The sequence below is a fragment of the Dromiciops gliroides genome, chromosome 1, assembly GCF_019393635.1.
Source record: "Dromiciops gliroides isolate mDroGli1 chromosome 1, mDroGli1.pri, whole genome shotgun sequence".
NCBI lineage: Eukaryota > Metazoa > Chordata > Mammalia > Microbiotheria > Microbiotheriidae > Dromiciops > Dromiciops gliroides.
In genome coordinates this window covers 130,052,625-130,124,713 of record NC_057861.1, presented here as the reverse complement: position 1 = coordinate 130,124,713, position 72,089 = coordinate 130,052,625, and positions in this window count along the sequence as shown.

Sequence of the window (72,089 nt, the reverse complement as noted above, 5' to 3'; positions counted from 1 at the left end):
TACTTACGAGATTATAAGTATAGTCCCTATCAGTTTGCACATAGTTTACAGTCATCCCTTTCACATCACAGCTTTCCCTATTGTGGTTTTGATATATCATGGGTTGGTATGAGAAACTGAATGAGAATTTTGTTGAGTTTTGCAGAATCCACAAATGTCACATGAAGGCCAGCAGGTGACACAAAAACAGTTTAAAAATTCGGAAATGCATAAAATATATTGTATTTATTATAATTATATAAGATATATTATATAATAGTATTGTATAATATCAACCCAAATTTTACAATGAGGTACTGTAAGTACCCCATAAAAGAAAAATAAAACAATTCAGATTCTTCTCTGGTATGAAGGGAAGGCCAAAAATTTTACATGGATTTTCCAGATCATGGGGGCACCGCACCTCTAACCCCTGTGATATGGCAGTAGTAACTGTATGTTTATTTACCTGTTTACGTGTTCTGTTCCTCTATTTGATGATTAACACCTTGAAGGTAGTGTCTTTGTATACCCATCTTCAAGCACAGGGCCTGGCCCATAGTAAGTGCTTAATGAATGATTACTAAATTGACTTATCTAGGGTCACTCATACATTAAGTTGTAAGTAGCAGAGACAAGCTTCAAACTCTGATCTTCTGGCTCCCAAACCTGTCTTTTCCCATCATATTATGTTGCTCAGGTAGCTAATAGGGTAGATATAGGAGTCCTGCTGTAGCTAGGATGGGGGTAAAGGTCAGAAATATTTAAATGAACAACTTATCATTAGTGAGATTTATTAACTAGACATATAAATAGACACGAAGTCCTAACAGTAATTTAGCAAGGTTTGAAAATTCCCAAAGTAGCCAACAAGCACTTTATATCTTATACAGGGTGAGCCAAATATCACAAAAGGGACTGATGTTTTAATAACTTTTTGAAAATTATTTTTTCTTTATTTTTCACCAGTTACAAAATTTGATTTTTCACACATAATGTAAATTCATTTCCTATATATACTACAAATGATGCTATGGCATAATAAATTAAATAATAAAAAGGGTTATTAAATATTTATGATTTTTGTCTCACCCTGTCTTTACCCAATCAGTTATCAAGTCATATAGATTCTACCTGGAATCCATTCCCTCATTTTTATTTATTTATTTCTTAAATTTAAAAAAAATTTTTTTTACATCAGTTTTTTTTTTTTTTTAGTGAGGCAATTGGGGTTAAGTGACTTGCCCAGGGTCACACAGCTAGTAAGTGTTATGTGTCTGAGGTCAGATTTGAACTCAGGTACTCCTGACTCCAGGGCCTGTGCTCTATCCACTGCGCCACCTAGCTGCCCCTACATCAGTTTTTTAAAACTTTGTGTTCCAACTTCTCCATTCCCTCATTTTTGCTCACATACCCAACACCCTAGCTCAGGTTTTCATTCCCTCTTCCACTTTCCATCTGCAGCTCTTTTTGGTATCAACTCTACAGAAAAATATCCCTCTCCCTAGATAAACTGATCACTTCTAATCTCATCACCTTGCTGCTATGTCAGCCTTGAATATTCACTACCTTCCCAGCTCCCTCAGCCTCCTCTCCCCTTTGGAGAGATGGAGAATAGAGCACTAAACCAAAGTCTTCCTTTATAGAGGACAGTAATTGGACTATCAATTTATTCCACTTTCCATCTACAACTCTGCTTGGCTTTAGCTCAATGAAAAAAGATGCCCCGAGCATGGTACCCATTGTTATCTCTCTCACATACCCCTTTTCTGGCTTCCTTTTCTGTCTTATCTTCTCGCCTTAGATTATAAACTCCTTATAGGCAGAGTCTGTCTTTTTCTTTTCTTTTCTTTTCTTTTCCTTTCTTTTCTTTTCTTATCTTGTCTTGTCTTGTCTTGTCTTTTTTTTAAATTTGTATTCCCAAGTACAGTGCTTGGAACATAGTAGGTGCTTAATAAATATTTATTGAATTGAATTATATAGCAGCTTCCCTAAATGGACTACTTACTTCTTCTTTCCACAATGCCCAACCCCTGCCAAGAATCATAGTAATGGCCAGCACTTTTTTAGCTCTTTAAAGTTTGCAAATTACTTTGTAAATATTATCTCATTTTATCTTCACAGTAAACATTGGAGATAGTGAGGACATTGAGGCACAGAGAGATTTGCTCAGGATCACCCAGCTAGCTTATGTGGCTAAATTTAAACTCAGGTCTTCCTGACTACAAGTTCAACAATATTTCAGCTATCTGCCTCATAATTTACTTTTCACATAGATGTAATATATTCTTTACAATGATCTAATGACCAGAATCACAGAATTCTAATTATCTGACACTTTGATTCAAGCTGCTTCTCCAATGTTTAGGTCTTCCACGACAGAGCTTATTATACATGCTCCCAATTCAGCTATGCCTAACAACACATAGTGTTGTACTTCTATCTCCCCAAGAAAGATTGGTGTTCTTGGTTCAAAGATCTGGTATGGGGCTCAATACTTGCTCTCCCACCTCTTCCATATCTCCCTAACAGAAGTAATCACTCCCTCCTGGAGGAGTAATTTCTCTCATATCCTTCTTCCCAAAATATTTTCGTCATTTTCAGAACAGTGAGTTGTTCTTTTTAGTCAAATGTCCAAGCCTGACCTGTAGATCCACTTAACTTCTAATGAAGGATCACTACAAAATGTATTATTTCACTCTCTCTAATCTATATCTAGCAATCCATTCTCTGAAACAATCTATTACCTTAAATGGAGTGCCAATTGCCTCATTGCAGTATGCTATATTCATAAAACATTTTCTATTGCTCCCATTTCATTTCAGAATAAATTACACACTGTTTTAATCATTGGTCTGCTGAGTAGAATTATTGCAGTTTTCTGGCATTCTTTTGCTTTCTCTTACTGACACAGAAATAATCAAAGATTCTTACTATGATGAGGGAAAGAATCTGATCTTTTTTTCTTGCCTGGTGTCTATATGCTCTCATTTTAAAAAGGTTCTGCAGGTGATGACTTTCCTTAATTCAACAAACATTTATTAATCTTCCATTATGTGAAAAGGACTATGTTAGATGTTGGGCAAAGATTATAAAAATTCTCCCAGTCTCTGACCTCGCAAAGCTGATAATCTGGTATGTATATGGTTGTAGATGAGAGACCTGAATAAATAACTAATGTGTTGGAATGTAAATTTCTGAGATTTCAGAGTGGCAAGTGTAAAGCCTAAAATTCTAGCTATGATGTTCAAAATCTAATGTGTGGTTACCTTAAATTAGAAAAGCTTTAGCACTAGTCTTTGGGCCTTAAGCATTTATTAAAGTATATTAGGAGTTAGCAAAGAGAGAGAGAGAGAGAGAGAGAGAGAGAGAGAGAGAGAGAGAGAGAGAGAGAGAGAAGAAAAACAGCCTTCATCTAGCTATCTAAGAGAGCAAGAGTGTTCCTCCTGCTCACAGCCGGTTGCTGAATGAAAAGACCATGCTCCTTCACTGCTTCTCCCAGAAGCCCCCTGTAAAACAGGAAGCAGGGCTGTCCTCACACACAGCTCCAAGATAATTGGCTGGTAACGTTGATTGACACGACCCACAGGTGGCAGGTACAACTTCTGGACACTGACCTTCGAAACCCCAGAAAGGTTACCTCATGCTTTCTCCTCAGGGCAGAGCTTCCCTGCAATGTCTTTCTCAGCAAGGTGGTGGAGCTCCAATTCTCACACAAGGGAGACTCCAGGAGGAAGTGATTGCTTCTTTATGGGGAGAATTTATGGCAGCATCTGCACTTGAACTTGTCTCATTGAAGTACAGAAAGAATTCCAACAGGTTGAGATGAGAGACCATTTAAGGTTTGGGGGATGGCACGCTCACATGCACAAAGGATGTGATTAGGGAGCAGTGAGAAATAGAGTTGAGGTGAAATATAGAGTAAGTGAAGATTAACAGTGAGAAATTATTCTAGAAAGGTAGGTCAGGCAGATTATAGAGTGCCTTGAGTGCCCGGCTAAGGAATTTAAATTTTATCCTTATAAACCAAAGGAAATCTCAATGCTAAAAAAAAATCTTACTCCAGGTAAGGATTGCCCTTTTACCTTCCTGAGGGTTTTCTAAATCGTTGGCATAACTAGGCTATCTCCTGAACTGAGGGCTACAAAAGGTCATCTTGTCTGACTTCAGTGTCGCATCCTGGGTTAGCTTCCAAACCTGGCACTTATTGAACTCCTGGGAATGTTACTGAGTTACCAGATTTCTCAATTAGATGTTCCTTAACTCCATGAATTTCAATGACTCTTTATTCTCTGCTTGTATGGTGTAGTGGAATAAATAATGGACCTGAGTAAGAACTCTTAGTGAATCCCTTTCTAATCCATGACCTTAGGCATGTCATTTTGCTTTCAGGGTCCTCAAAATGTAATCTGTAAAATGAGTGCTGGACTAAATGGCTTTTAGGGCCATAAGATTATAGATTAAGAACTACAAAGAAACGTAAAGGTCCATGTTTATGAACTGAAGACCCATTCAAAGCTTTTGTTCAGGGAAGTAATGTGATTAGATGCACTTTAGGAAGACTAATTTGGTAGTTTGGAATTTACTGAATTTTAGGTGTTAATGAGTCATCTAACTAAAGATGTTTAGAAGCTGTGCATACCCTTTGATCCAGCAATACCACTGCTAGGTTTATATGCCAAAGACATCCCCCAAAAGACAAAAAGATCTATTTGTACAAAAATATTTATAACAGCTCTTTTTGTGGTGGCTAAGAATTAGAAATCAAAGGAATGCCCACCAATTGGGGAATGACTAAACAAGTTGTGGTATATGATAGTGATGAAATATTATTGTGCTATAAGAAATGACAAGCAGGATGATTTCAAAAAGGCCTGGAAAGACTTGTATGAACTGATGTATAGTGAGATGAGCAGAATCAAGAGAACATTGTGCACAGAGACAACAATATTGTTTGATGAAGAACTGTGATTGACTTAACTATTCTCAACAACACAATGATCCAAGTAAATCCCAGAGGACTATTGACGAACCATGCGATTCACCTCCAAAGAAAGAACTGATATTGATTGAACATAGACTGAGGCATGCTATTTTTCATTTTCATTTTTTCTTGTATTCAAATTTTCTCATACAAAATAACTAATAAGGTAATGTTTTACATAATTGTACATGTATAACCCATATCTGATTGCTTACCACCTCAGGGAGGGGAAAGAGGAGGAAGAGAGGGAGGAACAAAAATTGGAATTCAAAACTATAAATAAAAATTATTATTATTATTATTATTATTATTATTATTGTAGGGCAATGAGGGTTAAGTGACTTGCCCAGGGTCACACACTTGTCAAGTACCTGAGATGCATTTGAACTCAGGTCCTCCTGAATCCAGGTCTGATGCTTTATCCACTGTGCCACCTAGCTGCCCCCAAAATATTTATTATTAAAAAAAAAAGATGTTTAGCAGGCAAATGGAATTGTGGGACTACTACTCAGGGGAGAGGTTAGGGTTGGTGATTTAGATTTTAAAGTCATTTTACACAGTCAAAATCTTGGAGATGACAAATTATCAAGAGAAAGAATGGCTAGAATGAAGGGTAGATGCTATAGGACAGGGCAAGGTAAGTGAGATGAATGTCTCAAGAAAGTAAAGTACAGTTAAAATAAGAGTGATAGGGGCAGCTAGGTGGCACAGTGGATAGAGCACCAACCTTGGAGTCAGGAGGACCTGAGTTCAAATCCGACCTCAGACACTTAACATTTACTAGCCATGTGACCCTGGGCAAGTCACTTAACCCCAATTGCCTCACTTAAAAAACAAAACTAAAGAAAACAAAAAACCAAGAGTGATAATTTTGGAATCAGGAGATCTAGAAAAAATATTATATATGTGGTAAAAAAATGGAAGTTTTAGCTAAATCATTTGAGAGTTGAGCGCATGCTACTGAAGCAGCTTTTGAAGGACCGCCGTTTTGGGGAGGAGACTGCGACAAACAAACATGTGCCTGCTGCTGCCCGGAGAGCTGGTCAAGCACGCTGTGTCTGAGGGCACCAACTTCTGGGATGCCAGTTTAAAAACTGAGGGAGGAACGGAAGTGGGCGCTCTCTGGTTTTTTAAACTTAGCCATGGGGGCACGTGCGTGTGCTGGTTCTCGGCCTAGCAGGCAGTTTGGGATTCGGTGAGTTTTATAAAGGAAAATAGACTAAGCTTAGATCTAAGATTATTCATTTGTATTTCTACTTTCCTGTTTCCCTAATTTGTATCACCTTTTGTTGTCTAATTAATTCCCAAGCAATAAAAACTAATCCCTCACTGATTGAAGCTCAGAGGCTTCTTTTTCTTAGTGATCTGGGAGATATATGAGGGGAAAGTTAAAAGGGGGAGTATAATGCTCATATATCCAATTTTAAATCTCATATATACCAACCAGTCAGATAACATTTTTTATAATGAGGAAAATGAGGCCTGAGTATATTTATAGAAAGAAGATAATAAAGCAATAGGAAGGAGGAGATCAAAGAACAGAGGAATAGGACAATAATTGTTGTAAAATAGGAAAATAAATTAATTGTTGTGAAGATGAGAGTGCAATGGAATTGAAGGAGAGGAGTTTTGAAATAGCTGCTTTGAGATTTATGATAAGGAGTCAATAAGAGTTGAAATAAGGATTGCTATAGGGCAGTGAGGACCTTGTGGTAATAAAAGAATATCTCTATCATCTCCACCAACATGCATGCTCCAGGAGCCATGGAGACCTGCAACAAACAAAAGAAAATAATAATTACATGTGTCTGAGTGAATCTGAGAATGGACCTCAAGCCCTTAGCTGCCTCTTCAGTTCTTTGTTGCTTGAACAATGATCTTGGGAAATGAATACTTCTAGTTCTTGTTTTAACCTCATGAATTTGAGAAGTTGGGAATTCCCGAGACTATATGAGTTGCCCATCACAAGGGGCTTCCTGAAACTTTATTATTACTTGGAGTAGAATAAAATTACCAGGAGAAACGGCCAGGTAGATGATATAATTGGAAGGAGTAAAAGTCCACGCTTCTATCCAGATAGCACAGGTCAGAAGACAAAGTGAAATATCTGTTCCACAATCCCACAAACTGTCCTTATATTTTGGGAAAGGATAGCAGGTGATGGGTTAATGTATTATGTTAATGTCATTTGGAGAAGACCCCAAACATAAACTATACCTATGCTTTATTTAAGAGTTTTCCTCTAAAATTCTGAGGTGGGGGACAATGAGCTAAAGAGTATGAGGAAGACCTGACTCCAAGTTTTAAGCAATCAGATATTCCTAGGGCAGAACAGGATATATCTAAGTCCAAGGGTCTCCCAACACTGTTGGGGGGTGGGGAGAAGAATGCATTGTTGAAGTGGCCTGTGGTCCTCTCCTTATCTGAACTTGTCTTTTTCTTCTATAGTTTTCTGCTTCCTTGTTAAAAATCTCTCAATAATTTTTTCTTCCCAGTGTACTTTCCACCTTACTTCATTCTCTTTCCCTGAAGATAAATAGGAGACAGAATAGGGAAGTCAAATTGGCTTATCTTCCTTATTGGAAGATCTTATTCATTTCTCCTTTCATAAGGCATAGTGTCTCCCTTATGGAATAAGAGAGCTTCAAATATCTTTGCCTTTGTCAATTATCTTCGAAATAATACAACACAATCACAGGAACTTTGATCTTTACAAAACATTTTCCTCTCAACCAAAGTAGTACAATGGAAACATGGACACAAGAGTGCACCAGATCTTGAGCAATAAGCTAAAAAATAAGCTGGGGTAAGGAGGTGGGCTCCCTTTCTCCTTAGGAGTTCCCAATTGGTTTTCACAGTATCTGAATTCTTTCCCTTTATCTTTTCCCACTTTATCCTACCCTCATAATTATTCAGTCCAGGGAGGATAACTGCTACACTATTCAAAGCAGCTCCTTTTCAAAATGTCTCCATTGTTCCTAACAATTTTACTTTTCCTCTTCATGTTTCACAGCTGTGCCTCACTTTCCCATTCTGCACAGAGAGTAGGAAAGAAAACCACAAGATTACTGTGCAGACAAGTGTTTCCTGGGTAGCTGGTCTGCACATGAGTGTGGGCAGAGGTCTAGAGCTTAATCTATGAAAATACTCTGCCCTAGATTCTCCTGCCTCATTACTCTATAAGATATATACTGACTGTTGATTTCTGTTTAGAAAAAAACATTTCTGATGTTTGAAGCTATTGTACAACTAAGGTCACAAATCTGTGTCCACACCATCCATTAAGAGAAGCTTCTGGGACATGACCTAGAGAATATATAAATAGTACCCTATCAGGTGGCATTGTAATATATAGTGAATAGAGAGCTGGTCTTGAAGATGGGAAGACCTGAGTTACAGTCCTATAGCTGACAGATGCAAAAAGATCCTGGAATTAAAACTTAGAGCCAATTAAATCCAACTCCATTCATTTACAGATGAGGAATTGTTGTTCATCCTTCCTTTTTGAAGAGGACCAAGGACAAGGTAAAGGACAGAGTTGCACAGTCATCAACCTCTTCCAGTCTTCAAAGTCCAATGGCAAGACAAAAGTCTCTGACCAGGGATACAATGGATGATCTTGGCAACTTCCATATCTGACCAAGCTATAAGCACTTCACAGCACTTGCTTCAGCTGTCTTATGGCCTTTGGAATATATTGTTCTTATCCACCCATTCCAAAGGGAAGTCTTCACATGCTTGGGGTAGATATCCCCTAAATCACTAACCAGTTTGAAGCCAACTCTATTCATTTACAAATGAGGAAACTGAGGCTGAGAGACATTAGGTGATTTGCTCCAGGTCACACAGCTAGCAGTAATAATAGCATTTATGTAGTGCTTTAAGATTTACAAAGCACTTTACAAATATTATCTCATCTTATCATTGAAACCACCTAGTGAGGTAGGTGACATTATTATTCTAATTTTATAGATGAGCAAATACACAGACTAAGGTAAAGTAATTGCCCAGGGATACAGTTAGTAAGTGTCTAAGATTGGATTTGAACTCAAAACTTGATAACTGTAAATTGCTTTATCTACTAGGCCTCATATACTGTCCATGTAACCCTGTGCAAATCATTTAACTTCTTGGTGCTCTAAGTGATTCTATAAGGCTGTAACTTGAAGGGAAGGTACTGATCTGCATTGGTAGATAGAGTCTATATTCCATTTTTCAATGAAATTATAGGTCTACTGTCTACTCCCTGACACAATCCCTGTCACTTTTCAGGTGTACATTGTTGTTTGGTATGGTTCTCTTTTGTATGTGGAGGATTCAATAATATATGAACAAATCATTAACTAGGAATTCTGGTCCCAGGGCAAACTTAGCTGAGCAATTAAGGAGGAAACATTCCACTCTGGTTGGGAAAGGGGTGATCTATCCCCCAAATAATCTGGTTTAAGCCTAACTACCAAGGCATAACTGGCTCAATAAGCTGACCCAATAATCATATATGTGTTAACTATATACATATATGGATACATATACATATGTATGCTTAATGTATATGCATACATATATGTCTATAGTCATGATTACTGTGGAACAGAGGGGATTTTTCCCCCAAGAGGAGATTTCAGAAGCCTGGTTTTCTGAGTCCTCATTTAATATACAAGCCATACTCTGCTCTCCTCCATCATGTTCTTCCCTGGTCATTGTCCAAAGCAACATAGGCATTAACTTTTTTTTTTTTTGGTGAGGCAATTGGGGTTAAGTGACTTGCCCAGGGTCACACAGCTAGTAAGTGTCAAGTGTCTGAGGCTGGATTTGAACTCAAGTCCTCCTGACTCCAGGGCCAGTTCTCTATCCATTGTGCCACCTAGCTGCCCCAGTATTAACTTTGATCTCCAAATTCTGCTACTCATTTTCTTCTACAAGTATCTCTCTATATTTTCTCATTTTCATAGCAACCGTCTGCAAAATGATAGATTAGAGTATTATCACAAAATTCTATCTATTCCTATATTCTCTAATTTAAAATGTGACAAGTAAGAAAGGGATTAAGTTAAAGGCTACCTTTGCTTATTAAAACTATTAAGTCTGAGTTACTGTACATGACTTAAGCAAATATCCTGTCAGTAGTTTATTATGAGGCCCAATTCCCTATCTCATTGGTCCATCTTCTTTTCCTATAGCCTTTTTATGATAGATACCCTTTACACTGCTCCTCTGGCATAGTTTTTGTTGGTAATGTGTTTCAGTCTACTCCCATCCCATTCTTCTTGAGTGCCCTTTGGCTGAACCGAGACTTTAATTCTTCACTGAAAATAACTCATCCTATCTGAACCACAGAGAAAAAACAACAACAAGCTGTAGAAGAATTCCTATTGTCCAGATGATGATTGATGTGGTATGTAAGTATCATGTCTACATATCACAGATGGATAAAGAATGGTACCATGGGATAATGTACAGTGTTGAACTTGGAGTCAGAGTGAGCTGGGTTTAAAATTTGCCTCAGACACTTATCATGTCTTCATGGGCATGCCATTTAATCTCTCTGGGCCTTGGTTACATCATCTATAAAAGAGGGGGTTTGAAGTCAATGGACAGACTCTATCTCTAAATCTATGATTCAGTGATCCTATTAACTGGGTCTAGCTTTGAATGGAAGAAGGAGGGTAGCTTCAAATGCCCTTGACAAACTGCATTGAGCCTTTAATGACTACAAAGTTCTCCAGAAACAGACATATGAGAGGTTGAGTGAAGAGGAGTGAGACCTTTCTCTGACCATCTGCCTTCCTTCCCCTCCTTCTGATGCACATGTCCCCTGAGGAAAGGATGCTGGGGTGACCTCTGTCTTTACCAAGGCAGGGCAACTTCCACCTTCTGCTGCCTGTCTGATTTCCTGTGGGTGATGTGGAGAGCTTCCAGTTTAAAAAGGAGGAACCCCTTCTTTGAACTCAGGCCTTCCACCTCCTTCTGTGCATATTCCTCGAGGAAGGAACAAAGTCAATGGAGGACCCGACCTCTATCTCCTGCTGTGCTGTCTCCTTTCTAATTTCAAATCTAAAGAAGGAGGAAGAGTTGTCAGATGAGTATGACAATATGTTTATTTTCCATCTCATGCTGCTCTTGTCTCCTGCCTGATCTCTAGTCTCTTTAGGGAAGAAGAGTGGTGTCTTCCACTCAATGATGGGCATTCTCATACTTGGTCATACCCTACAGACCCCGGTGATTTTGAACCCATCTTTTTTGACTTATGCATAAATTGGAACCTCTGTAGATTCTCATCAAAATTCCATTGCCCATCACCTAGCTCCCAATTCCTTATCCCCATCCTTCTCAAACTGATCACCCCAAAGTCCTGAACAGTGTCACCACCTTTTCTACTGTACTTCTGGAATTCTACTCCCTAGGCAAATATAAATGTTTTTCTTTCCCATTCCTTCCAATTTCTAGCTATCACTGAAAACTCACTCCTCTCTGATGACTTGTCCTCCTTGGTCATCCTTTGCAATACTGGTTTCATACTCATTTCCCTCAACTCACTGATTGAGGCAAAAGAGTTAGATTGCTTGTTCATATTATTGTGTAATTTAAGATTCTAAATGTGGATTCTAATCTGTTCCCCCAGTTTTGGGGGAAACTGACTAAAATCACTGATAAAACAAGTTTAGGTTTTTAAGGGTTTATTGGAAAATAGAAAGAAAAAGATTGAGAGCAGAATTCCAACAGCCTGGCATTCCTATCTTTCCTCAAATTTCCTGTGAAGTCCTCTGCTGCCACCACCATCCAGTCAGGAACCCAAAAAGCCCAAGAGCTCTCCGCACAGGCTCCCTTTCCTCCTTCCTGTCTCCTCCCAGACCATAGGAGGCTCCTCAAGTTGATTGGCTGGTAGCCTTGATAGACAGCCCCCAAGAGCAAACGTCATTTCTTGACGCCAAGGAAAAGCCACAATGCCTCTGAGGCATTTTCCTCATGGTGGAGCTTTCCCACAGCAAGTCTCCAGTAGGTGGCATCATTCCAATCATTACATTATCAATTCTAGATTTTCCTCCTGCATCCATCACTCAGTAGCCTTTCCTCTTTTGAGGCCAATGCTATTCATACCTACCACTCAAACACAATTATGGTAACTGTTGTTTACAACCCCACCCTCCACCCTTGGGTCACTATCATTTCTTCCTCAATGAGTTCGATACCTGAATCATCATTTTTCTCTCCTCCCCCACTACTCCTCTCCTACTAGGAGACTTCAACATGCATATTGACTTTCCCTTGAATCCCATCACCACTAAGTTACTCAACCTCCTCACTTCCCATGACATACTCCTCCACTCCACTTCAGCCATACACAAAGATGGTCATACTTTTGATCTTGCCATCACTAACAAATGCATCACCTCCATGTTCACAAATTCTAAAAGCCTCTTATCTGACCATAATCTATTTGCTTTTCAACTCACCTTCTGCCTTCCTTTACCAAAACATTCTTTGTCAATACCATTCTTTTTAAGCCATTAAGAACTTTCCAACACTATCTTCTCTGCTCTGTCCACTCTCTCTTCTTTTCTTCATTTGAGCCCTTGGCAAACTGGTTTCATTCTACATTTTCATCTTCTCTTGAGTGCCTGGCTCCCTTATCATATTGCTGATTGTGCCCAGCCAAGCTTCAGCCTTGAATGACTCTGTAGTAAAAAGTGAAAGCTTTTAACAGTCAGGACGTCAGTTTTTAAAGGACCACCGTTTTGGGGAGGAGACCGTGATGAGCCACCCGTGTGTCTGCTAAGCACTCCACCTCCTCTGCTAAGCACTCCACTTCCGGGGTGCTAGCTTAAAAGGCAAGGAGAGAATGGAAGTGAGGTCTTTTTTGGTGCTTTTGGTCTTTTACTCTTGCTCTCGCTTGCTGGCTCGCTCGGTACACACACACACTGACTCAATTTCGTTAGCGTGGTCCTTGGTGATCGTCCTGGTTCTCCATAACAACACGTGCTTAACGTGGTTCTCAACCTCAGAGGTGGCCTTGGGTTTTTTGTGAGTTCTATACGGAATATAGATTAAGCTTAGATCTAAGACTATTTGTTTGTATTTCTATTTTCCTATCTCTCTAATCAACATCACCTTGTAATTCCCAAACAATAAAAGCTCTAACCAAAGATCAGAGGCTTCTTTCACTTACTGGTCTGGGAGATAAATAAGGGAAAGGTTAAAGCAGAGTTTAATGCTCTTGTATCCAATTTTAAATCTCACAACTCCCACTATCCATGCCATTACTCTTACACATGTTCTATTAAATGTGAATGGGGAAAATAAAAGGAAAAGACAAAAAGGAGTAAGGAAGCAATTGGTTAGAGAGAGAAATGCCACCTGACATGGGATCAGATATGGATTTTCATCCTAGTTCTCTGTCACTAGCTGTATGGCTCTCATCAAATCAATTTATATCTTTGGACCCCATTTTCCTCCTCTTTTAAGAGGAATATATTGTTTTAAGTAACCTTTAAAGTCCCTCCCAACCTTAAAACCCTATTATAGAACAGAAATTTTATTTTCTCTGGTTTTCACATAAGTTGGTCAAAATTAGTAAGATATTAAATCAATTTTTATAGCCAAAACCCACCCCACCTTCACTTCCCAATAACTGGGTAGAAAAACAGTGATTAACCTACTAATTTGTGACAGTGTGGTCAACATGACATAATGGATAGAAAGCTAGCCTCAGAGCAGGAAGACCAGGTTTCGAGTGCCACTTCTTACACATATTGGTTGGTTGTGTGACCCTAGAAAATACAACCTCTCAGTATTCTTGGTAATTCTGTAAGACTGTAAGTTGCAGAAGAATTGATGATGTAAATTGGTAGGGGGAGTTTCCTCACCTAGGAGGTCCTTATATCAGTGAAACCCACAGCTCTAGTCCATATTCTTATCCTTTACAACACAGTGGTCAAAGAACTAAAAACTAAACAAAAACTGCTCTCTTGCTTTTCCATGTATTTGAGTTCATCTTTTTTTCAAGGCTTAAAAATACCCCTTGTCTATTAGCTAGATAAAATGGTGTATTCAAGCTTCGTGAGTTTGACTCATCACTCTGATCATCCTTCCAGCCCCACTGAATTTGCAAATTTCATTACATGGAACAACACTTGTGTAACAAAGCATCCCTTGTTAGCCTAATGAAAAGGTGAATGAAGGTCAAGCCCAAAACATTTTGCCTTGGAAAAACCCACTCCCAAAGAAATCACTGGTTTCCTTTCCTTTGAGGCTGGGTGAACTGATGGGGAGGGTGGCAACAACAGTTGATTTTGTGTGTATGTGTGTGTGTGTAGTTGCCCAAGAATGTTAATAATTAAAATTTGATCACTGCTATATAAATATAAGTATGGCAAACGACCACAGGGAAGGATGGTCACAGCTAAGCAGGAGACAGCCATCTGGAGAAGGGATTTTCACATGCCAACTGATAATTGAAGTAGCCTAACATAACCAAGCGTGACATGCATTCTTCCCTTCTGTTCTAACGGGATGTAATTTGTGTTGAAAGGAGTCTTTAATTAAAGATGTCATAATGCTATTGACACAATTTGATTTTCCTCTGCAGATGGAGCAGAGAGAAAGGTAATTTGGATACAGCTGCTTTCAAAATAAATGCAGGGAGCCCAGTTAAGTATTAATTCTTAGTTTGGGGGATTGTATTTTTTTAGAAGTGATTCTAGTTTTTATTTTTCTCTATAGACAGTTGGATAGGACAGGCACTGGACTTGTGATTTGATCATTATATTGAGTTCTTCAATGAAGAAACTCCCTCTACGAATATGCATCAATACCTCCTCTGCAACTTACAGTGTTGGAGATGCTTAACATACCGAGAAAGAGACTTACTCAGTCACACCACCAATGTGTCAAAGGCAGGAATTGAACCCAAGTCTTCCTGATTTTAAGAGCAGCTTTCAATCCATTATGTCCTGCAGTCCCTCAACATACATTAGCCTCAAAGTATAGTCATCTTTAGAAATTTTAAGATCACTTAAAAAAATAAATGTTTTCCCCTTTCCATTTTGAGGGTGCTTCATATAAAATAAAACTAGCTCTCCCTTCCCTGCTTCTTTGCTGTGATCATTGTGGGGATGACAACGTGAGGATAACTATTGGGTACGTGGCTAAGCAAAATGTTGCAAAAGCTTTACAGATTAGCTGAGGCCTAAGGAATCAAGTCCATCAATGTTCACAAATTTTAGGGCTTATAATATGAAGAAAATGTATGGTATTTCACCAATATCTCTGTTCTACAGTGATAATTTCCACAGCTCAAGGTATCATAGAATTGTAAAGAACCTCTCTGGATTAGGGGCTCCTAAGCAAGAGGTGAAGAAATTGAATGTAGAGTAGGTACCATAGATGTTGGCACCTAGAATTGAGGAAGGTTTAAGGCTATATGGTGATTAAAATTATATAGGATTGCCCTATTACTGTCCCAAGTTTTAGGGAAACTTAGCTGGGGTTCCAATATATTGCTACTTAGAAATTAGAGGCTACTGCACTAGTTTGGGGGCATTAAGCATTTATTAAAGCATATTAAATGTTAGTAAAAAAGAGAGCACATGGCTCAGAAAATTAAGAAGGAGAAATGGTGGGGAGCCATAGTGGGCTGCATTTGCTCCCTCCAAGTTCCAGGGCCCAGAGAGCACATGACTGTGTAAGCTTCCTGCAGGCCAGAGGAGAGCCTGCCCTATTGCTCAAGGCTCCTTGGCTAGTATCATTCAAATATATTGGTTTACTGGATTTGAGGGTGGTTCGGCACAGTGCAAGTACTGAGCCCTCTGTGGGGAAAAAGCTTTCAGGTAGGTGTGGTTTTAATCCCTATTCACCATCCAAAGTCCAACCACATTTCCTTTGAAATTCTCCTGACTCGGGGCTTGCCCTAAGAAAGGTCTGACCAGGCTCTCTGGGTCTCATAGAACCCCATTATTTTCTCACAGCTACAACATCATATAATGTTAGAACTGGAAGGAACTTTATGGACTGGCCTAAAAAAAATCTTCCTTTTACAGATGAGGAAACTGAGGCTCAGCACAAATTTGCAGAACTATAAAATGATAGATGCAAGAATAGAATTCATGTCCTCTAGATCTCCCTATTGGGACATACTAATAAGAGACAGACAGGTTATGACTCCTTGACTTTCTGGTTCTGACTGCATCACAAGGCATATCCTCAGTGAACAATATACATCACACTAAGCTATGTTTTTATTTATATGTAAATACTTTGGGGGAATGAATGAACCTAAATTTAACAAAGCAGCTGCTTAGCCTAATCACCTTATAAATATTTTTAAACAAATCAAAGATCCCTAATTTATTTAATATAAACATTTCACAGCTATTTAAACTCAATTTAAATTTTATGAATCATTATTAATCTCATTATAAATGTTTTAAAACAAAAAAAAAACTTCCTAATTCATCTTACATCAATATTTGTATTTTGTCTATGGGGTATACTTGAAAAAACAAAGACCTTCAATAAAAGGGTCATCAAGAATTTGATTTTAAAATGTTTATTTAAATTAAATTAATTGCCCTTATATTTATTGAGAAACTTTTACATCCACAGCATTTTACAAGGTCCTTTTGGGGCCACAATTACATATTGGAAATTATTTTTCTTCTCAAAGGACTTAAAATCTGTGGAGCAATGGAAAATAGGCATAAAACTATTGAAGATGTTCCAAGAAATAATGATGCCAATCCATGTATGCCAGCTGGAAAGAAATCATCCAATGCCACCAAGAGACTGATGAGATAAGGATATATTAGGACCATAGAACTGATCTGGAAGATATCTTGGCAGATATATAGTCCAAACCTCTCCTTTTACACATGAGGAAATGAGGCCCTGAGAGGTCAAAAGACTTCGTCAATGCCACTCATTAGTAGATAGAACAGGATTTGGACCCAGGACTTAGGCCTCTAAGTGCAAGGTTCTCTCAACTATATCACTATATATTTAGAGGTATTTGAAGGCCAGTCATGTAGACATGACCACTGGACCATTCCTTGACCATAACTTAAAATGGAATCAAGCTGTCTTGAAAGGTAGAGTCTGGGATATTTTGGTTCAAATCCTCCCTCTAACATCAGCTGCATGACAATGGGCAAGTTACTTAATTGCAAGTAGGTAGGAGATAGAGCACTTTATTTTGAGTCAGGAACACCTGAGTTCAAATCCAAACCAAGACACCTACTAACTGTGTAACCCTGTGTGGTTTGAATTGAAGTAGCTCAAAAGAAATGTGAGATGCACACATTTAGAGACCTCTCCACTCCAAATGTTCTTATGGACTATTTATGGTCAACCTGTGGTAGAGTCTTCCAACCTCTTATTGGTCTGATCAGCCAGTCAGACACACTGTATCTTGACCCCACATGGTTATGTCTTTTTGATCCTCCTTGAAAATGAAAGACAACAATCAACAAGGTTCAAAAGAGCTAATATATGAAAAACACTGCCAACTTAAAAAGGATAAAGTTGGAATTTAATCTGCAATTTTGGTGGCAGCTAGGTGGCGCAGTGGATAAAGCACTGGCTCTGAATTCAGGAGAACTTGAGTTTAAATCCGGCTTCAGACACTTGATATTTACTAGCTGTGTGACCCTGGGCAAATCACTTAACCGTCATTATCCCGGAAAAAAAAAAGAAAGAAAAGAAAGAAAAAGAAAAGAAAAGAATCTGCAATTTCATCTGTATAGGGAGCTCCTTAATGAGTAAATTCCCTCTACCAACGCAGGTTGGAAGCTGCTCTACAATTTTTTTTAAATAATAATAATTATTATTATTTTTATTTTTTTTAGTGAGGCAATTGGGGTTAAGTGACTTGCCCAGGGTCACACAGCTAGTAAGTGTTAAGTGTCTCAGGCCGGATTTGAACTCAGGTACTCCTGACTCCAGGGCCGGTGCTCTATCCACTCCACCACCTAGCTGCCCCTGCTCTACAATTTTTAATCTTAGACTGTTGCCTTGCACACTCAGAAGTTAATTTACTTGCCCAGTGTCTTACACAGGTCCCAACTATCATTATTCTCTTTCAAGTTCAAGTCAACCTAAATGGTCTTTTAAGTCCCATGCATTTCTTATATTCTGTGCTCCCATGACTCCCCACTGAAAAGTATACTACTATCAGCCATTCTGACATGAACAACAGAGAAGCCTATTGTCTTCTTGGAGCATATATCTTGGACATGATGAATTAGTCAGTCAACAAGTATTTATTAAGCACTTACAATGTGCTAGGCACTAAGAATAGAAAAACAAAAGCAAAACAATTCTGGACCTCAAGGAGTTTACATTCTAATAATGCAGGAGAAATTTACACATATGAACACATACACATATATTATGGATCTTTTGTTCAGTAGTTTTAGTCATGTTTGACTCTTCATGACCCCATTTGGAGTTTTCTTGGCAAAGATACCAGAGTGGTTTGCCATTTCCCTCTCCAGCTCATTTTATAGATGAAAAAACTGAGGCCAACATGTTTAAGTGACTTGCCCACAGTCACACAGCTAGTAAATATCTGAGGCCTTATTTGAACTCAGGAAGATGAGTCTTCCTGACTCTAGGCCTGATGCTCTATCTATTACACTGCCCATATGTATGTGTGTATATGTGTATGTATATGTATGTATATGTATATATATATAAACATATAACACACATATATTTAACATGTTAGTTTTGGGAGGGAATTTCTGAAAAACTGGAAGAGGGGGAAAGGACAGGAAAGTCTTCATGAAGATGACACCCTAGTTGAGTCTTGAAGGAAACAAGGCATTCCAAGTTCCAAGAGGCAAGAATGAGTAGGATGTGCATTTTAGGCAAGAGAAAAGTCAGTGCAAAGGCATGTATAAAGTAGATAAATTGCTCTCGCTCTCACACTCACTCCCTCCCCTGCCTTCCCTCCCTGCCATTTTTCTCTTTCCCTTTTCTTTCTCCTTCACCCCAATGTCTCCCTCTGTCTCTCCTCTTGCTTCTCTCCCCTTTCTCTCCCTTTCTTTTTCTCCTTCCCTACCTCTCCCCTTCCTTCCCTTTCTCATTTTCATCCCTATTCCCAGCTGCCCTTTTGTATATTGCCTTTCCTCCATTAGATTGTAAACTTCTTGAGGGCAGGAACTGTTTGTTTGTTTGGTTGGTTTTTTTGTAGTTGTATTCCCAGGATTTAGCACAATACCTGTCTTATAGAAGTCCTACCACCTCCCCCTCCTCAACTCATCTCTGTTAAAGTCCCTCCCTTCTATACCTCAGTTCACATGCTTCATTCTCTATGAAGCTTTCCATGTCTACTCTAGTAAAGTTCAAAATCACTCTTCATATTTCTCCTAACACTAGCCCTGAAACATCACTTTTAGCCTATTGAATTGCCCTTTGTAGCACAGTTATATAACATACCCTGCCTTTATTAAATTCTTGAAATCAGGGGCTATTTTAAAAAATCTTTGTATTCCTAGTACATAGCACAATGTCTTATTTATATTTTCTCCAGTGTTCTGAATAGGTCCATGTGGTCTTAGTTCCCTGTAAAACTTGCCTTGTGGTCTTGGTATTTGGTTAAAGGACCTGTTGGTCAACTTAGTCATATATTCTGTTCAAGCTTAGCTAGACTTTATCTTTTCTCATTCACATACAGTCAGTTGGTGGATCTCCATTTAAAATCTTTCTAACTTAGAATGAACTGGAAGTGCTTTCTCTCCATTGCCCTAGACTTTCAGAACCCATAGTCACCTCTATACCACAGCAAGGCATTGGAGTAGGACTCACATAACAAATGTGTTTAATCAAATGACAGTACAATTTATCCCATTTGTCTGGTTTTTAATGAGATTAACCATGCTTCCATTTTATTCAAACATATCTTTAGGAGTGAGTGCATATCTAGTTATGTCCTATTTGTCATGAATCAAGAATACTGCCCCACACCTATGAGACATAACTTTGCTAGCAAACTCTGTTTACCTGAAATTCCATTTCCCCAAATTCCTGGCTTCTATTGCAAGCCTTTTCTTACAAATAAAGGTAAAAACCTGGAAGGAAAAAAGTAGCTTAGACAAAACAAACAAATATTGACTAGATCTCTATGCTTGCATTGCTTTGGATGTTTGTTTGTTTTTTTCCTGAATTTGTGACACAAATCAAATTCCATTTTAAATGGAATCTTCACAAAGAACAAAATACCTTCCAATCCAGTGCTGATTCCTCATACAGAGACCTGACATCAATAACCCAACTGATGCTTACTGTGCAATTGAGAAGCTGTTGTCATTGATTGACTGAGGCTCTTATAACTTAAGAGCTCGTGGTATGTTTTTTATAGATGTTTTTTATGATATGGATCAATGAAGCACTCAGAGAAAAAACCCACCCCCTTTTAATGGTTCATACAATGAATAGTATATCTCTGAAGTATTTTTTTGCAAAATTTTCTGGGAAGGTATATTTCAGAAAACTAAAATGACAAAGAGTTGATTTATATTTATATTCAGAGGAAGATAGGAAAATAAAACTATAAAATAATTTTATTGTCTCTTTTATCAACAAGGATGCATACACCCCTTTTCATCATTGCCAGAACTCTCATGTGTCTCAGTTGTATTCATGCACTTCTTATGTATCCTGTTTTTTTTCTTTTCTTCTCTCTAACATTTGTCTGGAGCCAACCATTTTCATCTTGTGAATTTACCAGAATGCTAAAGACAAATATAAATAATGCAGAAACAAATCAAATGCCTTATTTGATCAATTTCTAATGATGAAGTTATGTTAACTCTGGAAATATAGAGGTTAATGCTGTTACATTTAAATGTTTAATCACTTCCCTGTCACATGTTGCTGATCTTTTCTTGGAGCTAAAGACCTTTTTATTTTCACTTTACCTATAAAACTTCAGCACTTTAGATTAACAAAACAAAACAAAAATCTTTGCTTTATCACCTTGCTTAAAAACCTTGAACATCTTCATATGGCTTCTGAAATAAAATACAAACTCTTCAATTTATTTTTTAAAATGTCCCAGATTCTGACTCCAGCATGTATCCCAGGAAGCCTACTTGTCACCCACTTCCTAAACTCAACAATCCATCTCCTACCTCCATGAATTTGCTCAAGCTATTCCCATGCTAGGAAACGAATGCCCTCTCTGTCTCTTCTTCTTAGAATCTGTATCTTCTTTCAAGATTCAACTGAGGTGCCACTTTTTCCCTGAAACCTCTCCTGATTCCCTCAAGTTGGTAATTTTTCTCTCTAACCCTAAATTACCTTGTACTTACTTACTTATGCATTTGTATATTTACTTTGTTTTATTATTTGCTTTATTATTAATTTACTTGCTTATCATATGTGTATGTATGTATATTTGTATTTATGTATATATTTATGAGTTTATTTGTGTAAATGGTTGTCGTTTTTCATTCTCAAAGAGGACCAAAATGACATCACTATGTTGGAGTCAAGGTACAGTGTGTCTGATTATAGCTGATCAAACTAATAAGAGATGGGAAGGCTCTACCACAAGTCAGGCACAAATTGTCCATATGAACATTTGGAGGGGCAAAGTCTCTAAATTTGTGCATCTTATGTTTCTTTTGAGCTAAACCAATTCTGCATTGTTCATAGAGCACAGAACTTTCTTTGATGTGAGCACACTATACTGCATGATCCTTTGCCAGTGTCTCCCACATCATGCAATCAATTTCAAAGTTCTTTTTTTTTTTTTTTGTAGAAGTATCAAAGGTTTTTATGTATACATTCATGCGCGAATAGGACAGCTCCCTAACAGAAATGGTACTGAGGCCGGGACTCAGGAGCCCTTTTGTCTCAACTGGCTGGCCCCTCCCTTCCTCCTCAATTATAATTTGAGAGTGAAGACACTGGCACCAAATGCTAGCCAATTGGAATGCAGCATAGTCAAAGGGGGCGGCCCTCTAAACTCCTCCCCAGCCCTGGGTCTCTCTCATTATGTGATCCTGATTGCTGAGGAGGGGGGAAGGAAAGGCACCATTAGTAAACACCCTTTTCCCAGCTGAAATTCACCTCCCAGACCTTCCCCAGACAATTTCAATCAACTTTTGAGGGGGCCCATATTTTCCCACAATCCTTCCTCTTTGTTTTTGACCCTTGGGCCCCCCTCAGTCCTCTGATAACATTATATTTGTGGTTTTAGTAACACACACCACCACCCCAATGTCCATTCAGTTCACCATGGATCTCAGATGTAGCTGTCAGGTCTCTGGAACCACTTTCCTTCAGGCAGTCTAGAAGATGTCTTATCTCTAGTGGATTCACTTCTTTGGTTTCAAATTACTTGTCCTGTTAAAATCTCTTACAAAACAGATCTTAATAGCAAATACGACTATTTCCCAACTAAGCTCATGTTATAAATTAATCAACTACCCAGCTCCTTCAGGGAAAGGACAATCCCCAACTGACCCCCTCAGGGCCAGAGCATCCCTAACTGGACTCAGGTCTACGAGGTTTCTACTGAATTTAGCTAAGGGAAATGATTGCAAAGATCTCTTCTTCTGTAACTGCTTTAAGCTAAATACAGTTGTAGGGCTGCCTCTAGGTCTTAGTGGAAGGAGTAGAAATCCTAGCAAGCCTGGTCCAGAGAGAGAAGGGGTATATTACCATAGGGTTGAAAGCCTTGAGCCTAGATGGAGCAAACTACTGAGAGGTTCCCAAAATTAAAAGGACAAGAACCAGTATTACTATAGGGAGAAAGGGAGCAAACCTAGAGAGAGAATCCAGGAACCCCAGGATCTTGCATCAGGAGTGAAAAGTCATTCCAGTGAGAGATATCATGAATGCCCCATGATGTTCAAATCGTTATCTAACACTGTAACATAACAAAACATTCTATAAGTTACCCTCCTCTACTTCTCTTGAAACAAACTTGAGGTGTTAAAAACTCTCCCAAGCCACCCATATAGGAGTCCATAAGTTATACTCCTATACCCTTCTTTAATACAAGACAATTAAGAATAGAATTTTCATCTTTGTTTCTTCACTTTTTGCATCATCTGCCTACTTATCCTCAGGCCATTATGAGAAATTAAGGAATCTAATACCACTGGTCCCAGATGCCATGGCCAAATTCAACATCATGTTTATCATGACACCTGGGATGATTATGGGGGGTTACAATAAAAGAACAAAAGTTTCCAAGCCTCGTGGATGCCAGTGCAGGGGAAACTGATGCATGGGATTGAGATGTCCATGAAATCAGGCATATAGGAGGGGGGATTGAAGTCAGGTGTAGAATGAGATGGCATAGTCAGCCATCCAATGCTATGTGTGTGTGGGGAAAATGAATCCAAAAGAATCCGGCCCTGGCTTTTGCTAATGACTGTCCTCTCAACCTTTTCCAAAGCAGTACAGTACCTGAGCTTCAAGAATCCCTCCCCTCCTGTGACAGTTTGGTACCTACTCTTCTCTCTCCGTGGATAGTTGGCACCTTGGTTGCTCAGATCTGGTAATTCAGAATAAAGGCAATGTCTTAAAATGGCAAATTCCCCATAATTCAAGTCTCTTATGGATTTAGCAGCTTAGGATAATGTTGATAGCAAAAAATGTGAATTAAGTTTGTAAACAGTTCTTATCTTTATAATAATGTGTTGGCCCAATCATAAGCTCAATTCTTAAGGACAAACACTTATGGAATCTCAACCAATAATTATTAAACTCCTTTGGAACTGCTGAACATTTAAGCCATGCTAGAATTTAAAAAATTCAAGCTCACTTCTAACCAAGAAAACCTAAAATAACAGCTATTTTTCCAAATATTACAAATATATAACTTCCATGAATGCATATATAGAACAAAATACACATGTAAGACTAAAAGACAATGAAAATCAAACTGGCTTTGAAACATGATCTTAAAAGAATGAAAATTTCTAGGAATAAAAACTTATCTGAATCAATTTTAGCAGGAGGGCTATAATAGGTACAATTTCTTACACAAAAGCTGCAGTGAAAGCTTTCAGTTAATCAATAAACTCAAACAGTATTTAACCTTTAGAAAAATTATAAAACCAATTTATAATAGCATGCAACAATTGCTAAATATTACCATAATTTCCATCCATCAACAATTTACCAATTAAAACATGGACTCACAGTTTACAAAATATCTCTTGAGCACAGAAATACTAGAAAGTAATTCTATTGAATATGTTCTCATCAGAACAATCATATTTTCAGAATTCCCAACTGAGTTGTCCTGGGATTACAATAGGTTTCTGATTTCTATTCCTAATTATTATATAATTTCTTTACAATGAAAGGCTCCCTCTCAACACAGAAATATCAAAGGAACTAAGACTAATTCTCAAACATTTCTTTAAAATGATTTCTCACAAAAGTTGCAAACTAAACAATATAGTTTTCTTAATATACCAATAAATTCAGATTAAAACAGCAAGCTTCCTTTCACAGTTTAGTGCAACAATTTGGATGCTCTAGTATTAATTTCTTTGCAACAAATTAACTCTCAAATAGAATGAGCCCCCTAAATCCCACAAATTTCTCTTTTTTAAGAGAGGGCAGATTCCCACTCCCCTTTCCCAAACAAATGAATTACCTGAGGCTAATGGACCTTTGTTAATCCCAGACTCTTGATGGACCCATGGACCTCCCCCACCTTCCCCAAGCAAACTCTCCCCTCCCGAAAGTTAAAAGGATCAAGTAAAACCTTTTGTTTTAATTGGCCTAATTTACCAGAGAAGTTCTCTGGGGCAAATTAAAAGAATCCCCTCCCCAAGAAACCAAACCAAAGGACAGACACACCCAAAGAGATACTGAGTAACTCTAGGACCACCACCCTTCGCTCTATTCCCCCCCACCCCAAGGAAGATAAGGTTAGGTGCGGCTGCTGTCCCTTGGTGAGAGAGGGAGAGATGACCTGAGATATCTGGAACCTCCCTTCACCCAACTTCCCTCAGCCACTACCAGTGGGGGATTGCCCTTCCCCAACAAGGGAACCCTTCAGTCAGATGATGACCCTACCGGACCACCACTACCTGCAAAAAAAAAAAAAAAGCCTGCTCATCTCCTACTCTGGGAGAAAGGCATCCCAGACAGCCACGCCTCCGTACCATGCTCTCTTCTCATAAGAAATTCAGGGACCTCTCTCCTGGCATTCCCCCAAACAAACTATTATTTCACTGCATTTGGATTTGTATGCAAGAGGGTGTGATTCTTCAAAGAGGAATTCCTAAGGAATTCCTAATCACCTATACTAAACCACAACAACATTTTGTTCTATCCTCACAACCCTGGGAGGTAAACTTTTCATTCATAAATTCACCCAATACCCCTGCAAAAGATGCAGAGTGGTGACTTCCCCCCCATGAGCCTAACAAGCCAAAGCATTGGCTTTTCCTTCCTCTGCATGGCAGATCCTCAATCCCAAGGTTTGCAGCCTGAAGGCAAAGAATCCATCTGAATGCTGAAAGCACATGGCCTGCTTCAACCTGGACAGCAGGAACAGCACTAACGAATACCATAATCTACATCCATACCAATTTCTAGTCCCCTATGCCTTAAATCCTGTCTATGAAGAAAAGGGAAGGAGAAACTGTTAAACTCTAACTTATTTCCCCTCCATACCCATTTATGTTGGGCTAACTTTTCTCCAGTCACAAATTGTTTTTGCCCTACACCTGATTAACCAAATGCCAAATAGCTGGGTTTTCCCTTTCCACTTCTCAGCAGACTTCCCACCTTCAGGCCTTTCCTTTCTTGAAAAGGTCAGTCATCTGCCTCTCCTTTGGGTGGTCTTTAGCATACCTCACTCTCAGTCTACTGCCTTTTTCCTTTGGGGCCTTCCCACACTTTTCTCCAGCCAGCTAGCCATTTGTCACTCACAGCCTGCTCCAGTCTCAGCCTCCCCTCTTTGAGTCCAACTTCTTCAAGTCTCCCCACTCTACTTGTTCCCCTGGATTCATACCCTCCATTCACCAACAAGATTTTTCTTTCCGAGACTCTTGCTCCATACACAAATCTCTTTTTCCTACAATCCATCTCACTATGGGTGTTTTTCCTGCCCTCTCTGTCCTTGTCTGTCCCTTTCTTTTCTTTCCCTTTCTTTCCCTCTCTGTCCCTGTCTCACAGAAAACCACTACCACAATTAATTAAATTCATCCACATAAAACATCACAATGATAAATTTTAACTACACCTGACATCATATAGAACCTCAATTGACAATTTCATTCTAGTACCAATTCCCCCAAGAACCATCCACCCCAAGCATTCCACATTTTCTCTTCTGTTCCAAAACCATTCCACCACAAAGTACATATATCAAAAGTATCCCACTAGGCACTCATATTCCATGCCTGGCTCTAAGTCAGTGAGTCTGACTTCTTACCCATTTAGTACACATTTTACAAAGACTTGAACACATAACACAATTTCACACATTCACCCACACAAGACAAGGTGCAGACACTCTCTCAGTCCTTCCCCTCCCTCATAGCAGAAACTGCCATGCAAAAGAGGGGGGAGGGCAGAATACATGGTTTCCTCCCCCCGAACTCAACCTCCTTCACCCCAAAACACTTTACCTCGTTCCTTTTTCACTGTCAGCTCCAACAGGGTTCCACTTCTTTCCCTTACCACTACCTGGGAGGGGCTCATCTCCCAGGGGTCCCACAAGACCACACAGGGTTCTGAGGTTCTCTATAATCCCCCTTTCCCCTCCATTGCCCACTGACTCAAATGGCCCGGCATTACCATTGCGCACTGACTCAAACTGCCCAGCATTATAGACAGCTGGGGTTTGCCTCAGTTCCCCCAAACTGTCAAGACCACCCCCAGAAAAGAATTCACTCAGTCCCTTTCTTTCTGTGGGGTTCCATGCACATAGACTTAAATGGTACTTCAGCACCTTTTGCCCACTGACTCAAATGGCCCACCATTACCATCCTTATTTACTCTTTTTTTTTTTTTTTTTGGTAAACTCACTTAATCCATCTGAGTTTGAGACTTTTCCAACAGCTGTGCCAGTCCCTTCCCTTAATTGGAAGCACCTATGCCTCCACGCCCAATTCTCATCGGACCACTGATAAGAGCTCAGTTAAAAGTCCTTGTCAGGGAGAATTGGACTTGGAGGTCTGGTAAAGGGTTCCTTTCAAATCATAATTTCATAAAACTAGCCCCATGTTGGGCACCAAAATTGTGAGAAACAAATTGTGAGGAACCCCATTTAAAAACAGTATCAAAGGTCTTTATACATTTGTGCGTGAATGGGCCAGCTCCCTAATGGAAATGGTCCAATTTCAAAGTTCTTGAGAGAAACCTTGAGTGTCCTTGTGTCACGTCTTCTAATCTTTGTGTGAATACTTGCCTTGTGTGAGTCCTCCACAAAATAGACTGTTAGACAAATGTATATTTGACATTGACACAATGGCCAGTCCCCTGGAATTGTGTTTTCCATAGGAGAGTTTGTTTGAATTCTTGGAAGTTCAGCTCAAGAAAGGACATCAGTGTGTGGAAGCTTATCTTACTAGGTAATCTTCAGAATCTTCCTAAGATAATTTATTATTCTTTTATTTATTTTTTTTTAAGTGAGGCAATTGGGGTTAAGTGACTTGTCCAGGGTCACATAGCTAGTAAGTGTTAAATGTCTGAAGCTGGATTTGAACTCAGGTACTCCTGACTCCAGGGCCAGTGCTTTATCCACTGTGCTACCTAGCTGCCCCTTCCTAAGATAATTTAAATGGAAGTGATTCAGTTTCCTGGCATGGTGATGGTAGACTGTCCAGGTTTCACAGGCATAAAACAATGAGGTCAGCACAATGGCTCAGTTGTGGTAAAAATTATTTGTGGTAACAATTACTTTTGCAGTTTTTAGCTGGCTCACTTGGGAAGGGCCACGCCTGGTCCACCCTGAGGTTATGTGTGCTACTGAGGTCAGAAGGAGAACTCTCCATAGACAGTTTTTGAAGGACCTCCCCTTTTGGGGGAGGAAAGATTGAATGCTCCCTGAAGGGAGGTAGAGGGGGCTTCCAGAACACTAGGCATCTTCCGGAACACAGTCTCTTGGTCTTCTGCCCTTGCGGTGGTGGCCCATGTTCACTCTGTCTCAGGCGGCTGTTTTCCTTGGTGGTTCGAGACTGTCCAGGTGTTGGTTACTTAATTACAGAAAACCCTAAATTCCTTTAAACTAGCTTAATTGGAAACAGTCTGAGGATTGAATAGGTTAAGTTTAGAGTTAAGAGTATTTATCTTCTATTTTCCTATTTCCTTATCTTTGATTTTTATTAGTTTCACCTTTGTTGTTTAATTAATTCCCAATTAATAAAATCTGTTCCTTTTGTGAATTAAATCTGTAAGGCTCCTTTCTTATTGGCCTGGGAGAAATATCTAAAGAGGGCAGTTCAAAGGGGAGGGTGAACCTAAAAGGTCCCTCATATTTCTGGGACCCCAATATTAAGGTGAGTCACCCAAATAATGCTCTGTATATCAAATTTTGGCCCTCACACTGTAGACCTTCAGTTTAGTAGGCAGTCTAATTCCTTTTCTCTCCCACAGTTTCAGAGCCTCCCAAATATTGAACTAGCTGTGGCAATGAGTGTGTCAACCTCATTGTCTACGTGTACATCCCTGCAAAGTATACTTACTGCCAAGGTAAGTAAACATCCACAGTATTCAGAACTTCTCCATTTGCTGTAATGATGGTTCCATGTATGAAGGTATGATATTGGCTGGTGGAGAATGTCTTTATTTGATGTTAATTGTTAGGCCAAAATTAGCACAAGCAGTAGAGAATTGATCCATACTTGGTTGCATCTGAGTCTCAGAGGCTGCACCTAATGCACCATCATCCAGTAAGAAAAAGTTGTGCATTAACTTTCGGTCCACTTTAGTTTTGACTTGTAGCCCTCTCAAGTTAAATCATTTACTACTGGTGTGGGAGCTGACTTTTGATGCCTTTTTCAAACTTGTCAAAGGTATCTATCAACATAGCTGAAAACTTAATGCTGAAAAGCACGGGAGCAAGCACACAAGCCTGCTTTACTCCACTGGTGAGTGGGAAAGTGTGAGAGGGTTGTTCATCATCCAGAGCCCGCAAAAGTATGCCATCATGGGGGCAGCTACATGGTGCAGTGGATAAAGCACAGGCCCTGGATTCAAGAGAATCTGAGTTCAAATCTGGCCTCAGATGCTAGACACTTACTAGCTGTGTGACCCTAAGCAAATCACTTAACCCTCATTGCCCCACAAAAACAAACAACACAACCCCAAAAAATCCCATGCTTTTTTCACTGCACCACCTAGCTGCCTGTCCATCATGTTCTTAACATACTGTCTTCAGTCAATGCCTAAGTCATGGATCATATATCTCAGTTGAAATCAAGCCCTCTTTAGACAAACTTCCAACTGAAGAAGGGGTTTTGAATGCTATTAGGCTCTTCTAATGTGGCAAAGCATCTGCTACTGTTTCTAGTCCAGCTGAGATTTATAAGGCAAGGGGGTTCACTGATTCTACAAAAGCTGACTGAAATTTTCTGGGCTATATGGAAAGATGAGGTCATCCCCTGGATTCAACAATGCCTCCTTTTCTCATCTCTAGAAAGGTAAAGGAAATATATTGTCCTTTGACAATCACAGAGGGGAGGGTGTCTCTCTTAGTCATTACGGGCAAGATTCTTGCCAGAATCTTCCTTAAAAGTCTTATCCTTCCCTTGGAAGATGATTATGTACCTGAGAGCCAGTGTGGCTTCAGAAAGGGCCAAGGAATAGCTGATATGGTGTTTGCTGTTCAACAACTCTAGGAAAAATGCCAGGAACAGCACCGAGATCTGTATACAACATTCATCCATATGATCAAGACCTTTGATATTTCAGTCACAAGATTTTGTAGAAAATTATGGCAAAATTTGGTTGCTTGAAGAAGATTGTCAGCATTATACATCAGTTTCATGATGGCATACTTTTGGGGATGGGGTGGGGCAATGAGGGTCAAGTGACTTGCCCAGGGTCACATAGCTAGTAAGTGTCAAGTGTCTGAGGCCAGATTTGAACTCAGGTCCTCCTGAATCCAGGGCTGGTGCTTTATCCACTGTGCCACCTAGCCTACCCCATCTCTCCAAGATCATGTCCTTATTACTAATCAATGTGACTCCATCAGCACTGTGCAGGTAGCATGAACCATATGTCTTTGGCCCATAAATAGCTTTCAGGACATCATAAAAGTGCTTTGGATTGTTACTATCAACATAAAACTGAACTTCATCTGCCTTCATGCTGAGTCAATAATACTGCATCTCTCTTAAGCTTTGCTTGCACTTTACTTTTTGATGGAGTTAAACACTGTCTTCTTTGAAGCGGATGCTGTGTTCTTGTTTTTCATTTAGCAACTTCTGAATTTCCCCTCATTTTTATCAAACCAATATTGATGTTCATGAGTGTTTCAGCCCAGATAAGTAAATGTGGTGCTATACACCAAACTTCTGAGAGCTGCCCACTCCTTTTCTGCTCCACTGTTGCAAACCATGGGCTGACTCAGCTTTCCCTCCAAGTTAGCAAAGAATGGTTCATGCTCAGAGGAGTGCGCTAATCTGTTCAATATTCTGGTAGTTGTTTTGCTTTGGGGTCCCCAGTTTTGTTGAAAGCAAATATTTAGCTTGGAAAGGAAGTCTATTATCAGTCCAGCATTCTGTCATACCCTGTGATGCCTGCTGAGTTCTCTCACAACAAGGGCTGTTTGTTTTCATATCTAATCAATTTTATGTTATCCATAAGTATGCACACATTCCATGTACTGGTGTTGAGTGGAATTATTTTTGCAAAAGTTTTTGTATATATTTTTGTCTTTTAACTACAGGGTGGGATCCTTGCCTGCAAAATAAGCAGGCCAGGGTTGTGTGAAGTAGATAATTTTTAGTGTAACTTTTCTAGCCCCTGAGCAAGTAACTTAACCCCCATTGCCCTGCCCACCCCCCCCAAAAAAGCTAATAGTTGGTTCTGTTAACAGCCACTAGGCATGATAAATGTCACTTGTACAAGATTCCTTTTCAGGAAAGGATGAAAGTAAATTGTTGGGAAAATCATGATCCGTAAAGATTAGGACATAGCAGTCACACAAGGCTTTGGAACTTGAAATTTATTGAAAGAACATGAAATTTTAGAATAACAGATTTAGAGCAGGAAGGGACAAGTGCTTTTTCACTCACTCATTAATTAAATCACCTAATTTAACTCCATCATTTTATAGATGAGGAAAGTGACATTCAGAGAAGTGTAATGATTTGCCCAAGGACAATGATATCATAAGTGACCGTCAGGATTTGAACCCAGGTTCTCTCCCTTCAAAACCAAATGCTAATAGGCAGGTCTTCTGTTATGACACACCTCTGTGATAAAGGGAAATTGAAGAAAATTTAGAGCCAAATAGAGGAAAACAAGACAATTTTCATACTGAAAAATTGCTGCATGTATTCAATATTTTTGAAACCTGAAATTTTCTATTCAACTTTTTAGAAGGGAACATTTATATAGAATTGAAATTTCTCACAGAAAATCCATCTAGAATCATTTGGAACATTAAGATTGTGCACACATTTTCCTCATTGCTATGTTTCTTACTCTCTCCAGACTTTTCTACCTTGCTTCTTGCACCAATAGTTCCCCTATGCTCCTTTTGGCTCCCTTTTAGGTATTGGCTTTCCCCATGAAAATGTAAGTTCCATGAGGACAGGGACAATATATCCTTTTTGATTGTATTTTTCTCCTCCACATTTACCATAGTGCCTAATGTTCACTTACTCGATGCTTATTTCTTTGCTTTGGCTTATTAAAAGATTATCAAAGACCCCCCATGACAACTTTGGTCAACCCTTAGTCAACTCTGGAGTCTATTGAATCCACTTCTTAGGTTGACATGATTGATGTATGAGGAGCAACTCAAGACTGCCTACTTTCTTCTCCTCTAAGGTGTGACTCTTCTAATAGCTTTGCTTGCATAGCTGCCTTGAGAACAATGTTGTTCTACAGTTGTGATCAAGGGCCCCATATTTTATATCTTTCTTTGGCAGAGGGAGCACTGGTGTCATGTAATGATTTAATTCCCTTTGAGTTCCTTAGCTTTTTAGCTCTTGAGCAGAGCTGAAGCTAGGAATTTTTATGTCTTAGGGGCAAGTATCACAATTGAGCCTGAGATAAGGGACAAAAAATATGCCCTCAGTTGAGTTGGGAAGGATAATAGCAGGATATTCATGAAGGGCAAATAAGAACTTTAGACAATGGCAGGAAATGGGTAAAGTTTAGACCAGAGATGAGGAACAATAAGGTAGAGTGAAAAATACTATTTTTTTCCTTTTTTAGAAATGTAATAAACATTTTTATTGATAGTTTGGGGTTCCAATTTTTATCCCTCCTTCCCTCCCTTCCTTTCCCCCTCCCCGAGGCAGCAAGTAATCTCATATGCTTTATACATGTATGATTATGTAAAACATTACCATATTTGTCATTTTGCACAAGAAAATTTGATTAAAAGGAAAAAATGAAAGATAAATGAAAAATAGCATGCTTCAGTCTGTTTCATCAATGCCAGTTCTTTCTTTGAAGGTGGATAGTATGCTTCATCAATAGTCATTTGGGATTGTCTTGGATCATTGTATTGTTGAAAATAGTCAAGTCATTTACAGTTTTTCATCAAACAATATTGCTCTCTCTGTGCACGATGTTTTCTTAGTTCTGCTCACTTCAGTATACATCAGTTCATACATGCCTTTCCAGGCCTTTCTGAAGTCATCCTGCTTGTCATTTCTAATAGCACAATAATATCCCATCAACATCATATCCCACAGTTTGTTTAGTCATTCCCCAATTGATAGGGATTCCTTTTATATCCAATTCTTAGCCACCACAAAAGAGCTGCTACAAATATTTTTGTACAAGTAGGCATTTTTCTCTTTTTGGGGATGTCTTTGGGATATAAACTTAGCAGTGGTACTGCTGGATGGAAGGGTATGCACGGTTCTATAGCGCTTTGGGCAGTTCCATATTGCTCTCCAGAATGGTTGGATTTGTGAAAAATACTATTACTTGTGAGCAATAGGTGTATGACCAAGATGTCATTATGCCTCCATAGTTCTGGCTAATGGCATTTCTGCTAAGTAGCTATTTGCAGCAAGTCAGATTATTTCCAATTTTCCATCACTCAATCAGTAAACATTTATTAAGGGCTTACTATGTACTGGAGAGTATACTAAATGCCAAGGATACACAGAAAAGTAAAAACATTCTTGTCCACATAGGGTTTAAATAAAATGCATTCACACATTATAAAATGATTCCCCCCCCCCCGCCCCCGCAATGTTTAACCTGAGTTATTTCTTTTTGTATCCATGGATCCATTGAACAATTTTCAAAAATGTTCACTTAGTAATACAGTAATACAGAAACACCACAAGGTGTCAGGAGTTCCACATTTTACTTCTATCCAGGTTGCTTTTTAGATCTGGAAACAAATTATGTTTTAGAACAATGGCTTTGCTTTTCTATTTTTCTATCTCAAAGCCTTGGGCTAGTCTTTAATATGAAATACACTAATGATAATGCTCTCAGTATTTCTGTGGGTGTCAATAATGCTAAAACCCTGTTTTCATATCCATTTAGATCTCTGCCATGATTTGTAATTTAACATTAACGAATTCCTAAAGACTAGCTTTACCATATACACACATACACCAATATTGGGATAAAACTTCTTCACCTGCTAAATGAAGATGAACAACATAATTTTGAAAGTCCTTTTTTTCTTTCATATCCTATGACTCTACAATTCTCATATATAGCATCAGGATTTCTTTGCTACTTTCTAATTTTGGTGCAGTAAAAACTAAAATCTGATTAATATCAGATATCCCTTTTGGGTTATTTTTTGGTTTTTTTGAGAGGCAATTAGGGGTTAAGTGACTTGCCCAGGGTCACACAGCCAGTAAGTGTTAAGTGTCTGAGGCCGGCTTTGAACTTGGGTCCTCCTGAATCCAGGGCTGGTGCTTTATCCACTGTGCCACCTAGCTGCCCCCAGATATCCCTTTTATTATATTAATTTTAACTTACAAAATGGTTTTGGTGTATTGGGGAAAAATAAATATGATGAGGGTTTTTTACTTCCTAGTATTAACTAAAAGCACAGACAGACAAAATTAATCATTACTTTGAAATCTTCAACCCATTTACCTTTTATGTCACGTTGTTCTTCACTCAGTGATTTATTTTTGCTTTATCTTAAATTTATTCCTAATCATATTTTCTAATTGTTGTATTGATTCCCATAAATCCTCCACCAGGGTTCTCATAAACCTAAGAGCTTTTTATCTTTTCTTCTTTCAGTCTAGTTGTTTGCTCATTTTACTTCTCTGCACTTCATTTTCCTCATCTGTGAAAAGGTTGGACCAAGTAACCCAGTAACTATCTCTGATATTTTATGGTTCTCTATTTCTTTTGGCATCTGACACTTTTAATACTTTGGGAGTACCAGTCTATTACTTAGGTGTCCCATCTGTTGGTTCCAGTTGTTGCTACATAACCAGTCCACTTCTTTCTTTGGTCACACATATCCTTGCTATCTTTTAGGTCATTTCTCACAAATGACCAAAGTTAGTAAGATTCGATTGTATATTTAAATTCACTGTGTGCCTTTATATTGCTCAGTGAGTTATTTGTAATTTTTGTTAGCAATTTTTGTTTTTAGGGTGGTTCATGATCACAGCTATGCCATATCAGTAGGAAAATATTGGTTTTAAAGGAGGTCAAAGAGAGAAAGATCCCACATATATCAAAATATTCATAGTAACACTATTTGTGTTAGAAAAAGATTAAAAGAGAGGCAGTGTGTCATAGTGGATAGAGAGCCAACTTCAGATTCAGGAAGACAAGGGTTCATGCCCCACATGAGACATATACTGGCTATGAGAACCCTGCCAAGTAAATCAGTCTTTAAGTACTTCCAGACAACTCTCTGAGAGTACAAGTTGCAGGACAGTTGAACATCTACATCATTTAGAGATGACTTCTTATCAAAAGTTCCTAATGAAATCACAAGTCTAATCCAAAAAAGTGTAAATGACATATGTGTCTATCATTTGGGGAATGACCAAACAAATTCTGCCATATGATTGAAATGATTGAAATTACTATTGGGCCATAAGAAATGATTAATATGAAGAATTCAGGTAATTATGGAAAGATTTCTATGATCTAACGCTGAATAAAGAAAATAGAACCAAAAGAACAATATACACAATGCATAAAAGGGCAGAAAGACAAAAAATATATTGCAATATAGGTCACTTCAATGGCCAATCAACTCCATGAAGACTAATGTTGAAACATAGTTAAGTACATATAAAATCATATGGCAATTTTTTGTATGGAACTAAGCTTAATTTTTAATGGTTTGCTTATTTATTCTCTGACATTATCATTAATTATAAAAATTCACAGCCTTCTACATTCCCCTTAAACAAAATCTTTCCTGTAAACATTTTAAGACCTAAGTGTCCCCAATAAATGCAAGCACCAAGGTCATTTTTATTCCGAATATCAACATCAAGAAAGACAAAAATCAGTATGATGAATGTTTGTCAAAAGTGTTCACTGTTATATGAAGGATAATTCTTTCCAGGGATATAAAAGTGATTATTTTCATGATTTCATGAAGATGAATACACAGTGAAACTCATCAATGCCTTACATTTTTCCCCAGTACACTTATGAGTAAGGTCTAGGTTTTTAAATATTTCACAGTTACCATTCAATATTTGAGTTACAAATCCATTATTTCATGCTCTCAATAAATGACCGGCTCACTTTGTCTAGCTATATATGTTCTTCATATACTTTATAATACTTCTTTTATACAAGTACATATTGTGATATGCTGCAGTCTATTTAAACCTACTCTGTATTTCTCAGTTATCCTTTGGGTCACGCAAAGAATTTCATCCCAATTTGGGCAATATACATTTTTCATCCACTTTTCCTGTGTGGATTGCTAATGTGATCTCAGTTAAATGGCCATAGTGACATGATATTGTGGCATGACACCATCCATGGCAGATATCCTAGGCAAATCCCAAACAGAAGAGGGATTTCCTATAACAGATAAGGTTCTATTGATGTTCCTTTTTAAAACTGATATTACATTGAATACATTGAGCCTCATTGAAGACACTATAGTACCTTCTCAATGAAATCCATGGTTGCTTAAAAGAGATCAGCCTTGTAATCTACAAAGGGAAACAAACAAATATACATGAAATTCAAGTTGCCCTGATTAAAATTTTCAGTCTTCTCCCAGTGATGCCATATAGCTGCAAAACATGGACAACAGAATCTGAGAAGATTTTATTTTTTGATGACTTGAATTTGAGAAGAGCTGTGAAAGACATCTTTGAGAGCCTAAATAATCAGAAAGGGAAGTGGGGAGATCATGGTACATCAAAGAGAGAAAACAGATGGACAAGCTAAATTGTGCTCAGTAATTATGAAAATAATAACACTAACATAGGAAGGCCTTCAGTATATTGGGTAAATGGTCTATAGATAATTTATAGAAAAGCATGAACAAGAAATGAAGTGTATAAGAAAATGTGAACAGTCTCTAATCTTCAGTGATGAATAGAAAATCAACATATAACATCACAGAAGGTACAAGTAAGTATCCTTAGGAATATTACATAAACACAGGCCCATGCAGACCAGCATTTATGAAGCCTGTCAGTCAGTAAACATTTATTAATTATTTATTATGTGCTAAGTGCTAGGGATACAAAGAAAAAAATTAGTCAATATTTTGCAACAGTATTCTATATTCAAATTAATTTGTTAGATGATGACATAAGGAATAAACAAAAGAAGAAAAAGGGTTGGGAAATAAGGTACAGCAATGATGTAGGGATGGAGAGGGTCATATAACTAGGAGGCAGAACTGGAGTTCCAAAGCACCAATATTAATGAGGTGTTTTAAGTGCCCCAGATTTGAATCATTCTCAAATTTAATGTCTTATTAAGAGGTCACCTGTAACTCATGAGGCTCTCATACTCATGCAAATCAAAACAGTAAATTAGATATGCATTCAATTAGGAAGCCCTGTACTCTCTGAATTTTTATCTTTGATTAGAAGCTCCTTTGTGGATCTCTCAGCAGAATTCCTAATACACACTGAAATCTTGCTGTTGAAATAACAAACATCCTTTGTTGGCTGAGCCATGGAGTTCCAATTTTGGGAATTAAATTATATTAACCTAGAGAAATAGCAAATGTTAAATGCAATGATGTGAAGTATTGATTTTGCTCTTTTTTGGTTAGATCCTTTGCAAAATGAGAGCAAAAAAAATCTGAATGAAAACAGACTCTTTGGGCTGATTTGAAAAGGCTTTGATGATACATTCTCTCTCTCTCTTTCTCTCTGTCTCTGTCCCTCTGAACTTATGTAATTTCAATTTCTCATTGAAACAGTTCAGCCTCTTCCTCTCCCTAAAAGAAGAGAATGGAGAAAGCATTGGGTCATGCTACTTCTAAGGAAGTTAATATCCTAACCTTGGTCTTTGGATTCCAGACCCCTGACCTATTGCTTTCCCGACTTCATGAGGTGTTGGAGATGGAGCCTGTTAGGGGTAGGATACAATACTATTCAGGAAGAGCTTTGTCACCAACTTTGAGGCAGGGCAGTTTACTTCAGACTCCTTGATGGTATAGACGATCTTTTTTTCCATTTTGTATGTATCTCCAGCAGGCTAGAATGGAACATTTCATTGAGTAAATACTAAATAAGTCTTTATTGATTTCAAGCTCCTGGAGGACATTTCTATATTACTTCTGTATCTAGCTAGCTAGCTAAAACATATCAATTCAATTCAGTAATTTAATAAACACTTATTAAGTACCTACTATGTGCCAGGCACTGTGCTAAGTGCTGGAGATACAAATAAGAAAAAAAGAGAGTTCTGTCTTCTAGGAGCTTACAATCTATACAACATATAAAAGAAAGCAGGAAAGAGGGGGGAGGAAACACCAACCAAGCAATTGTTCAGTAAACTTTTATTAAGTACCTACTATGTGCCAGGTACTGTGCTTAGCACAGAAAATACAAATTCAAACAGACCAGAAGGTCCTTGCCCTCAAGATAAATATCTTGTACATCAGTACATTCTACTGAGGGAAAGCAACACATAAAAAGAGCTGGAAAACTATTCTCAGAGCAAAGGTTTCTCCAGGGTCAGGAGGTGGCTATAGAGTAGGAAAAAAAAAAGTTCAGTCTAATCAGAAATGAAACAGAGCATGACTAGTGCCTCTCCTAAAATTGCCAGCAACTAGCACACAGTAGGCACTGAATAAACAAACACTTGTTATTGATTTATTTGAGAGTGGGCAAAGAATGGACCTGTGATTTCATTGCTGGGAGGAATTTCCCAGGAAGAAACTCCCTCTCTTAACATGGATAAATTAAAATTTTTTTGGTGGGGGGGGGCAGGGCAATGAGTGTTAAGTGACTTGCCCAGGGTCACACAGCTAATAAGTGTCAAGTGTCTGAGGTCAGGTTTGAATTCAGGTCCTCCTGAAGCCAGGGCCGGTGCTTTATCCACTGTACCACCTAGCTGCCCCCTCAAATTAGTCTTAAGAATTGCCTGGGGATACTTGGAGATTAAATGATTTGCCCATGATCATACAGCAAGTATGTGTCAGAGGCAGGACCTGAATTGAAATGTTCCTGATTTTGATGTAACTATCTGTTACACTCCGCCCCCCCCCCCACTTTTCCTATTGAATATAGCTCCACAGACTGCCACTGCCTAGAGAGTTCATCTCATTTTGGGGGTAGGAGCGGGAATGGGAAGGTATGTATTATAGTTAGCACCCATCTGGATGCAAGGTACAAAATTAAGTCCAATGCATGCTCATTTTTTTTTCCTAGTTATATAATGTTGATCGTCTGTACTAGTGAATCAGCAGATATAAAGTGGTGTGTCCAAATCCTGGTATAGTCCATTCAGGTTAAGTGCTAGGAAATGCATATTAAGTAACAGTTCAGATCAGTGAGGGGATCAAGTGAGCTTAAATTCGGTGTCGGGGATTGAATTTATGACTTTTTTACAAAGTAGCTTCTGTTCTATTTTTGGGGGGGAGGTGGAATTTAAGTTGTTCTAGAGCTATTTAGATATAAGCACAGAATTCAACAAAAAAAAAATTGTTGCTAAAAGTACATTTTCTCAAAAGCCAATTTTCCAATCTGATCTTGTTCTAATCAGGGGGAAACAGAATGCCATGGTCTTGGAATTGTTTTCTGATTTATGATCCTGTAACATTGCTGTTATTGAGCTGAACCAGATCTTGGGATTTATCACCAAAGTTCTACCATTTCAAGCTCTATGGTATTGGGCAAGTCCCTTACCTCTCTGAATGCTAGTTTCCCCCTCTGTAAAATGAGGGCAAGAGGGCACATGGGAAAGAGATTTGGGTTTGAAGTTAGAAAAACTTGAGTTTAAATCTAGCCTTAGACACTTAATAGCTATGTTACCTTGAGCAAGTCATTTAACTTGTTTGCCTCAGTTTCCTTAAGTGTAAAATTGGGATAATATTTGTTGTGAAGATCAAATAAGATATTCGTAAAGGGCTTAGCACAGTATCTGGTACATAGTAGATACTTGATAAAATGTTTGTTTCCTTATTTCCTCTCCTTTCCAATCCTAAAATCCTGTGATTATATACTATGATTGTCTTGTTTTTAAAACTTGTAATTCCTCAAAGAGAATGATCACAGTAGAATTTCAAAAGAAATATTCCACCTAAGAAAGAGAGGAAGGCTGAAAAAAGCAGATGGACAGTTAATTACAGTTTCTATGGAGAATGAAGTATGATGCCTATTTTTTAGCCCTGCTGCCTGAACTTAACTGCACAGTACAAGGTGCAATCTATTATTCTGCATCCAAAGCTTTATTAGTTAGTGCCAATACATCATAATGTCCATTACCACAGCTCTATGGGCTCATCAGGGCAAGAATACCAGATCAGAAACTTGCACCTTAGTGAAAGGTAAGGATAGGGAGAACTAATGCTGTAAAAAGAAGGCAGAGCTTCAAAAACACGTTTCATCTGACAAATAGTTCATTTTGCCAATATATCCTGTACTGGGTTTCCTAATATCTGTATAGCCCTGTTTCATTGATTACAACTCCTGCTCTGACTCTGTTTTCCTCATTCAACTCAAGCCCTTGAAGTTAGCCTTCCTGAGTACTGTGATTCCTGCTCTAAGCCAGTCATTCTTTCTTTGATTTCCTATTTCTATCTCAGTTCCTTACATGTGGTTTTCCTGAGAAGATCTATATCCTTTTCCAGTCTCCAGCCAGTTCAACTTGTTATTTCTATCTAAGCCTCCTGGACTTGGTATCCCTAAAATACACTGACTCCTTACTTGCAACAGGATTACCCAGCCTTTAATTTCCTAAGTGGCTTACCCTTGGGATCAGCGACTGTTGTCATGTGTTGGTCCAAGAAAAGGGGAATTTTTCTTTTAGTATAAAAGCAACTAAGTAGCTTAGGGCATAGTGTTCTAGACCTAGAGACAAGAAGACCTGAGTTTGAATCTTGTCTCTGACACTTACTACCTTTGTGACACTTAAACTTCTTTGCTTCCTTTCCTCAAAAGAAAAATAAGGATAATAATAGTACTAAACTCTCTGCCCCCATCTCCAATTCTCTCTCTCTCTCCCCCACCCCTTGTAAGAAACAAATGAAATAACATCTGTAAAGAGCTTTGTAAACACTACCATTCTATATGAGTGCTAACTATTATTAAAATATAATTTTCTTATTTACCCCCAGGGAAATCACTCTGTGAGTCAAGACATTAACTTGTTTCAACTAGCTACCCAGGAGAGGTCAAATCAATCAAGTAAGAAGCCCGTATTGGGGCAGCTAGGTGGCGCAGTGGATAGAGCACCAACCCTGGAGTTGGGAGGACCCAAGTTCAAATTTGACCTCAGACACTTATCACTTAGTAGTTGTGTGACCCTAGGCAAGTCACTTAAGCCCAATTGCCTCTTCAAAAAAGAAGAAGAAGAAGCCCGTTTTAAGCACCTACCTACCATGTGCCAGGTACAATACTTAGTGCTAAGGAAACAAAAGGAGGCAAAAGAGTCCCTGACCTCAAGAAGCTCACAATCTAATGGGGGAGACAACAAGCGATGCTTACAAACAATCTTTATGCAGGATAAATAGGGGGAAAATAACACAGGGAAGGTAGTACAATTAAGAAGGGTTGGGAAAGGTGTCCTATAAAAGATGGGGTTTTAGTTGAGACATGCTTCAATATGTGTTCAGAAACCATCAATTCTTTCTTTGTAGATGGACTGCATTTTTCATAAGTTCTTCAGAGTTGTCTTGGATCATTGCATTGTTGAAAATAACTAAGTCATTCACAGCAGATCATCTTACAATATTGCTATTATTTTGTATACAGTACTTTTCACTTTGCATTAGGTCATGCATGTTCCTCCAGGCTTTCTTGATAGCATCCTGCTCATCATTTCTTAAAGCATAAGAGTGTTCCATCCTAATCTCATCCCACAATTTGTTCAGCCATTCCAAAACTGATGGGAATCACCCCAATTTCAAGTTCAACTTTTTGGTTTTTATCTCTTTTGGATACCAACCTAGTAGTTCTATTGCCAGGTCGAAGAGTATGCATGGTTTTATAAGCCTTTAGCCATACTTCCAAATTACTCTACAGAATGTTTGAGTCAGTTTACAACTTTACCAAGAGTGTATTAGTGTCTCATTTTCCCCATATCCCCAGCAACATGTCATTTTCCTCTGCAGTCCTATTATCCAATCCAATAGGTATGAGGTAGTACCCAGAATTATTTTGATCTAAATTTCTCCAATAAATAGTGAGTTAGAACATTTTTATATGACTATAGGTAGCTTTGATTATTTCAATTTTTTTTAAATTTCATTTTTTTAGTCATGGCAATGAGGGTTAAGTGACTTGCCCAAGGTCACACAGCTAGTAAGTGTCAAGTGTTAGAGCTGGATTTGGACTCAGGTCCTCCTGAATCCAGGGCCAGTGCTTTATCCACTGTGCCACCTAGCTGACCCAGGCTTTGATTATTTCATCTGAAAACTTCATGTCTTTTGATCATCTATCAAATGGAGAATGTCTCTCTTTTCAACAAATTTGACTCAGTTTTTTATGTGTTTGACAGCTGAAGCCTATCAGACAAACTTGCTTCAATTTTTTTTCACAGTTACTATTGCTAACTGAATTTCCCTCCATCCTATTCCTTCCCCTTGATATGTGCTCTATTTTCTATCTTCGAAAGAAGATATTTCTATTTCTCCTCAAAAGTGTTTTGCTTCTGACTGCCCCCTCCTGCAATCTGCCCTCCCTTCCTTCACCCCTCCCCCCTTATCCCCTTCCCCTCCCACTTTCCTACAGGGTAAGTTAGATTACTATACCAAATTGAGTGTGTATGTTATTCCCTCTTTGAGCCAATTCTGATGAGAGTAAAGCTTACTCACTCCCCCACACCTCTCCCATCTTCCCCTCTACTCCATAAGCTTTTTCTTACTTATTTTAGGTGAGATACTTTATCCCATTCCACCTCTTCCTTTCCCTTTCTCCCAGTGCATTCCTCTCACCCCTTATTTTTTTTAATAGATATCATCCCTTCGTATTCAACTCACACCCATGGCCCCCGTCTAAATATACTCTATTCAGCTGTCCTAATAATGAGAAAGTTCTTATGAGTTACAAGTATCATCTTTCCATATAGGAATGAAAACAGTTTAATCTTTTAATATCTCTCATGATTTCTTGTTCCTGTTTACCTTTTTGTTTTTATTTATTTATTTGTTGTTGTTGTTGTTGTTGTTTTTGTGGGGCAATGAAGGTCAAGTGACTTGCCCAGGATCACACAGCCAGCAAGTGTCAAGTGTCTGAGGCCAGATCTGAACTCAGGTCCTCCTGAATCCAGGGCCAACACTCTATTCACTGTGCCATCTAACTGCCCCCCATCCCCCCATTTACCTTTTTATGCTTCTCTAGAGTCTCGTATTTAGAAGTCAGATTTTCTATTCAGCTCAGTTCTTTTCATCAAGAATGCTTGAAAGTCCTTTCTTTTATTGAATTCCTATTTTTCCCCTGAAAGATTATACACAGTTTTGCTGCTCAAGGTCTCTTCCTGGTTCCCTGCTGGGGTAGGAAATCCAAATCCCTCCTTAGCTCCTGCATACACCCCTGTAGACTCCCCCCTGGCCTTAGTACCAGAAGATGCTGGCACTGCAGCTGATTCGGAGGCTTAGGGGTAAGTTTCTTTGGTGCAACCTGCCTGGGGTTGTATCTATGTAGATGAGATCATGGGCTGGACTCCACTCCTAGCCTGGCTCACCCTTCTGCCAAACTTCCAAGGTGTCTTTGGCTGGAAAATAATCTCAGCCATCTTTTTGTAGGTTCTGATGTTCCAGGAGTTGTTTACTGGCTGTGTTTGGAATGTTTCCTGGAGTAATTGTGTCAGGAAGTCTGAGTGTTTACTGCCTTTCCTCCACCATCATCCCAAATCCATATACTCTTAATCAGTGCATGGCCAAATTCTGGCTAACATCTATATGTGTAAGAACAAGTAGCATTGGTATGAATTGAATTTCTGTTTATATTCCTATTTATGAGTAAAATTATTCAAATTAAGAAAATGTGCCTTGATTACTAATTTTACTAAACCAAAGTGTATTTGCATTTTACAATTATTCATGGTTATAATTTTTACAAATCCCAATAAGGATATAGGCTAACTAAACAGTTTCATATATAAAATGTCAAATGAAGGTAGAAGGCCTCACCTGAAGAATTAAACTCTAAAACCAATGTATTAATAGATATATAACTTAGAGATGTTTGCCTTTTACTGGTGTATTAAAACAACTGAGAATCAAAATGACTAAATTTGCTTAGTATCACTTAAATTTAAACTAATTAATTTCAATGTATATAAATAATCATAAATTTATTTACTCTGTCCACATCCTTATCAGCCTTCCTCATCCATTCCTTTTTATTTACTTTTCCTCTTACATAGTTATGGCTAGTATTAGGAGAAAACTACATTCTTTTGATTTTACTTTCCACTTTTTACTATTTTATACAGTTTAAAAAAATAATATTCATACCAAACTATTTTATAATATTCTATTACATTAAAGAATACTGTGTTTAACCATTTCCTATGGTTTACATTATGTTGTTTCTTTTTTTACATATGTTCCCATGAAATAGATTTAAATACATTTATTTTTGATAACATTTTCAAAGTATATGTCCAATAATTAAATTGCTGGGTCAAATGATATGTTTATCACAGTAGTTTTACTGTGTATGGCCATATTGCTCTCAAAATATTATAATATTGTAATTATATCATCCATGAATGAAGGTACCTGTTCATCCAAAGCCATGTCACCAATAAGTATAATTGTTCTTACTTTTGTGAATTTAATGAGTATGAAGTGATACCTCAAAGATGGTTTTCTTTACATTTCTTTGATTATAAGTGAGGCTGCTCACTTAAAATAATTATTTACAATGCTGTTTCTATTTCAGAAAATTGTTCATATATGAGGACCAATTATCCATTAAAATTGAGAATTATATCCATAAATTTTTAATCAACTTAGTTGTTATTACTGGAGCTCTTTCTTCAGCTCTAAGATATACATACTTATGTATGCCTGAAGAAATTTAGTTAGTATAGTAGATGGAGCCCTGGAATTGTAATCAGTTAGTCTTAGTTTAAATCTGGCTTCTTAAACTTTGTAGTTGTGTGGCAAGTCACTTAACCTCTATCTGCCTCACTTTCCTTATGTTTAAAATGGGGATAATAGTATCTACCTTCTAGGGTTGTTGTGAGAATCAAATAGATATGTGTTTTACTTCTTTTTGAAGATTTTACAGATATATTTTAATTATTTTATTTATTTTTTAATTTCCAAATCTTCTGCCTTCTACCATCAAGAAAAACAGAATCTATTACTATTACATATGGCCATGCAAAACAGATTTCTACATTAGCCATGTTCTGAATAAAAAAGAAAAAAAAAGAAAGAGGAAATAATGCTTCAATATGCACACTGACTCCATCAGTTGACTATCTAGAGCTGAATAGTATTTTTTCATGATGAATTATGTGAAATTATGGTGTGTCATTGTATTGATCAGAGTTACCAAATCTTTTATAATTATCTTAATAATATTGCTATTACATATATATATATATAATAGCAATATTATTAAGATATTAATAATATTCTCCTGGTTCTGTTCATTTCATTTTGCAACATTTTATACATGTCTTCCCAGGTTTATTGCTTCTGTATGGTCCATGACCATATTCATGTCAAAGAAGGAATTTGGTAAGATTAATTATTTGCCTATTTTTTTCAGTTCATATAGTATTTTTTTTTGGGGGGGAGGCAATTGGGGTTACGTGACTTGCCCAGGGTCACACAGCTAGTAAGTGTTAAGTGTCTGAGGCCGGATTTGAACTCAGGTCCTCCTGAATCCAGAGCCGGTGCTCTATCCACTGTGCCACCTAGCTGCCCCTTCAGTTCATATAGTATTGAAATTTATGGTTCTTAAAATGTGGATTAGTTGAAGAAAACAAGAATATTTAGCCTGGAGAAGAGAAATGTTAGCAGGAGACACAAAGTCACTTTCTACATGAAATAATTTCCAATCTACTCAGCTGCCATTGCTTCCCTGCTCTCAACTTGCTTTGTATCTTTGTTTATTTTGTATATACTTATACCTATGTATGCACATGTAACTCCAGCTGAGCTGCAAGCTTGTGAAAATATAGGACTATTTTACTTTAGTTTTTGTAACCCAAGTGCTTAGTACATAGTAACCATTTAATTAATGTTTATCTATTGATTGAATGATTCAAGTATTTCCTATAGAAGAAGGCTCAGACTTGTTCTTTGATCCTACTAGGAGAAATGAATGAAAGCTGTAGAAAAGTAGATTTGGGGATTAAAGAAAAAAAACTTTCTTAATAATTAGAACCTTCCAAATATATGACTATATACCTTGGAAGTCAGTGGGTTCTCTTTCATTGGAGGTCATTCAGCAAAGACTGAAAGACCATTTGTTGGGTGTGTTGTAGAGAAATTCTTGTTCAGGGATGGGTTGGACTAGATGGTCTCTGATGTCCTATCCAATGCTGATATTCTATGAATCTGTGACTGTAAATCCTGGTTTGAGATTGTACTTCATATCTTTCTGTATTATGTGGGACATATAGGTGGTACAGTAGATAAAAGTGCTGGACTTGGAGTCATGTCAAAAAGACATGAACACAAATGCTGACTCAAATACTAATTTGAATGTGTGATACTCAGAAAGTCACTTTTATCAGATTCAGTTTTTCCCATTTTAAAAATAGTTATAGGGGGCAGCTAGGTGGCTCAGTGGATAAAGCACTGGCCCTGGATTCAGGAGTACCTGAGTTCAAATCTGACCTCAGACACTTGACACTTACTAGCTGTGTGACCCTGGGCAAGTCACTTAACCCCCATAGCCCTGCAAAAACAAGAAAAACAAACAAACAAACAAACAAACAAAACCAAAAATAGTTATAATAATATAACCCACTTTACAGGGGTGTTGAGCTGCTCAAATTTGCTAAGGTTATGTAAAGCACTTTGCAAATTGTAAAATGCTATATAAATTCTAGTTGTTGTTATTAATAATTATCATTTTAAATGAGTCAAAGAATAAGGCAAAAAGGAACAAATATTTTGGCACCCTAGAAGAGGGTATATCCTTAGCAAGCATTTTGGTTGTCAGTACCTCTTTCAATAACTGTAGATACCTATAGCATCAAATAAATGAAAATGGGGTGCGCGTATGTATGTGTGCTGACATTTAGATGCAGTGTGTTATAGTAGAAAATGCCTTGGAGTGGACTTAGATAGCCAGGGAAAAGGGGCTTGGCTTTTGGCTATGACATCTACTGGTAATATGGGCTTAAACAAATTATTTCACCTCTCTGAATCTGAGTTTTATCATCTGTAAAGTTATAATAATAATAATAATAATAATAATAATAATATTTACTGCATTTACCTCATAGGATTTTGAGGAAAGGGCTTTATTAGTCAAATCACAGAGCTGTAGTAATGTGAACTATTGGTATTCTTTAGAAAGGAAGAACAGTTGACCAGATTGACAATTGGACAGAGTAGGTCAGCAGAGAGAAAGAACGAGTATATGTCAAGTTAACATGAAAGGGATCTTTTTCTTAGTGAATATTTAAAATAGGAACTGTGGGAAAGAAGTAACTGAACAGTTGTGACCTGCTAACAAGTCTGAGAACAGAATAGGTTGTACAGAAAGATTGTATGAATAAATGCAAATAAAAATAAAAAACAAAAACAAACACCACTCTATTAGAAAATTATTACTGAAGATAGCACACATCATGAAATTACAGTTATTGGAAAACTGATTGAACTCGATGCTCCCAGCACCTACTTATCTTCTGGAAATGACTTAGGCATTAGAGGAGGTAAATTAACACTTTCAGGATACTAAATACCAATCCCATCATTGAAATTAGGCATTTTAACTTGCAAAGATGAAATTGGGTATATTTAACCTAGAAAAGAAAAAAGGTTTAGGAGGAAAGAACAGGATGGATGTCAGATGAAATCTATTTTATTTGACCCAGCAAGAAGAGAAAACCTAGGAAAGAAGGAAAGAAACAAGATTTAGTAAGCACTTACTCTGTACCAGGCATTGTGCTAAACTCTTTATAAGTATTATCACTTTTGAGCCTTGTAATAACCCTTGGGAGTTGCTATAATTGTCCATATTTACAGTTGAAGAAACTGAGACAGACCTGCCCAAGACAGCCTTTAGCAGGAAGTAGTAATGAAAGTTACAAAGAAGCACATTAAAAAAAATTATTTTGTCATTCAGTTCTCCCATTAAGTTTTATTTTCCCAAATTACATGTAAATACAAATGTTGACATCAACTTTAAAAAAAACCTTTGTGTTCCAAATTCTCTTCCTTCCTCCCTCCCTACCCTCCAAGAACTCAAGCAATTCAATATAAGTTATACATGAGCAGTCATGTAAAACATTTCCATATTAGCTAGGTTGTGAAAGAAAACAGACAAAAAATAAGTTCAGATAAAAGAACTAACAAAAAATAATTATGCTTCAATTTATATTCAGACACCATAAGTTCTCTCTCTGTAGATGGACAGCAATTTTCATTGGACCTTCAGAGTTGTCTTGGATCATTGTTTTGCTGAAAATAAGCAAGTCATTCACAGAAGATCATCTTACAGTATTGCTGTTATTTTGTATATAGTACATTTCACATTGCATCAGCTCATGTAGGTCTTTCTGGGTTTTTCTGATAGCATCTTGCTCATCATTTCTTTTATAGTAAACTACATTTACATGGTACTTTAAAGAGAAATATCCTTAAAATAAACCCATGAGGTTGATTCTTGAAACAACAGTAATAGATAACATTTATGTAATACCTTATACCTGACAAAGAATTTTCTTCACAATAGCCCAGCAAAGTAAGTACCATAAATTTATCAACATCATCATTCAATTCTCATAGTCAACAGTCCATCCACATTGTCATCAGCCAATCCCCATCTTGATCAAATCATCATCAATCCATCCATCAATCAAACAAAAAATAAATGCTTTACAGATATCATCTTTTCATAATCAATTCCCAACTGTGCCCTCTGTCTAAATTTATTTATATCATCTGCCCTAATACTGAGAAAGTTCTTATGAGTTAGACATAGCATCTTCCCATGTAGGAATGTAAACAGTTTAACCTATTAACATCTTTCTTAATTTCTTTTCTTTTTCCTGTTTATCTTTTTATGCTTCTCTAGAGTCTTGTATTTAAAAGTCAAATTTTCTATTCAGTTCAGGTCTTTTCATCACAAATACCTGAAAGTCTTCTTTTTCATTGAAGTCCCATCTTTTCCCTGAAAAATTATAATCAGTTTTGCTAGGTAGGTGATTTTTGGTTGTAATCCCAATTCCTTTACCCTCTGGAATATCATATTCCATGCCCTCTGATGCTTTAATGTAGAAGCTGCTAGATCTTTTGCTATCCTGACTGTGATGCCACAGTATTGAGTTGTTTCTTTTTGGCTGCTTGCAATATTTTCTCCTTGACCTGGGAGCTCTGGAATTTGGCTATAAAATTCCTGGAAGTTTTCTTTTTGGGATCTCTTTCAGGAGGTGATCAGTAGATTCTTACAATTTTTATTTTACCTTCGGCTTCTAGAATATCAGGGAAATTCTTCCTGACAATTTCCTGGAAGATTATGTCTAAGCCCTTTCCTTTATCATGGTTTTCAGGTAGTCTAATAATTTTCAAATTATCTCTCCTAGATCTATTTTACAGGACAGCTATTTTTCCACAGAGATATTTTACATTGCCCTCTATTTTTTTTTATTCATTTAGATTTGTTTTATTGTGTCCTGATTTCTCATAAAGTCATTAGCTTCCATTTGCTCAATCCTAATTTTTAAGCAATTATTTTCTTCAGACATCTTTTGTACCTCCTTTTCCATTTGGCCAATTTGGCTTTTCAAGCTGTTGACTTTTTTTCATGACTTTCCTGCATCATTCTCATATCTCTTTCTATTTTTTCCTCTACCTCGCTTACTTTATCTTCAAAGTCCATTTTGAGCACCTCTATGGCCTGAGACCAATTCATATTTTTCTTGGAAGCTTTGTCTGTAGGAGCCCTTCTGAGAGTGCACCTCAATCTTCCTTGTCACTAAAGAAACTCCTCATCTTTCCCTGTCTGCTCATCTTGCCTGTCTTTTACTTGACTTTTAACTCCTTCTTAAAGTGGGACATTGTTTCCAGGCTGCACTGTCCCAAGCTTCAGGGGGTCCCAGGTGGTATGATTTAAGGAAGGGCAGGTTCTTCACTCACCTGAACTGTTCTCTGGTCCGTAGATGACCCCAGACCAACTTGCTAATTAACCAGGCAGCAAAACTTTATGTGCTGTGATTGTTAGCTCTGATGAGCCTGCACCCCTTCCCCACCTGGGCCACTGCCACTCAAGCCCACTTCCTGGTTCCTAGCAGGGGTGAAACACCCAAGTTCTGCCTCAGCACCAGCAGAGTCTTCTGTAATCTCCCCCTGGCCACCTTCTCAGCCCTTTCACCAGACTTAATTCCAGAAGATGCTGGTGCTACAGCTGATTCAGAGGCTCCAGGGGTCTCTTTCTCTGGTGAGGCATGCCTGGGATTGGAACTGTGTCAATGTTATCTTGGGGTTGGGTTCCACTACTGCCCCAGCACAGCAGTCGCCTCCTTCAGACCTTCTAAGCCATCATTGGTGGCAAAATTATCTCAGTGTGTTCTTTTGTGGGTTATACTGCTCCAGAAATTGTCCTATGGCATTATTTAGAGGTTTTTTGGAGCAATTGTATTGTGAGTTCTGGGAGCTTACTGACTTTCCTCTGCCATCTTGGCTCTTCCCATTCCCCAAAAGAGGCATATTTAGGCTTGAATGCCTATAGAATAGGCTGTTATAAGAAGTTGTGTGTTCTTCCTCAGAGGCCTTGAATAAAAGATTGTACAACCACTTGTAAGATATCTTTTAGGAGGGATTCTTTTTCAAGTATAGTTTTAATTGGGTGACTTTTGGCCTCCCTTTCAACTCTGAAATTTGATGATTCTAAATTTATCAGCCAGTCAGTAAAGAACAATTTATTAAGCTCCTACTATGTGCCAGACATTGTGCTCACACCAGGGATACAAAAAGAAAAAAAAAATTAGTTTCCTCTCTCTAGGAGGGAGGGCATATTCTGTTGGTGGAGACAACATGCAAACAATTAAATACACACCTGATTGTATGTAGGACTTGACAACAGAGTGGATATTGGGAGATGGTGGTACGAATGAGGAGCTGAGGATGACACCTAGGTTGTGAGGTTGGGTGACTAGGAGCAAAGTCATCTTCTTGAAAGTAAATGAAAAGTTACGAAAAGGGGAAAGACAATGAGTTTAGTATTGGATATAATGAGTGAAAAATATCTATAGGATATTCAGTATGAGATGTCAAGTAGATAATTGTAGGTAAGAGGCTTTAAGTCAGGAGAGACATTAGGGTTGTAGAAGTAGATCAGCATAAAGATAATTATTGAATCCATGGGAATTGATGAGATAACCAGGTGCAACAGTGTAGAGGAAGAAGAGGGCCCAGAGCATACACTCCATGGTTGGCAATCATGACCTGAGGATTCAGCAAAGGGAATTAAGAAGAAGTCAGACAGGTAAGCAGAGAAGCAGGAGAGATTAATGTAATGAAAACCTAAAAAAAAGAGAATATCAAGGAGAAGAGGGTGGTCAATAGTGTCATAGCATGTAGAAAGGTTCAAAAGGTTAAGGATGCATAAAAGGCCATTAAATTTGTTGATTAAAAGACCATTGGCAACTATGGAGAGAGTGATTTCTCTTGAATAATGAAGCTGGAAGCTGAACTGCTGAGTTAAAATGAGAATGAAAGAAAAGGAAATGGAGATATATATTGTACATGACTTTCTTAAGGAATTTAGCTTCCAAAGGGAAGAGATATATAGGATGATAGCTAGCAAGGACAAACTGAAGGTTTTTGAGGATGGTAGAAAAATGGAAATGTTTGTAGAAACCAGGGAGTATATAGGAACTTACTGAAGCTTAATGAGAGAATAGAAATGAGAGGGAGAAATCTTTTGGAGAAAATGGGATTGAATAGGCTCACTCCTGTATGTAAATAGGTTAGACTTGGCAAAGAGAAGGATCACCTCTTTATATGAGGCAGCAGTGAAGGAGGAGACAATAGCAGAAGGCATCTGAGTGATGTGAACTGAGGGGGATATAAGAAGGATTTCCAGACTAATTGGCTCATTTTTTTTTCTTCTGGTGAATTATGAGGGAGGGTTCTCAACTGAGAGGGAGGGAAAAGGATGACCCATGAGAAGTTAGAGTAAGGATGAAAAGGTTTGGAAAAACCACTGTGGTAAGTGAGATAATGAATTGATCCAGAACATGTAAAAGGCCCACTGTTTGGACCCAATTGAGATTATGTAACATGAATTCTCATCATGGTATGAGAGGGATTTAGTCTGAAATAATCTGGCTTGTCATATGCAAAAGCAAAAAGAAATAAAGCTTCTGAATCTGGGAAGGGATGAGATCCATAGAACACTTGATTTTTTAAAAATACCAAAGTCAGGGCAGCTAGATGGCACAGTGGTTAAAGCACCGGCCCTGGATTCAGGAGTACCTGAGTTCAAATCCAGCCTCAGACACTTGACACTTACTAGCTGTGTGACCCTGGGCAAGTCACTTAACCCTCATTGCCCCAAAAAACAACAACAACAACAACAACAACAAATAAACCATAATGAATAGAGAAATTAAGCATTATCAGTCTCACAGAAGAACACAAGCAAAAAGATCTGAATTCCACAATGCAAGAAATAATACAATAAAACTTCTAAACACACAAGACAAATTACCATTTGAAAGAATCCATAGATCAACCCAAGTGGTCTGAGGAACTTTATTTACCTATTTCATAGAGCTATTATAAAGAAAACCGCTTCTGTGTTGTAGTGGTAGTATTGCTACTAGGATTTACTACCACCTCTAATGGTGGTGGTTGTGATGGTGGCAGCAACAGGAAAGTAGTAATAGTAGTGTTGGTGTTGGTAGTGGTGGTAATAATGGTGATTGTAGTAGTAGCAGCAGTAGCAGTAGTAATAAGTAGCAGTAGTAATAGTAATAATGATAATGATGATGAGAAAAATATTTGTAAACTTCAGTGATCCATAATTCCATTGGCAATTTCCTTTGTAATTCAGATGGCAACCTCCATACACACACACACACACACACACACACACACACACACACACACACACACACACACATATATACATATATATTTGTGTATATATATATACACATACATATATGTACATACATATATAGATATATACACACACATAAATATATCTTATTTATTTATTCATTCATTTATTTATTCATTTATTTATTTATTTATTTATTTATTTATCTATCTATCTATCTATTTATTTATTTATTTATTGTGAGGCAATTGGGGTTAAGTGACTTGCCCAAGGTCACACAGCTAATAAGTGTCAAGTGTCTGAGGCCGGATTTGAACTCAGTTCCTCCTGATTCTAGGGCTGGTATGCTAACCTCCCTATATTTTTATACCTAATATTCATGAGTTGCTATTCAGGAATATCATTGCATGCATGGTAATCAAGTGTCGATACTTCTCTCTAAATTTACATAGGGTGTTCCTCAGATAATCAATACACTGGTCACAGAATTTATTCTCTAAACCTCTCCAACTCCATAGCATTTGCCAGAACTTGCATCCCACTGGTGTAGCCTTGGAGAATTCAAGGTCATCTCCATGCCACAGTGAGGCAACAGGGTAATATTTTAATGGAGACAACTGTAAAGAAACATACAAAATGTCAGTTTTTATTGTTATGAATAGCCCATTATTGTCACCCCAATGTGTGATTCTATGACAACATGCTTAGTAAAGAAAATACCTCACACTAAGGTCTGAGAACTAATGAGGAGCCAGTGACATATACAGTAAAGGGAGAGTTTAGAGAGGTAGGAGGAAAATCAGTAAAGAAAATGTTAATGTGTTTTGATCAATGATTGACAACAAATGCCTTCTACTCACTGAATATTTATTTTCAGGCTCCATTGCTGCTACCATCATCTAGGATTCTGGTCAATCAACTTTATTTTTCCTGTGCTATAAAAGAAAGAGAATGTCTAAAGAAGAGCAGCCAAAATGATGAGGGAATTAGGAACCTTTCCATACAAAGACTGGCTAAAGAAACAGGGAAGTTTAACCTGAATTATAAAAGATTTAAAGGAAACTTGGTAGCATCTTCAACTATTTAAAAGTCTGTCAAAACAGACATATATGTAAGACTGTCTTCTATACATGGACCGAGAAATGATAGAATAATGGAATTGAATGAGACCTCAGAGGTTATCTATTATAGTTCAATTACTACATATTGTATGCCCCTAGTGTTGTTGCTATATCCTATCTTTAGAATGTAAATTCCTAGAGACCAGATATGGACTAAAACAGTGCCTTGTACATGGTAAGAAATAACTAAATGCTTGTTAACTTGAAGCTAAGCATAAATTCCATCTGCAGCATCTAGACATATGATCATCTAAAAACCATTTGAATACCACCAATGACAAACTCACTCTCACTCAAAATAGTCCATTTCATTTATACTACAACTTAAACAATGAAAAATGTTACCATCATGATGAGCAGAAATGTGGCTTCCTAAAGCTGTAGCCTTGAGTCAGAGTAATAAAAGACTAATGATAACATTTGAAATATAAATAATATTTGTGCAATTGCTGTTTTAATACTTTAACCAATTTCTTCAACAGCTTCAGGCAACCTTTATTTTTCTGATATTACATCCAACCTAATTCTTCTGCCACCATTTGGTAATTTCCCCACTTTAAACATTTTTTTTTCTTCCCAGGCATTGTTTCTTGTTAATATTGCTACAACTCGGGGCAGCTAGGTGGTGCAGTGGATAGAGCACCGGCCCTGGAGTCAGGAGAACTTGAGTTCAAATCTGGCCTCAGACACTTAACACTTACTAGCTGTGTGACCCTGGGCAAGTCACTTAACCCCAATTGCCTCACTAAATATATATATATATATATATATATATATTGCTACAACTCATTATCTTGGATGGGATGAGGTAGAAACATACTAAGCCAAGAAAGAAATATTCAGCCCTTGTTGAGCAATGGAGGTTCATTCCAGTCTCTGGTGGGGTAGATATTTAGCCTTTTTTAAAGGACATAGTGTGTTTTGAAAAATGGCACATATAGGTATGTAATTGTTAAAATTATCTAGATAACAGTATATCACCACTTTTTAGCAGTCTCCCAAAGAATAAAAACACCTATTAAAACATAAAACAGACTTTTCAATGCAAACAAAAATGTTGGACAAGGAAGACGTAGTTTGCACTTGCTAGTTTTATATTTTGTCAACATTTTTGTCACTGATGGCCATGAATAATAAAATTGATTATAAGTTGCCCCAAAACTTTGTCTCTCAGATTTTTTTTATTTGCCACAATATGATGTGTTAAAATTATTCAACTAGCCTTTATTGAGCTTCCACTACGCACCAGACACATTATAGCTTATATTTTTGATGCTACAGTCAAACATGATTAACAAAATACTGTACTCTGTGTGTGTGTGTGTGTGTGTGTGTGTGTGTGTGTGTACAAGTTTCCAAACAAGTGACTAACATGTATCATAAAAAGCAAATGATTCTGCCTATGCTGATTCTAACATATTATCTGGATACATTTTTTGAGTAATTGATACTAAACACCTTCTCATCACCTTTGATTACCTCTCCCCTTTGATCAGAGAGCTGGAGGGCAAGGCAATAAACCCCTCCCAAAGCTTCCCTTTACTGAGGGCTCTGAATTTCTACTCCACTCCTGGACCATTGCCTTATGGAGGAGTGTGTGTCCCTCAATGAAACTATTAACCAAGGCTATTCAGAGTTACCCAAGATAGATAGGTGTCCTGACCAAAAAAAAAATGATCCACTGGAGAAGGAAATGGCAAATAACTTGTGTCTTTGCCAAGAAAGTCCCAAGTGGGGTCACAAAGAGTCTGACACACCTCAAAATGACTAAGCAACAACATCAATAATAACAACAAGAAGAAACTCTTCATTTTCCTTTAGCTGTTTTGCTCACTTTTGACTCCATGAACATCAAGCCTCTACCACTATAACCTTATCACCAGAAATCTAATTGTCATCGAGATTGTTTCAGTTTTGATATTTAATACCTCCTCAGCACTCTCAGTTGCTCAGTTTTCCTTTTGACTTTGGTAGGAGGAGCAATAAACTCATCCCAAAGCCTCTCCTTTATTCAAGGCAGGATTTTTCAGATAGCTCTTTATTTCCCATCTACTGCTTTGCATAGTTTCAACTCTAATTCATGCCCCTGAGCTGTGTACCCTCTTGCACTCTCATCCCCTTTTTAACTTCCCATTATATATTGTCTTCCCCATAGGAACTTTCTTTTTTTTCTTATTTGTAACTAGTACTTAGCAAGATGTCTTGTTGTTGTTGTTGTTGTAGGTGCTTCTTGTTGTTATTTTTCAGTAACTTCTGACTCTTTGTGACCCCCATTTGGTGTTTTCTTGGTAAAGATACTGAAGTAGTTTGCCATTTCCTTCCCTGCTCCATTTTACAGATGAGGAAACTAATGCAAACAGGATTAAGTGACTTCCCCAGGGCCACACAGATAGTCTCAGGTCAGATTTGAACTCACTAAAATGTCTTTTTGACTCCAGGCCCAGCATTCTATCCAATGTGACATTTAACTGTCCCTAGTAGGTGCTTAATAAATATTTACAGACTATTTACTCTTCTTCCTGAATTGACTGAATGAATGAACAGGCATTTATTGAGTACTTATGTGACAACAGATGTACTAAGTGCCAGGTATATTAGCAATCAAGAAAATCTGACTTAAAGAGTGTTATGGGGAAAGCATGTGGGTCCTTAGGGTTCCTCTGTAAAGAATCACACTCTTGTGCAAGTCCTGGTTAGGAATAAAAGAACAGTTTTATTTAATACAAGAGAAACTGGCCAGGAGGGAAGTTTAAAATTCTTTCCTCCTTGACTAGACTGAGAAGTGCCCTTTTATAGGGCCAAGATGGCATGACCACCCAAGTGAGGGTGAAATATCCCTTGTTAGGTGGTGGGTTGGAAGCAGTTTGGTGGTGGATGGTTGTTCTGTCCCCTCCTGGTATAGCCACGCCTAACAGAATTACCTCATCAAGGGGGTGAGGGAGACTGGAATGAAGGGTGGTGGTCCTAGAGTTATTTATCTCAGTCCAGATCCAGAGCTGCTTATCTCTATGTGTGTCTGTCCTTTGGTTTAGTTTCAAGGAGAAGGTTCCTTGATCTCCAGGGAAAACTCCTGGGGTTTCCTTGACCTCCTCAGACAACTTATGGGGTAACTGGTGCCCATAATATTCTTATAACAAGAGCATACATTATAATTTTGTTTTTCTTCAGTTATTCAAGCCTGTTCAACTCTTCATGACTCCATATGGTATTTTTTTTCCTCAAAGATTCTGGAGTGGTTTGCTATTTCCTTCTCCAGCTCATTTTACAGAAAAGGAAGCTAAGGCAAACAGGGTTAAGTGATTTGCCCAGGGTGACACAGCTAGTGTCTGAGGCCAGTTTTAAATTCGGGAAGATGAGTCTTTCTGACTCTATGCCTGGCACTCTATCCACTGAGTCACCTAGCATTCCATATATTATAATAGAAGAAGACAATAATACATAAAAGAAAACTAAAAAGTGGGGCTAGGGGAATTAAAGAAATAAGCAGCATGGTTTGGAAATGACCTGAAATGATATAAAGGCCTATATCCCCCAGCTCTGATAAGGGAATTTTTGTTTTATCTTTCCTAGAACAAGGACTTTTTATCATTTCAGGCTCTCTCCTTTGTAGTCCTTAACACCATATTTTCCACCTCAGCCTAAAATCCCATTAACTGTTTTTGATGACCTATCACATACTTGACTCAGATGGACTCTATTAAAAACCCCAGATCTTTTGTATATTGATTAATGGTCAGCCAAATCTCCCCCATCTTGTAATTTTATGATATTCCTTGAAAATCCAATTCCTTCTCATAAATTCAAAAATCACCTCTAGATGGATGAGTGTCAAATTTTTAACTTCACTCCAGTCTCTCTCTCATACCAAATGTAAATAAGTATTTTTTAAGTGCCTACTGTATAGAAAACATCTCTACTAGCAGGAAAGGAAAAGGGAGATGGAGGAATTCGGTGGAGAGTATATGAAGAAAAACATTAGTTCTAAGCAAAATAAACTCTAAAGATTTACAAAAATATGCAAAGTTATAGTTGCAATGGCAAAGAATAGGAAACTGAGGGGGATATTCATCAACTGAGGGATAGTTGAACAATTATTTATAAATATTATATATATGTGTATGTGTTTGTGTGTGTGTGTCTATCTCTATCTGCCTATCATCTATCTATCTATCTATCTATCTATCTATCTATCTATCTATCTATCTATCTATCATCTAATTAATTTTTTGTAGAAACTGATTTCCTGGTTCTTCTCACTTCCATCTATATCAGTTCATGCAAATCTTCCCAGGTATGTTCTGGTTTCTACAAAAACAATATTGTAAAATCAAACAACTTTCAAAAACTTAGGAATTCTGATCAGCAAAATGACCAGTCATGATTTCAGAGGACTAATAATGAAACATGCTACCTACCTCCTGATAGAGGTAGAGGTGAGAAACTCAAAGTGAAAAATGAGATATATTTTTTAATTTGGACATGGTCAATGTGGAAATACATATTTGCTTGAGTATACATTTGTAATAGGATTTTGTTTTTCTTTCTCAATTAGGGGTGGAAAGGAGAGAAGACAGATTTTTGCTGATTAAAAAAAGTAAAATAGGGGCAGCTAGGTAGCACAGTGGATAGAGCACTGGCCATGGATTCAGGAGGACCTGAGTTCAAATCCGGCCTCAGACACTTGACACGTACTAGCTGTGTGACCCTGGGCACGTCACTTAACCCCAATTGCCTCACCAAAAAAAAAAAAAAAAGGTACAAAAAAAGTAAAATAGTAATAGTAGTAGGTTTCCACCAGTCGCGGACGACCATGGATCAGCACCTTGAAGAGCCACAGGCCACAGTGTGGCTGTGCAGTCCCATATGGGAGCTGCAGCTCCTGCTGCAATGAGGACATCAGAAAACTGCGGTCTCTGTTGCCTGTCGGTTCCTGCATCTCATTAGTTTTTCTTCCTCCTGGGCTTGAAGGCCCATCTCAGCTGCGCACAAGCTGCTCCTGAGTACTGAACTCCATCGGGAGCGGTCCTTGGCCATCTTCTCCCAGCTGCCGATGTCTATTCCCACAGCCCTCAAGTCTAGTTTGCATATATCTCTGTAGCGAAGCTGGGGGCATCCAGCAGGTCTCTGGCCTGAGGCTAACTTGCCATAGAGTAGGTCTTTAGGAATGTGCCCATCTTGCATGCGTACATGACCGAGCCAGCGCTCATTGTGATGGGCAGGAGATCCTGGAAGTAGCAATGTGAACCTAAGTGTATTACAACTCTACCTCAGCAGTAAATAGATGGGAATAATTAAAGTGTAGGCAATGGAGATAGATGGTGCAGTGGATAGAGCTTTGAGAAAGGAAGACTCATTTGGCTGAGTTCAAATCTGGTCTCAGATACTTACTAGCTGTGTGACCCCAGGCAAGTCACTTTACCGTGTTTGCCTCAGTTTCCTCAACTGTAAAATGAGTTGGATAAGGAAATGATGAACCATTCCAGCATCTTTGCCAGTTACAAAGAATCAGACATGACTGAAACAAGTGAACAACAGTAACAGTGCTGCAACGGGTCACCAGGAAGGCCAGGAAGGCCAGGGTCTCATCAGGAGGGAGCCAGATCTCAATGAGAATCAGAAGAGGAAAGAAATTTGAAAGGAAAATATTTAAGATGGAAACAAACATGTTGCCTATAAAGCAGGTGTTTTAGAGAACACAGTGGAAGGGGTGGTTAATGCAAGGTGAGGGAGGGATGTGGAGGAAAATGGGAATGAGGATCAGTCTGTGGGCAATGGCTAATGTGGTTTAGATGACGACCTACAGGAATTCAGAATCACTAGCACATGGAAGGCATGACCAGGTAAAAGGTGGTGAATCATAAAATGAAAAATTTAGAGACAATTTAAAATTCAATAGTATTATGGCCAAAGGGTAAAGTTATTTTAGCGATGTGGAGTTCATTTGAGAGAGCAAGAATTTGGAGTAGAATGAATGGTGATATTCTCCTTCCCCAATGCAATAGACCAAGATGGAAACTTGATGGAATGTTATTTGTGATAAATGAACTAACTGGTAATCTGGAATTGGTGGTTTGGAGGGTCAAGAGTTTCTCTCAGCCCTGAGAACAGATTCAGACTACTGGGATCTTTGAACCAGAATGAGTCAGGAATAGGAGTTCTTATACAGACACAAATATACAATCATTGAAACACAGATTGAGGGGAAGGAATGAAGACCTCAAGAGTTCAGCAGCAATAGCAATGGAGGACAGCCTCCCTATCCCCATCCAGAACTAATCAGCTGAAGCAGAATGAGTGTTACAGGGGCAAAAAGTAAAAAATAGAAACTGAGAATGGAGAATGAAAGGAGAAAATAAAATGAATGCTGAACTATGGCAAAGAAGGGAGAAATAAAGGAGAACCATTGGCCTCTTGCATTCATGTTGGAACAAAAGACTAAAGATGAAGCTACTGGTTCTATTTTCTACTCCAAGGACTGAGGAATGAATGAACAAACAAGAAGGAAATAAATAAATAAACAATTAAATGAATAAAGAAATCAAAGCTTGACTCTTTCCTAAACCTCTCTTTTACCATCTCTGTCAGGTAACAGCTACTAGAATATATTCTGCTTCCATATTTTGCCTAAACATTTTATTTATACTGAATTTTACTTCAAGCATAAAAATGCCAGGGGTTAACTGAGGTAAACTTAAATTTAATTTGGAGCAAAGTACCAAATGTCTGCCTAAAATATTAGGAATTTTTCTAACTGGTGTCTCTAAATTATTATGACTATATTCTTAACTTTTCATTTAATATGTACTCTGCAAAACAAAAGAGGAAGGTACCACATGGAACCAAGAGGGGACCCACCTTGCCCCTAAGTTTAAAAAATGGAGCTAAGTATTATAAAAGTGAATGGGCTGATTAAATCCCCATATTCCATAGTGACAGGCACAACCACCAGTGTCACACATGTAACATCATCCTCATTCTACAGATGAACAAAGTAAAGTTTACCAATATGAAGTAATTTCTCATGGTCACAGTTTGTTAGTCTCAGAACCAGAATTCTTCTGAGTCCAAATTTAGGTCTTTTATCATTATACCCTATGAAGTCATCATATTAACATTATAAAATCTCCCTTAGCTGACTCCTGAATGCCTACTGACTGCATAACTTCAATACTCATTGAATCACATGGGGAGCAAAGAAGTAACAAATTCTGAAAGGACAAATAGAAATGAATTTTTATAATATATTCACACACACAAATGTCATTTTATAGTTAGTAGCAAAGAAATATGTGAAAGTAATGAATAAAGAGAAATGTGAATTATTTCTAAATAGTCTTATTTTTTCTAGTAATTGACTGCTTTGGATTAATCCATTTAAAGAAGATTTTTATCATCTACTCTGTATTTAGGGTAACAGGCTATAAAGTCAAGGGAGTTTTTATTTCTGTGTCTAAGGTAGCAAAGATTGGAATGTTTATGGGAACTGAGGCTGAGAGAAGTAAATGACTTGCCCATGGTCACAGAGTTAATAAGTGTCAAAGGCAGGATTTAGATTCAAGCCTTCTTGACTCAAAGTCCAACACTCTACTAGGATCTATATATATGTAGATATAAAAGCCAATCTATATCTATATAACTTTATTACATATAGTATATACATCGTGTATTATATCTATTTATATTCACATGTATATTTATACATCCTACTATATATTCCCTGTCATATATGTACCTCATATAAACATACATATACATGTATACATATATACACATGACATATGATGAAAATTTGATTGTCCTATATATGAAATAGATGTTATTTATTGTGATTTAGATATAAATATATGATATAGTTATGGTATATGATATATGAAAACTACTATATAATAGAAATTATAATCATATTAAATATTTGCAATTCCAGGGTATATTTAAACTAAGTCACATGTTTTGCATGTAATTTGCACCTTTCAAATGAAAAGTTTTTAAAATCCATGTTTCTTTAGCTAAGCATGTTTTCTTACCAATATGAATTAAAAAAATAACATTTTTCAAAGGTTCCTAGTATCTTGAAAAGATTGTACCCATCAGATACAAACCAAATGTCTTCTTTCTGTAATGTTGGCAAAGAAAGCATGCTTTTCACACAACTGATTTGCTAAAGAGTTTTCATAGCTTTTCAGTTCCAAAGTTAATTACAATCTTATTTTTGTATCATATTCCAATTTACCAGCAGGATCTACAGCTGCTCCTATGTAACATCACCTTTTGAAAAGCTTCTATTTATTGCCAAAAACATAACATAGCTCACAATGAGTCTGTTTACAGTGTACTAGGAACAGCAAATGAATAGAGCTTTACAAATTTAATTTTAAATCATCATAATGCACGAGAAAGACATAATTGTAGTGAATACAGAACAAAGTAAAAATACATATACATCTGAGAAAATAGTGCTTGAAAAACCAAATTCAACTCCTGCTGTCTTCCTCTTCTATTGTATTATAGAATGCCTGGAACTGAGGTGTTCTGAGTTTCTTCTTAGTTTTATGTTTCTATAATTCTATTATTCTGTTCCATTTGGGTTTGTGTTTTTCACTGCTAGAAACATAGCTTTTCATCATCCATATCACATAATGGAGGATATATACCTAGTGCTTCTTAGTACATATAATGAGACCCACACCCCACTTACAACAACATTTTACAATATTACAGGTACATTCAAGGTGATAATCAAAGAACAAGGAAAGGAAAGAAATAATTTTTTCAGTGGATAAGGATGTATTCAATGCATATGTACCAACAATTCTTTTCTTTGTGGTCATTCTCCAAGAAGCACCAAAACCTGTACTCAAGCTACAATGGCTACACAAGTTTTCCCAGTCCATTTTCCTTGCTCCATCGGAATGTAAGATCCTTGAGGGCAGGGATTTTCTTTGTATTGTAGCTCTAGCACCTGGACCAGTGTCTTGGACATAGTTCAGTGCTTAATAAATGCTAGGTACCATAGTGGATAGAGCACTAGGCCTGGAATCAGGAAGACTCATCTTCCTGAGTTTAAATTGGACCTCAGACACTTACTAGCTGTGTGAGCCTGAGCAAGTCACTTAATCCTTTTGACCTTAGTTTCTTCACCTATAAAATGAACTAGAAAAGGAAATGGCAAACCACTCCAGTATCTTTGCCAAGACGGGGTCTTGAAGAATCATATATGACTGAGAAACAACTAAAAAACAACCACAGCAACTTAATTACTTTGGGCAGTATCAATAGTATCTCTATTGTTGCGTGGAATCAAAACATTTTCAGTTTGGGGTTTTTGTTTTGTTTTGTTTTGTTTGTGGGGCAATGAGGGTTAAGTGACTTGCCCAAGGTCACACAGCTAGTAGTATCAAGTGTCTGAGGCCGGATTTGAACTCAGGTCCTTCTGAGTCCAGGGCCAGTGCTATATCCACTGTGCCACCTAATTGCCCCTGGAATTGAAACATTTTCAACAAGAATCAGGGCACTGTCTTTCATACTTTCACCTTGACATAGAGTACTTTTAGTTCAATAATACATACAGCTTGTCCTTTCCAATAAAGGAACAACAGATCACACTAGAGCCATAACTAGTTACTTTTACAGGTCGGACTCAAATAAACTTCCATGGGTAGGAACTCAGTGATAATACTGCTACAGAGACAAACATGTGGAAAGGAGGAATCATAATCAGGCCACTTTGGGAAGAAGCTCAACTGGGGCATAGTGTGACCCATAGGATGAAACTATGATAAAAGGAGTACCCCCTTTAGCCTTTGTTAATGTGGTGTTCAAATTCCTTTCTCTCTTTTTCATTCCCTTTACTTTGTTAGTGATAAGTATCTAATGTTATTGCTTCATTAAGGAAACAATTGTTTGTTAATGAAGCACAGGGGGTGAATGTGATAAAATAATGGAATTTGGCAGCTGCCTAAGGGTCCCACCTGATTGATTTAGTATTGTTTGAATTGGGTGAGAAAGAGAAACTGACTAAGTACCTTCTTAAGGATGATTGGATGGGGACCACACCTGTCTGGCCCTGAGAGACTTGTTGGTGTACTACTGAAGTCAACAAGAGACCACTCTCAACCAACCAGCTTGAAGGACCTCCCCTTTGGGGGAGGGAGAGAGGAACTAGGAAGTGGATGCTTGCTCATAGAAGAACTCTCTTTTTGATGAGGAGGAACCAAAGTGGCAGCAGATGGAGAACAGGTAGGGGGAATCCCTCTTAATCATTCGGACACCAGCTTGGTGGTGAGAGATTTCACAAGGGCTGCTAGGAAAGGAAATTGTTTTCTTTCTCTCTGGCTATAACGAATTAGATCTGAGCTAGGATTTCCATGCTATAAGGAATCTTTTCTCAATCTCTCTCTCTTCACTAACTTATAATATATATTTTAATAAATCTTTAAAAGCCTAAACTCTTGCTGAATTTATCACTGATTTTAGCCAGCTTCCCCCCAACACTGGGGGGGGGGCGGAGATTAGAACCCACAATTTAGATTTTAAACAAAACAAAACATACCTATTTACTATTGTTGTTAATTACTCATTAACTTAGATACTAAGCCTTACTGCTTCTATGCTATTGAAGAATTAATCATGATATAAGCATCCTCTAAATGTCACTACCCATAGATAAAACCCCCTTCACTCAGCTCTAGTTACATCTCTGGAGCCTGTCATCCTGCCCACTTTTATTTTTTTTTAATCTGTCATGAGTCAACAAATATTTATTAACCATTTACTATATTGTAGGCACTGCACTGAACTTTGAGAACACAAAGAAATGCAAAATATGTTCTTTGACCTTTAGGAATTCACATTCCAATAGGAAAGACACCACAGGGAAAGTGTGTATATGAGAAATATGATGCAGTCTAAATGAAAGATAATGTCAGAAGGAAGGCACTGGGGGTGGAGTGGGTAGGGCTGGTAATGTTGAGAAAGGCCTCCTGAAGAAAATGGAATTTGAGTTGTCTTGAAGGAAGGCAGGCGAAGTAAGATTAGGAGGTGAGAAGTAAGAACATTCCACAAATGGGGGAGAGCCAGTAAAAGAAAAACCATAGAGATGGGAAATGATTTGTCTTGTGAAAAAAATAGCAAGAAGGCCAATATTGCTGGCTCACAAAGTAGGTGGCAGACAATTAAGTACAAGGAAATTTTGTTTCTTTCCCACCCAGAAGGAGACAGGTTTTGAAGAGCTTTAAAGGTCAATCAGAATTTACATTTTTAATATTGGAGGTAATAAGGAACCATGAAGTTTGTTGAATAACATGATGACATAATCTGATCCGTGCTTTAGGAAGATTACTTTGACCAAAGAGTGGAAGGAAGATTAGAGACATAGTTGTTTCAGAGAAATAAAGCAGAGTCCAAGAATGAGAGGAATGAGAGTCCGAAGCAGGGTAGCCTCAGTGTTAATGGAAAAGAGGGAGTATGTAAGAGAGAGGTTGGAAGGTAGAAATGAAAAGATTTCACAATAGTTGAGATATGTGGGATTAATATGGCTGAGGAGTTGAGTATGATGCTCTCTTTGAACCTGGAATGCAGGGAGGATTGTGATGACTTTGACAGTAATAGAAAATCTTGAAAGAGGGGAGTATTCAGAGGGAAAGATAATGAGTTCTGTTCTGGACAAGTTAGATGTATTTGGGACATGAAAAGAGAAGACATGGCGGCACCTAGCATAAACAGCTTTGTCAAGGATTTTAGCCATGAAGGGGAGGCAAAATATATGTGTGAGAGAGGGAATAGATAAAGTGACGTTTCTTTTCAAAGGATAAAGAAAACAGGCATGCAGGCAACAGGGAAGTAGTCATGAGGATGATAGTGGGGATAATCTGTTGCAGAAGATGGGAGAAAGGGTGATCAAGGTTCCTTTGTAGGGATTTAAGCTTCGTCAAGAAGCAAGGCTAGCACCTCTTCATGGGGGTGAAGGAGGGAATAGAGTAGCAAGTCATCTCATCCTGCCTGAGCTATTTATGTGAGTTGAGAAGGAGGGGACAAGAGGGAGAAATCTGGGAGCTGCAAGTATGAAACATGGCTCTCAGCTTAGAGAATGAAAGGAAGGTTATTGGAAGTCTTGAGGAGGGATGAAAAGCTTTCTTATTAATTTTTCTTATTTTTTATTCATTTTTATATTGTTTCTTTTATTCTTTATTTTTTCTATTTTAATTTCATTTTTTCTAGAGAAAAATCTATTTTCTTTCCCTCCTCTTACCTCAATGAAACAAATAAGAAAAATAAAACCTTTGAAACGCCTATGCATGGTCATGTAAAACATGTTCCCAAAGGTCATATGACCAAAAATATGCATAATTTTCACCCTGAGTTCATCACTTCTCTATCAGCACATGAGGAACATGCTTTAGCATCAGTCCTCTGGAACCCTAGTTGGTCATTGTGTTGCTCAAAGTTTTAAAATCTTTCAAAGTTATTTATCTTAGGAGTATTATTCTTACTGTATAAAATGTTCTCCAGCTTTGACTTACTTCACATTAATTTTTACAAGTCTTCCAAGGTTTCTTTGAAACCAACCTTTTCATCATTTCTTTCTTTTTTTGTGTGTGGGGCAATTGGGGTTAAGTGACTTGCCCAGGGTCACACAGCTAGTAAGTATCAAGTGTCTGAGGTCGGATTCAAACTCAGGTCCTCCTGAATCCAGGGTCAGTGTCCCATCCACTGCGCCAACTAGCTGCCCCTTTTCATCATTTCTTACAGCACCATAGTAGGGTAGCTAGGTGACACAGTGGATCAGTAGATAGAGCACTGGCTCTGAAGTTAGGAGGACCTGAGTTCAAATGTGACCCTAGACACTTACTAGCTGTGTGATCCTGGGCAAGTCACTTAATCTAATTGCCTTTAATATCCAGGGCCTTCTCTCTCTCTCTCTCTCTCTCTCTCTCTCTCTCTCTCTCTCTCTCTCTCTCTCTCTCTCTCTCTCTCTCTCTCTTTCTGTGTGTGTGTGTGTATTCATCTATCTATTTATCATCCATCTATCTATTGCATTCATATGCTATAATTTGTATAACCATTGCCAAATTGATTAAAATCTCTTTAGTTTCTAGCCCTTTGCAGCTACAAAAAAAGCTTCTATGTGTTTGTACATATGGGATCTTTTCCACTATCTTTAATATTGTGAGAAAATAATAGGGGTTTTGGGACTTCCAGGGGCCCCCAAACCACACCTACCTGAAAGCCTTGTTCCCACCAGAGGACCTGTTCTCTGGGCTCTGATATCAGCATGACTGCCCTGAACTGCCCTCAGATCCAGTGAACCAATAGATTTGAATGATGCTAGCCAATGAGCTTTGAACAGTGTTTATGTGTGGACTCTTCTCCTGCCCTCAGCAAGCTTGCACAGACACGTGTGCTCTTTGGCGCGGGAACAGGGTGAATGCAGACATAGCCCTCTAGGGTTCCCCATCTTCTCTCTTCTCTAGGCTTTCCTATCTTTCAGAGCCATGTGCACTCTCTTTACTAATATTTAATATACTTTAACAAAAGCTTAATGCCCTAAACTGGTGTAGTAGCCTCTAATTTCTAAGTAGCTATCTATTAGAAACCCCCCTAATTTTCCCTCCACTTGGGACAGTAATAGGCGAACACATTAAATTTTACACATCACAATATTTTTGGAATAAAGGCCTAGTAGTGTTATTCCTGGATCAATAGGTATGCACAACTTAGTAATTTGGGGGAGGTAGAGTTAAAAATTGCTTCCCAAAATGGTTGAACAAATTAATACCTTCACCAATAATACAATATATACCTGTTTTACCACATCTCCTCCAACAGTTGTCATTGAACTTTTCTGTCAATTTAGCCAGCCTTAAAGATGTGAGGATAGGGTGAAGGGAGATAGAAAATAGAGTAGATATCAAGGGGAGGTAATAAGATGGAGGGTAATACAGTTAGCATTAGTAACTGTGAAAGAAATGATGAGCAGGATGATATCAGGATGTATGAAAAATGCAAACAATCAACAGAGAAAGAACTGATGGTATCTGAATACAGATTGAAGTATAATTTTATTTGTTAGCTCCTTTTTCTAAAGGTATTTTGTCTATTTTCTTTCACAACCTGACTAATGAGAAGATGTTTTGCATAACTGCACACGTATGACTTATATTTAATTGCTAGATTTCATAGGGAAGAATGAAGAGGAAGAAAATTTAGAACACAAGAGTTTTAAAAAATCAGTGTGAAAAGTAATGATGAGCAGGAGTTCAGAGAAACCTGGAAGGACTTACATGAACTGATGCTGACTGAGAGGAGCAGAATCAGGAGAACACTGTATACAGTAACAGCAACATTGTTTGATGAACAATGGTGACACACGTGGCTCTTTTTAGCAATTCAGTGGTCCAAAACAATTTTAAAGAACTTCATGATAGAAAATGTTCTCAACATCCAGAAAAAAGAACTGTGGTTTATGAATGCAGACTGAACCATACAGTTTCTACATTTGGGCTGTTTTTCCCCTTTCTTTTTTGAGGTTTTCCCCTTGTACTCTGACTCTTCTTTCACAATAAGACTAATGCAGAAATATATTTAATGTGATTGTACACATATAACCTATATTAGATTGCTTTCTGTCTTGGAGAGGAGGGAAGGAATGGAGGGTGGGAGAAAATTTGGAACTAAAAATCCTATGAAAACAAATGTTGAAAACTATCCTTATATGTAACTGGAAAATAATAAAATACTAAACTATCAAAAACAAACAAGAAAAATGCCCATCTCTTTTGTCTTTTGGAATATGACATTCAATAATTTCTCCTTTTTCACAGGTATAGCTGAATAAATACAGACATTTACATGGATAAATTATAGATTACCAGCCTTTGTTCAATGTATTTTGCCCATCATACATAGTATGATATTTAATATAATATTCAACTAATGAAAGTTAAATATCATATTTTAAACCACATTCTAGAAATCTGAATCTCATTCTCAGCCACTATCTTAAAAACTACCCATTGACTCAAATATTCCTTTCTCTTCCAAAGCAACCTATGTCTTTCAATTTCCTGCTTCTCAGGACTTCATCATTCTTTTTTCTTTCTTTCTTTCTTTCTTTTTTTTTTTTAGTGAGGCAATTGAGGTTAAGTGACTTGCCCAGGGTCACACAGCTAGTAAGTGTCAAGTTTTTGAGGTCAGACTTGAACTCAGGTCCTCATAACTCTAGGGCTGGTGCTTTATCCACTGTGCCACATAGCTGCCCCCGGACTTCATCATTCTTAATAATTCTTTCTAGATTCAAAGGATCTTAGAACTTAGAGCACTGGAACTTTAAGGATCTCCAGATCAAGTTGCTTATTTTATAGATAAGGAAACATATCTATATAACATATACATATATATATATAACTTATATATAAACTTATATCTTTTATCTATAAAACCAGTGAGTTTCATTGACTTGCCCAAAGTCATATAGTGAGAAAGTAGCAGTACCAGAATTCAAACTCAAATGATCTGAATGAAAATTCGGTTTTATTTCCACTAAAAAAATACTTTCTGTACCATTGGTTCCCATGTGAATCAGCAGAAGTCATTAGCACTCATTTGTCTCAATACATCTTGAGAGGTATTTTGTCATGTCACATATGCATGTCCAAAAACTGAACAGATTTCTCTTTTGTTTATTGTAGTTGGCAAATAGCTGCTTCAGCACCCCTCACCAGGGAATAATTGATTACTGCAACTTGCCACTTTTTTCTTCTTTAGCACCTATTTTATATAGCTATTGTGAGACTCTAAGGAGATAATGTATACAAAACCTATTTACATTGCTTGCTACCCATTACAAATTTTAAAGTGCTAGGTGCCAACTTTTTCTACTCCTTTCTCCTTTACATCCTTTTCTTCTCCTTCTAATTCTTTTTCTCCTCTTTTTTCTTCTTTTTCTTCTAATTCTTTTTCTTTCTCATTTCTTTCCCTACTAGTTTCTTCTCTTCCTCTTCTTTTTTCTTTTTTCTCCTCTTCCTCACTCTTCATCTTTTTTTCTCCCTTATTTATTCTTCCCATTCTTCCTCTTCCTTCTCCTTTTTCTTACTCCTCATGGGCTCTATACTGATGGCACCCATGTTTCCACATCAACTCTTGGAAGACAAGAGATACTGCTCCTTCAAGATCCAACTCTTTCCACCCCCCATGAGAAAAGCTGGTTCTATTACTTGATTTGATGGGTATGTGTTCAGTGGTGCTCCTTGACTGTCCCTTCTTATCATATTATTCCTTCCTCTGATCTTCTGACACAGAAAGGGTTTCCTTTATTCTTCAAATATTTTTCTTCATTGTCTTTATCTTGAAGACCTTCTATCATCTTGAAAAGAATATTTTATTGTCTCTGACAAGGTGGAACTGGTCTAATCAACCCCCTTATTTTCTTCTCTAGGAGGGAGACCAGCCTCCCCTTTGAATATAGATAATTACTCAGTTGTGGCACAAACACAAACCACATTTTTTTTCAGGTCATTGCAAAATCTGCCTGATTCTATTTTACGGAAGCAAGGTCCTTGGTTCTTAATGGTATGTCATTTAGTGATGAAGTGCAAAGTACATTGGATTTAGAGTCAGAGTATCTGGGTTCAAATTCCAGCTCAACAAATTGTTAGCTGAGTAATTTGGGGCAAATCATTTAACTTCAGTGGGTCTCATTTTCCTCATCTACAAAATGAGTTTGGACTTAATGGCTATGATCCCTTCAATCTCTCAATCTACGATCCTATGAATCATTGTGGCAAAATGCCTTTTGGACACATCTGTTTCCCTCAAACTTCAAGCAGTTCTAGGTAATAATATATAATAGCTCCATCTGCCATTAAAATGTTAATCCTGTGGAGAACAGTGCCCAGGGTAGTTAGAAGTCCTGTGACTATAATTTCGAGTTTTTAATCCCTTTTACAGAGAGGCTACCCAGCCCTACTTGCTCTGCTATCCTGCCTGGTCAGCTTTCCTAGCTTTATAAGATTTTTATTGGTGTTCTTTAAAACCTAAGTTAAACATGATATCCTCCAGGTAGCCTTTCCTGGCTGCCTTAGCCCATGCCAATCTAGTGCTTTCCAGCTTTTAATTGTATGAGCTGATGCAATTGTATAAGCTGATGCCCTTACTTAATAATTTAATGTTACTAAATATTTTTGGAGAGATCATAAACTCCCAGTTAGTAATAAATTACTTTTTAAAAATTATCTCACGTCATGTACATTGTGTATATGGTAAGGCACTATTCAGGAAGGCTTTTTAGTGTGGAGAAAAGAAACCTGAACAGGAAAATGATGGTTGTTTCCAGATATTTGAAAAGCTATTATGGGTAACAGAGATTGGATTTGCTCTCCTTTGCTCCAGGGCACAGAATAAGGGTAGATATATGGAAATTGCAAAGAGGTGTACATGGACTTGATGTAAAGAAAAATGTCCTAACAATTAAAATGGACAAAAGGTGAAATGAATTGCCCTGGGAAGTCACAAATTCCCCCTTCCCCAGAAGTTTTTAAATGGAAGCTTTATGACTACTAGCTAAGGATACCATAGAACATATTCCTCTACAGCAGTTGTGTTAAACTCAAATGGCAATAGGGGCTACTAATTTATACATAAGGACCCCCAAAGGTCACATATGGACAATTTAAAAATGTGATATTATCTCTGTTTTATTGTATTTTTATTTATTTTGTTAAATATTTCTAAATTATATTTTAATCTGGTTTGGGCCACACTTGGGAGTATTGTGGATCACATGTTCATGTGTCTGACACTTCTGCTCTATGAGAATAATTGGACTCAATGAAAGCTTTCTTCCAACTCTGATTCTGTGAAATATTTGTCAAAATGGAATAATTATAGGTCCTATGACTACTACATTAACAAATCCATTCTGGATCTACCTAGCTACTAGAATGTCACAAAATTAGGTTGTATTTTTAGCCTTATATTTACTTAGATATGTACACATTACTTCCCTCATTGAGTGTAAGCTCATTGAGGACAAAGATGATA